Source organism: Hemiscyllium ocellatum, chromosome 30 (assembly GCF_020745735.1).
Source record: "Hemiscyllium ocellatum isolate sHemOce1 chromosome 30, sHemOce1.pat.X.cur, whole genome shotgun sequence".
In the NCBI taxonomy this organism is placed as follows: Eukaryota; Metazoa; Chordata; class Chondrichthyes; order Orectolobiformes; family Hemiscylliidae; genus Hemiscyllium; species Hemiscyllium ocellatum.
Genome location: NC_083430.1, coordinates 39,370,984 through 39,443,072, shown reverse-complemented (window position 1 = coordinate 39,443,072; position 72,089 = coordinate 39,370,984). Strand labels below are relative to the sequence as shown.

Below are 72,089 nucleotides of genomic sequence, written 5' to 3'. Positions count from 1 at the left end.
AGTGGGTGTGTGGAATGCACTATTGTAGTAGAGTAGTGCAACTGTACTGCAGTTGTGGTAGAGTCAGATACATTAGGGACATTTAAGTGATTCTTGGATAGGCACATGGAAGATAGTACAATGAAGGGTATGTAGATGAGTCTGATCTTAGAGTAGAATGAAAGACTAACACAACATCGAGGGCCAAAGGGAATGTACTGTGCTGTTATGTTCTATGTTCCTGTACAGTGGCACCTACTCAGTGGGATCTATGATGACATATCACCACATCCACATACCAGCAAAACTGATTAAAATAGGCTGCATGGTGGAGTTTCATTACGTGAACTATATATAGAACAGAGGCCAATAAATGGCAATAATTAGAATAACATCAGTACAATGGGCAGGTCAAAGTCTTCCCGTGTTATACCACGCTATAACCCTCCCCTTTAAACATTAACGTCGCCTTTAATTCCCTGGCGGTGACATGTCCTGCTTTTTGAAACGTACTCCGGTAGAAAATAGGTCCACGGCTAAATGGTAACATTTCCAACATTAAGCAAGCCAGTACCGATGACCAACAGGATTCCTGTGTTCTGATCATCGGTGTTTACAATTCGTGATTTCTTGTTAACTTAAAACATTAAATGGTACCCTCGCAGTGATACCAGCGGTAGCGTGGAGGTGGTGAAGCGGTCGCGGAGACGCTGTCCATCAGGCCGCCGGTATCTCGGTGAATAAGAAACCGATCCCGGGAGATCAGAGCAGCGGGGTTTAGACCATGACCATTTACCGGAAAGGGGATGGGAGACCAAGGAATAAACGGGGCGACGGCCTCAACTGAACGCGGAATTTACCCTTTGACCCTGAGCCGGAGACGTTGCCACTCCCCATTGGTTGGGCCCGCTGCCAATTAGATGGTGACCTGCGTCCGATTGGTCCCGCGCAGCCAATGGGCGGGTTCAGATGAGGGTCAAAGGACAAAAGGAAATAGAAAGGAATCGGAGAGAGCGCGGGACGTGCTGAAGATGTTCAAGATCAGGAGAGGGATCACTGTTTAATTAAAACTGGAAGCCGTACATGTAAGACAGTAATTAATAAATCCATTGAGAAGCTGAGGAGAAACCTATTTACCCAAGACGTGGCTAGAAAGGAAAACTTGCTGCCAAGGAGTTATTAAGATGCATAGAATGGTTGTATCCAAAAGGAAGATAGATAATCATGCGAGGGAGGAAAGGAATAGAAGGTAACAGCAAAATAAAGATGGGTGGAAGGAGATGTGTGTGAAGATGGGCTGAATCACCTGCTTCGTAGTATGGCGAACTGACCTCTACATCACTGAGGTCAGATGCCAACTCTCTGACACGTCCTCCTACCGTCCCCTCAATTATGACCCCGCCTCTGGTCACCAAGCTATCGTCTCCCAAATCATCATCGACTTCATCACGTTGGGAAATCTCCTGCCCACAGCCTCCAACCTGATAGAAACAGGCAATGCGGGGTCGGGGAACTATCTCCTACCAAAATCCATAAACTCAACTGCCCTGGTTGACCCATTGTTTCTGCCTGCTCCTGCTCCACCAAGCTCATCTTCTCCTACCTTGCCTCTGTTCTTTCCCCTTTGGTCCAAAAACTCCCTACCTACATTTGTGATACAACCCATGCCCTCTTCCAAAACTTTCAGTTCCCTGCCCCCAACACATCATCTTCACTATAGCCTATTACAGGCCCATTACACCTGTATCACCCACACGTAGGGCTGAAAGGCCCTCCATTTCTTCCTCTTCCATAGGCTCAACCATTCCTCCTCCACTGACACACTCAGTTGCTTGACAGAACTGGTCCTCACCCTCAACAATTTTTCCTTTGAGTCCTCCCACTTCCTACAATCCAAAGGGGTGGCTGTGGACACCCACACGGACCTGAGCCATGCCTGCCTCTTTGTAGGATTTGTGGAACAGTCCCTCTTCTACAACTACACTGGCACCATTCCTCCTTCTTCCTCTGCTTTATTGACGACTGCGTCAGTGCTGCCTCATGCTCCTGTGAGGAGCTTGAGCCGTTCGTCAACTTTGCCAACATTTCCAACTCACCCGGACCATTTCTGACATCTCTATCGCTTTCCTGGACCTCTCTGTCTCCATTTCTGGAAACCAACTCACTACTGATATCCATTTCAAACCCACTAATTCTCACAGCTACCTTGACTACATCTCCTCTCACCCACCCTCCTACAAAAATGCCATCCCATGCTCTCCACTGCATCTGCTGCCAGAATGAGGCATTCTGCTCCAGCAAAACCCAAATATCCTCCTCCTTTAGGGACCGTAGATTCTTCTCTTCGGTAATTAGGATGCCCTCAACCATGTCTCCTGTAATTCTGCGCTCAAAACCCCTTCCCCCAACAGCAATAGGTGTAGAGACCCCTCAATCCTCACGTACCACCCCACCAACCTCCAAATTCAACATATCATCCTTTGACATTTCTGGCACCTACAACCAGACCCCATCATCAAAAAGATATTTCCTTTCCCACCCCTGTCTGCTTTCCATAGGGACCATTCACTCCATAACTCCCTCATCAACTCTACACTCCTGTCAATGTCTCCAACACACTGGTACCTTTCCCTGCAACTGCAAGAGGTGCAACACCTGCCCCTACATCTCCCCTCTGTCCAAGGCCTCAAATAATCCTTCCAGATCTGGCAGAGATTTACCTGCACTTATCCAACCTGATATATTGTATTCACTGCTCCCGATGTGGTCTTCTCTATGTCAAGGAGATCAAATGCAGACTTGGGGACTAGTTCATGGAGCATCTGCGATCTGAATGCACAAATCAACCTGACCTTCTGGTTGCCATCCATTTTAATTCCCCCAGTGACATGTCCATCCTTGGCCCCTCATCTGGCACAGTGAGGCCAAATGGAAGATGGAGGCATGTCACATGATATTTCTCCTGGGGAGCTTATAACCCAATGGCCTCAATATTGACTTCACCGGCTTTAAAGTCCCTTAACCCCAAGATTTATCCCACGTCCAGCCCTCTCCCTCCTCCTCACCTCCCTGACCTGACCTTACCTGTCCTCTCGTCTTACTCACCTATCCACTCCACCCTTCCCACTGACCAATCACTATACAATCACTATAACTCCATACCTGCATCCACCTATCACCATCCCACCTATCCTTCCCCAACGACCCTGACACCCCATTTACTTCAGGCCTCCGCTCGCCAGTCCTGATGAAGGGTTTCGGCCTGAAATATTAATGCTCCTGCTCTGCAGATGCTGTCTGACCTGCTGTGCTTTTCCAACTTCTCATCTGTTGAGTGGCTTCCAGCATCTGCAGTCCTTACTGTCTCCAAAGTCATAGTTGAAGGAGGTTGAAAAAAATATAGCTTTGCCTGATTTTAAGAACTGTCCAACTTATCCCCATAATCTTGCAAAATAATGCTCATGAAGTGTTACTAATGTTATTCCCATTGCCTTTTGGAAGTTGTAATAAAATCTCCCTCCAATATCCTTTTGGATAGTGCATTCCAGATCTTCATAACTGTCTGTGGGGTGAAGAAAATCTTCTGATATCTCTCTCTTCTTAGTCTTTGACTTTTTTTTCAATCTTTGATTTCTTGTTGCAGAGTTACTTGCCAGAGAAAGCTGTTACTCCCCGGTGCTCACCAAAGTATCTCGTAATTTTGAATGCTTCTATTAAATGCCCCCTTAATTATCTCTGATCCAAGGAGACTATCCCTGTTTTTCCAAACTCTCTGCATATATGAAGTCCCATATCCCTAATATTCTGCTAAAACTGGTCCTGTTCAAAGCTGCCTTGATGAAAAGTGGTCATCAGAATACCTAGCATTCTTTCTAATATAAATGTATTGGTGCTTAATTCATTTCATTCTGTTGTACAGTTGAATGAATGGAGAACTCGAAAGGGAAAACTACAAAGTTGCTGAGTTTCTTTCACACAACAGGGTTTTGCTTTGACCTTGTTACTGACTGCAAGAACCCAGGAGGCATTGATAAAAACTAGTGGAACATGTGATTCTCCGGTGCTTTATTATTAATTCCTCTCCCAATTTATAGAATACTATCAGATCTGTGTCTGCTCTGAAGCATCCAACTTTTGACAATGTCTTGGATCCAGGAGGCAGAGCTGAATCCTGTAGAAAGGCTTTGTGCATCCATTTTGAAGGTAAATATACTTATTTATCTTTTAAGGGTAGGTAAATTTGGTAATAATGAATTATTATGGGGAAAACCTGTTGAAAAGGACATTTTAGTTTTCGTCAGTAAACTTTAAGTTGCAACTCATTCACACACTGCTTTAGTCCTTTCTGCTCAACTTGATGGTTACTGACCAAGCTGACCATGAGACGTTGTGTTCATTTTATTCAGAACCTTAGATTAGATTTTGAGCAGCCTAACCCTTATTGAAAAACACTGCCTAAAACATAGTGTACTTGCTCTGGATTTCTGCTTCCAGCTTTGCTTAGCATGCCTCCCTGTATGTAACAGAGAATATACTCCTTATGTTATCTTTCACATTAACAGGAAACAAATGCTTGTCTACATTCTTGGTTCCAGATACTATTTTTTTAGGATGTGAGGAGATATTGTTGTTTTATACAGGTTATAAACTTAATCAAATTCTGCAGTGCACACACAGTGTAAACATAGATATTCCCAGTTGACTTTATAGGATACATATTGTATTTGCACACTCAATAGTGCACTGATGTGTGTGATATTTTCCATTTTTACCCTTCTTCACCAGGCTGTACTAGATTTGCTGCTCTGTTGCCTTTCAATTTCATTTGATCCTGCAGTTCAATACTATGGAGAGTGGAATACGAATGCAGTGGGCAGTGTACCTACGCTGGTAGATAAGCTGCATTTTTAGCTGATGAACTCCAGCAGTATTGATTACACAATGGGAGTAGGGGAGCCCTGTCTGTCAATAACACATGCCTAAATGATATTTTGATAGAATGGTGGGTCATGTCCTTTTACTTAAGCTTGGGGTCAGTAGAATCAGAAGAGTTTATATAAACAAAAACCTTAGCTGGTTGTTTCAATATTCTGGAGCTCAGTGATTGGTTTAGTTGACAGAAACCAATGATTTATTTCCTGTCTGAATAATTAGTCTTTGTTTAGTAAGGATTTCTAAGAGCATGTAATCCTTTTATGCAGGTTGGTCCAATGCCTGAGCATGTGGCGTTCATCATGGATGGGAATCGACGCTATGCACAGAAATGTCGAGTGGAGAGAGAGCAGGGTCATTCTCAAGGCTTTGAGAAACTGGCAGAGGTATTCAGCCAAATCAGCATTGCATTCTTAATGTTAATTTCCTTTCTTTGTTGAAACATCAAATAATTTTTTTTATTTTCTAGACCAGTGGCAGTGATGTATCGAAAGGAATTTGTGTGAAATCAAAATTTGGGAGCGTTGAACGCCTCTGCCTTTTGAGAGTTTGCCTGCAACAGGAAGGGCAACTAAAACCTTGTGAAAATTATTTGTAGGAAAAAATTAAGCTCGGCTTCAATAAATGAAGTGACAGGAACTCAATGCTCACACACAAACCTAAGTTTACAACTGCTAGTATTTGAATACCGTTTACCTGAATCTAAAAGACTCTGAAAGTTGTGAGGAGTTGAAATCCAAGACAACCTCTGTAGAGTTAGAGAATTTACAGTGTAGAAGGAGACCATTTGACCTTATCATGTCTGTAGCACCTCCCAAAAGAGCTATCCAGTTAGATCCATTCTCCAGTTCTACCTCCATAGCCCTTTGAATTCATCACTTTCAAATATGTATCCGGTTGTCTTTTGAAATCTCATATGGAATCTGCCTCCACCACTCTCCCATGCAGCATGTTCCAAATCCTAACAATTTCTCTTGCTGACAGTCTTGAGATTGATTCCTAATTACTGACAAACCAATTACTGGAAACAGAATATCCTTCTTTGTCAAAATGGTTCATCATGCTGAACCTCAATGAGATCACCTCTTGATTTTCTCTGCTCCAAGGAGAATAAGCTCAATTTCTCCAGTCTTTCTTTGCCTCTTAAATCTCTCATTCCTGTTGAAATTTCCTTTCCACTCACTCCAGGCTTTAATATCTTTCCTTTAAATAAGCTGCCCTGAATGCATTCAGTACTTCAAATGTGGTCTGACCAGTGATTTGTAGAGGTATAGCATCACTTTCTTGCTTTTGTATTCAATACTTCTATTAATGAACCCAAGGATCCCATAAGCCACCTTATCAACTGTTTCAACTTGCCCTGGCCACCTTCTAGGAATTATGCAATTGAACCCCTGAGGTCTCTCTGCTCCTTAAATTATACCTTTGAGTCTGCGTTGTCTGTCTGTGTTTCTTCTACCCAAGTGCATTACCTCATTTCTCTGCATTGAAATTCGTCTGCCAATTTGGCCAGCTTGTCAATGTCTCTCTGAAGTTGCTCAGCTTCAACCTCACAGTTCACTATTCTCACTGGCTTAGTATCATCTGCAAATTTAGAAATTTTGCCATCATCATTCCCTTCAAATCATTTATATTGTTAAGACACAGGAGTGAACCCCTCTGCCAAACACCCAGAAAAGCTCACCTTGTCTTGTAATCTGTTAAAGTATGAGTGACATAGAACTCCCAAATTCTAGTACTTAAAGAAAATAATATCAGTTTATTCTGTAACTCTAAAAGTGAACATTAAACAACACCTATTCACAACTCTAAGCCCCCTTTTCTCTTAACTGCTTATTACCTGCATCCAACTCTATAACAATATACTTTTCCAATAAACACTTATTAAAATTACATCAACTTAATTTCAAAACCATAAAGTGGCTGTCGTCTCCAGTGTCTGTCTTCTTTCGGCTGAAAATCTTCCTGGGTTGTCATCTTTCTTTTACTGCAAAGGTGTTTTGCATGAAAAGGTACCTTTCATCGTGTTTCGATGGCAGTTACTCTGTCAATGGTAGTTATTCTGTCTGACTTCCAAAATGCTTGCTTTTTAATACCCCCAACACTGGATTGTCTCATTGGTTCCATGTTGGCAAAAACAATAAATTCAAACTCAATTGGTTATTAGTATCCTGGGGCATAATTTAAACTGATTGCTGTTTTGACAATTCAAATTTAACCAACCAGCTTGAGTATCTATTTCACAGCCAAATGTTACATACTTTCAATTTCCCGTACACTGAGACTGCTAGTTAGTCATATGACAGGCCCTTGTAAGCTCTCAGTGTAAATCAGCATTCACTGTCTCTTAAAGGTACAGTACACACCTTCAACTTCGTAACAATATGAATCGGAAAAAGCTAGGAACCCAACACCGCTCCTTGAAGAATACAACTTTCAACTCATCGTCAGTCTGAATAAAGCTCATCCATACACACCCTATGTTTTCTATCTTTTGGACACTTCTAATCTCTGCTGCCAAGGACCTATCCATTCAAAATATTTCTAATTTGCTAACCAACCTACCATGAGGCATCATATCAAATGTTTTCTGAAAGTCCAATTGTATAACATACCTAGTATTATCCTCCTCCAGTGCCAGGTCAGACGTAACCTGCCCTTGACAAAGCCATGTTGACTGTCAAGTATTAACTATGTTTTCTCTACATACATATTGACTTTGTCCTGTAATATGACCTCCATCAGTTTTCTTTCCCACTATTTACATCACATTGACAGGTTTGCAGTTTCTCGGGTTATCCTTTGCCCCTTTCTTAAGCAATCGTGTCTCATTTGCAATCTTTCAGTCTCTAGGGACTAATCTTGTGTTCAGAAGGCCTAGAAAATTTCTATCAACAGCCCTGCAATTTTCTCCTTTACCCTTCGCAGCAAACTAGGATGTATCCCATTTGGACCTGGCAACTTCTCTACCTGGAGCGCTGCCAGCCCTTGCTTCTTTATCTATTACTGTACTGCTCAGGTGCTCAACATGCATGTTTTCAATTAGGTGATTGTCACCATTTTCAAAATGGAAAAGACAAGCAAAGTACTCATTTAGTACCTCTGCTATACTCTTTGCTTCAGTGAACAGCATACCCTGCTTTTCCTTATGTGCCCCACTCTATCCTTCAGTAATCTTTTAACAGGTTTGAATTGCATTTTACTTTTTCTTTTATCACAGCCTGCCCCTCCTTTCTTCATTCTTCCTCAGCCTTCCTTAATCTGGCCTTAGCCTCTCTCCTGCATTTGAGATATCTTTCCTGAATTCTATTGCTATTAATATTCTGGTATGCATTGTATGCTTCCCTCTCCTTCCTTATTTTCTCATCGCTATTCTTAGTCATTCAAGATACTCTAGCTTTGGAAAACCTCATTTATTTCTCGTGTGCTTACACCCTATTCGTCTTTCTTTTGAAATTCTCTAATTTTTCATCCACTTTTTTATCTACTGAAATATGCTTCCAGTCAACTTGCTTAAGTTTAACTTTTAAAGCCCTAAAATTTTCCCGTTTCCAGGCTGGAATCTTGATAACTGACCGATTTTTATCCTTTTACAATTTAATATTGAACTACATTATCTTATGATTGTTATTTCCCAAATATCCCCCCAGTCTGACATTCCGCACTTTGCCTGTCTCATTTCCAAAATGTACTCTTTCAGAAAGTTCTCCTGCACACCTTAGAGGAATGTTTCCTCTTCATTGCCCCACACTTTATCTTTTTCCCAGTCTATCCTAAGATAATTGAAATCACCAACTATCACAACCTTACTTCCGAAAACTTTCATAATCTGCCTACAAGTCCTCTCTTCTACTTCCTCCTCACTATTTGGAAGTCTAAAATAAATACCTAACAAGGTCACAGCTCCCTTCCTGTTTCTCACGTCCGATCATATAAATGCTAATTCAGGAACTGCATCTTGTTCAAGGGCAATGAGACTATCTTTAATCAAGACTGCTGCACATCCTTTTTTACCTACCCTCATAAAAGCCTCATAACCCAGGCTGGTAAGTATGCACTCCTGTTCTGGCTTGAGTCACGCTTCTGTCAATGCTGCTATCATATCCCCTAACAGCAATTTCTGCTCCCAGTCCCCACGTTATTTTTCACGATTCTTTGTGCACTTACATACATAAAATTTAATCCTGCCCTTATCTTTCTCTTGGAAGGCAATCATTTCTTTGTTCACTGTCACTAAATCCTTCCCTCATTTCTTTTTCCCCATTCCCCATCTCTTTTGCCTTCTCTGGTACTTCCAAAACTAGGCCCATTAGCTAATCCACCCCCACAACACTATTTACTCTGTCAATCAAATTAGTTCCATTTCTGCTCAGATGAAGCCCATCTCTTCTAAACTGCTTTTTCCTTCCGCAAAAGTGAGCACAATGTCCCACAAATCTAAAAGTCCCTCCCTTCTACACTGACCCCCAAGTCACACAATTTCTTCTCTGATCTACCCAAACCCGGAGTAAGAAGGGTAGAAAGACCACAAAGCATGGGAATGAGGAGTTCCGGGAATCAAGGTTATCAATTGAGATGAGATCTCTGTGAGCTGTAATGCGGAAGTGACAAGGTTTGATTTTTTTTTGCAGACCCTTCGCTGGTGTTTGAACCTGAATATCCGAGAAGTGACTGTTTATGCCTTCAGTATTGAGAATTTCAAGCGCTCCAAAGAGGAAGTGGATGGACTGATGGAACTTGCACGCCAGAAATTCACGAGACTCCTCGAGGAACAGTAGGCTTTTGAAAAATTGCACTGATGTTAAATACATACACCAAGTCTAATAATAGGTCCCTGCTGTGTTACTCCATCACAATGACTATTAACTTCACAATCAAAGCTGGAGTATCTGGGTTATTTCATCATCTTTCCGACAATGTCTTGTGGCTGACTCCAGGCACTTCTCTCCATGTACACAATCTCCCTCTTGCCTGACCAGAGGTATAAGGACTGAGGAAAGGTGTAAGTTGTTGGGGCAATGGCATCCAACAACAATGACCCTGACTCATTTTTGATGTGACATGAACTCACCCAACCCAGCCGGGAGGGCTGCAGTTCACAGACTGCATTGGTATCTAGGTTAGAGGATGGAAATCAGCCAGGGTTCCTTCTCTTCATGGACTCTGAGAAGGAGAAATGAGAATTTTCATTCCCAACTACTGCCCAATGGACTTCCCATTTCATTCCTGAATCCTGTTGGTATCCATGAACAGTTGGTTCTGCTATAATGTGTATTTCTTCAAAACAATTTGGCACTAACATGATTGTAGAATTTAGACCTTTTTTTTAATACCTGTATTGTCTATAATGCGATTCCAGCCCCATTAGTTTAAATGGCGTGGCTATTGTGTGACTTTCTTATAATGTGACATCACATGAGAATGGAACTGTCATATTATGTCAAAACTGACTGTATGTCATAACAATACTGTAAATAGCACTGAAGTGAAGAGGTATGGACTGCATCGTCTCCAATACACAAAATATCAGATACAGATTTCTCATTTTAATTTAGAGTGACAAATGCTATAGATTTTAGGGGTAGTAGTAGGCCATTCAGCCCCTCAAGCCAGCTGCACAATGCAATATAGCTGTTAAGATTATAATCTCAAATCCACATTCCCATCCATCCTTCACAACCTTGCAACCACTTAACAAGAATGTCTACCTCTGCCTTAAAAATATTCATGGACTCTGCTTCCATCATTTTTTCAGGAAGGGAATTCCAAGATTTCCAACCCTCAGAATTTTGCCTCATCTGTGACCCCTGATGTTTAAACAGTGACCTCTAATTCTATATTCTCCTGTAAGGAAACACCCTTTCTATGCATCATGTCAAGACCCTTCAGGATTTTAAATGCTTGAGTTAAGGCACCTTTTCTAAACTCCAGCAGACAAAAGCCTGCCCAATCTTTTTTTCATAATTCAAACCACCCATCTTTTATATTAGTTTAGTGAATCTTCTTTGAACTATCTCCAGTGCATTTACATACTTCCTTTGAAACAAAGTGACTGTTACTGTGCATGATACACCAGACATGGTCTCACCAGTGCCCTATATAACTGAAGTATAACTTTACTACTTTTGTGTTCCATTCCCCTTATGTTAAATGATAACATTCTATTGATTTTGTCATGAGCAAATTTGGGAACCATACCTGCCATCTATTCCTGTAAGTATTTTAATCAACTTGTTCATCTACCCCTACACCATCAGCAATGTATTTTCCACAATAACAATTGATATAGCATCTTATCAGAAGCCTTCTGGAAATATAGGTACAGTACATCATTGGTTCCTTTTTATCTACAACATGTGTTAACTGACTCAAACAACTCCAATAGATTGGTCAAATGTAATGTCCCTTTCACAAACCCTGATGGTCTTTGCTTAATTACCTTGAACCTAACAAAGTGTGCTTCTATAAAGCCTTTAATCATAGCTTCCAATATTTTCCCTCTGACTGATGTTAAGATAGCTGGGTCTGTAGTTTCCCACTTTGTCTCCCTCTATTTTTGAATAAAGGAGTTACATTTGCTGTTTTCCAATGTTATGGGATCATCCCTAAATCGGGAGTGTTTTGGAAAATTAAACCAATGCATATTGCACTAGCCACTTTGTTTACAGCCCTAGTATGAAATTTGTCATGTCCCAGGCACATGTCAACCCCAGCAACTTACTGTCTATCACTTCTCTGGTAGTGGTAATTTTTCAAGTTTCTCCTCTTCTGTTTCCTGATTTATCATGCCTTTGGGATGTTGCTGATATGCTCTATGGTGAAAACAAGTAACATAACCTGTTCAATTCATTTATCATTTCCTTATTTTCCATTATTAATTCTCCAGTCTTACTCTCTATAGGATTAACATTCACATTCTTTTCTAAATATTTATAGAAAATCTTAACTATCTGTATTTACATTTCTGGCTAGCTTTTTGTACTCCTTTTCCCTTTCATTAATTTTTTGGTAATTCTTTGCTGTTTTTGGATTCAGTCTAATCTTCTGATCTGCTGCCTGTCTTTACATGATTATGTGCATTTTCTTTCAGTTTGATACTGTCTTTCTAATTACCCATGGATGTTGGATTCATCCCTTAGAAATGTTTCTACTAATTGGAATGCATCAATTCTGTGTATTCTTAAATATTCCCTTAAAAGTCTGTCACCATGCCACTGGTGACCTATTTTGTAACCTGATTTGCCAATTCACTTTAGCAAGTTTTAATCATACCCTCGTAGTTTCCCTTATGTGGATTTGAAAAAGCCTCAAACTCCTCTCTCTTTCAAACTGAATGTAAGATTTAATTCTTTTATAGTTGTTTTTACCTAGGGGTGCCATCACTATGATTATTAATTCATTTTTCTGTGCAGCCTATCTAGCACAGCTTGCTATCTGGTCAGCCCCAGAACAAGATGTTCCAAGAAATGATCCTAAAAATATTCGATAAACTCGTCATCTGGGCTGTTTTTGCTGATTTTCCAGCCAATATGTATATTAAAATCTCTCACTATAATCACTGTTTTTCTGATAGGTCACGTTTATTCTTTTTCTAATGCTCTTCTGTGCCATGTGGTAGAGTTAGGAATCTATACACCACTTCCAAAAGACTTCTTGCCTTTTGTATCGTTTCTACCAAACCTTATACACATCTCGGTTTTCTGAACTTGAGTCATGCACTTCTTGTGCAAATATCATCATTAACTAACAGACTACCCCTCCAATTTTTCCTACTCTCCTTTCCTTCCTAAATGCCTATACCTAACAAGATTCAGGTCCAAATCCATGTCATCCCGCAGCAAATCGCATCCAAAAAACCTCATGTTGCAACTGTAGCACATCATCTGTCCTGTCATCCTTAATGTGTTCTAATTAACTATTTAATTGTTTTAATTTTATATTTTGTTTTTAATTAATTTTAATTAATTAAATTTAATTATATTTAATTTTGTGCTTTTATATATTTTATTAACCTTACCACCAGTTCTGGTATAATGGTGCACTATAGAAATAGAATAAACCTGACCACTTACTGGATATTCAACAAATAATTAACTGTTGCTCCGAGTAAAGTGATAATGGCCAGGTAATCTGATATGGATTAAGGTCTACCTTTTGGTCGGACAGTTGGATAACTCTGCTAATTATATTCAAAATAATACCATGAAGCTTTATGTTCATCAGAGAGGGCAGTTGGGGTCTCTAATGTCTCATCCAAAATTGACACCTCTGTACTTTCATGCTTAAATTCTGGAGTTGGTCATGAACCCCGAATCTTCTGACTCCAATCAGTGCTACCAGCTGAGCTGCCATAGTCTTGGACACAGTGGTGGCATCATCTGGATTAAAATGATTGCATTGTGATTTCTACTTTATACGTTGAGTATAAATTTGCCCAAAACAGTGGTGGTATTCTTTTTTAAGTAAATGCTTTTATTTTGAATTTCCCAGAGAGAATTTAAAGAAACATGGTGTTTGCATCAGAGTCTTGGGAAACTTGACTCTGCTACCTGTTGATATCCAAGAGTTGATTGCCCAGGCAGTGCTGGCAACACAGAGTTACAACAAGTAAGATATTCTACTGCACTGTGTGTCTGCCTGTATGCCTGTCTCCGTGTTTGTGCGTCCGGTTGTCAGGAGTGGATGAATGTCTCTAACACTTGGTCTGATTAAATGGGCACCCTCTTTCCTCATCATTTGCATCTGGTTCTCAATGTTGTTCCGTTTATCCGTTCCACTTCATTGCAGGTGTTTTCTGAATGTTTGCTTCGCCTATACCTCTCGGCATGAGATCACCAGTGCAGTTCGTGAGATGGCTTTGGGAGTTGAAGAAGGGTTACTGAAACCCAGGTAGTATTGCCTCTTTACACGTACTGATACAGGTCTGATCAACCTCAAGCTTTCAGAAAACTGATTAATTAGTATCACACGTGGGAGGGGACTAGCTAGTGTCTTGTTCTTTAAAATTTGTATCATAGGGCTAGTTGTTCCATTACACAGCATTAAAATGAGCTCTCCTCTTTCAGTGACCTTTCGGAGTCTCTGCTGGGCAAGTGCCTATACTCTAGCAGCTCCCCAGACCCAGACCTACTGATCCGCACATCTGGAGAGGTGCGGCTCAGTGACTTCTTGCTCTGGCAGGTGAGGACTTGACATTGAGCTGTTACTTTAAGTGTTGTCCATAAAATGCACTCCATCAATTGTACCATTTCACAAATTTATTAATATAATTAATTATAATTAGTATAGTTTAGCAATTGGGTATATCAACCCTTTATCTAATGGTGTAAAATTTATATCCACATGACAGTGAGGCTGGTGTTTAAGAATAATGTGTTATCATGAACTGTGGCAACATAAATGTTATTGAGCAAGTTTGCTCGATCTCCGCGTGAGAACTCCATGTCCTGGAACTGAATGTCCAGCCGTGAGGAAGTGTTTCAGTGCAGTCTGAAACTTTGTAGGAGGAGGAGATGTTAAATACTGACCCCGGTGCATGAACTGATTTAGACAAAATGTGAACAGCGACACTCAATACATACCAGTCCCGTGTTTAGTTTGTTGAAATAGTTTTATAAAATCATTTTGTTTTAAACGATATTTAGGATCTGGGCTGTTTTGCATGTGGATGAGTGAGACTGGTTAAGCTGGAGGAAAGCTTTTTAATAGAACTGAACAAAATCGTTATAACAGCAGGAGACCACTTAACAACCTCAAGCCAGTTCTGTCCTTCTTTGAGATCACAACTGATGTATGATCTAACTCCAAATGCCTACTTTTGCCAAGTTTACCTTAACAGCTTTGGTTAATAAAATTCTATCAATTTCAGGTTTAAAATTAATAATTGACTACTGCATCTGCAAGTTCCAAACTATCCTTAGAAATATTTTCTAGCTGCTCTATACTCCAATCAATGCAAGGAAAACTATGACCACATCATCCCTCTATTATTCAACTTCCAAGAATACAAATCCAGTTAGGGTAATTGCTCCATTTACTATAGCTTCTAAAGTCCAAATATCAAAATTCTGAATTTATGCTGCATCTCTACCAAGTCAGTTATATTTTTGATTAGATGTGGTGCCCAAACAGAACACAGATGTGAAGTATTTTGTACTTTTTATATTGTAGTATGTCTTTTAGCCTATGTTTTCCAGTCTTCTAACTATAAAGGCCAACACACCATATGCCCTTTTTATTATTCTGTATACATATCATGCCATTTTAATGATCTTTGTAGATGGAAACCTGTCTCTCTTTCAACCTTCTGTCTTTTCTAGCTTTTCACCATGTAGGAAGCATTGTAACTGAACCTTTTCAGGCCCAAAATGAGTGACTTCACACTTGCCTACATTGAACTCAGTTTGACATAGTTTTGCCCATTCACTTAATCTGTTAATATTTCCATAGCATTTTTACGTTTTCATTCTGTATCACTTATGGCGATGCCTACCTTTGTCACCAGCACAACTGGATTTGTGGCTCTCCAACACATGTTTAAGAATGAATACATTAAGTTAATAATCTGATGTATTTTCCTCACTATCCTCCTCCAATCCCTGGTAAGATCTGCTCCCACACCATGTTCCATTCTAACTTGACTCAACCAGCATGTTCAATTGCTGTGTTTTATCTATGTCACATTATACCAGTTACAGTGTCTGCCTGTCATACCTACTCTGTGTCTCCTGCCATTCAGTAAATTTCTTACTTAAATATTTTTTCTTCAGTTCCGAGACCTTCAACTTTGGCTGACAGTATCTCACGAGAGACTTTATCAAATGCTTTCAGGGTGTCAATATAACTAACATCCACTGGCAGTTTCTGTTCACAATTTTAATCACCTCTTCAAAAACAAATTCAGAAGGAGATCCAAGATGGCGGCGACTCAGCAAGTCTGAGTCTACAGAGCCCTTCCCAAAACCTGGGTAAAGTGGGTTTCCTGTCCCCACCACACTTGCCAAACCACCCAAAAAATTTCTTTAATCTTAATTAGCTGCTGAATATTATATTTAAATAGTCTAATACTGAGTGGATAATGAGTAAATCAAAGGGACCCCGCAGCTCTCAGAAAACAAAGACCCCTCCCCCACCCTCCTCTCCTCTGGCTGCAGCTGATGTAAAAACAGGCCTTATAGAGATGATTGCTAGGCTGGAATCGACACTCGTCAATTTCATCGCAGAATCCCGACAGCGATGGAATGCATTCGAAGAAAAGCTGCAGAAACAGAATCAAATCATGGAAGAGCTGCAGGGCCGAGTGGAGGGGGTGGAACTAAAGGCCACGACCTCCGAGGCTGCAGCTCAAACAGCTGCAGAACAGGTGAGAGCTCTGGAGCAGAGAGTCAGGGCCTTTGAAATTTACATCGATGATATTGACAACAGAAATCGGAGAAAGAATATTCGGCTGCTGGGCCTTCAAGAGCAAGAAGGGAAAGAACAGTTAGTAGCATTTCTGGAGCGATGGCTGCCGCAGATTTTAAACCTGGGGGCTGAAACTGACCGGGTAAGGGTGGAGTGGGCCTACCGGGTCGCAGTACGCGGATCTGGCACAAACCAGCGCCCACGCCCGGTCCTGTTCCGGCTGCAGAGTTATAGGGAGAGGCAGATACTCCTGGATGCCTCCAGAAAGCTTGGAAAGGATCCTAAAGCTATGATTCATGAAGGATCCAAGATTATGTTATTTCAGGACTTCTCCCCGGCTTTGGCACGAAGAAGGAAGGCGTTTGATGAGGTGAAGAAATGTTTAAGGGACTTAGATATTCAATACACCTTACGCTACCCAGCGACGTTATGCTTTACCCACGAAGGATCCGAGTATAATTTTAGATCATCGGAAGAGGCCAAGAAACTTTTAGACTCGGTTAAATAAATCGTAAGAGACAATTTATGTTGGCTTGCCTCTCCCACACTCCGTGGGGAGAAATGGTTACTTTATTCTACTTTACTTTTGCCTCTGGGAGCGGGGTTGTCTTCCTTGCTATGTTATTATACTTAACTGTAATCTGTTGGAGTTGTAATTTTATAGTTATGTGTGTTTGTACGTGGCATTGATGCTATTAGATATACTCAGGTATGGGTGGGGTGGGGTGGGGGTGCGGCGCTCACTGTTAACTCTAGCTCGGTATTATATCTAAATCCTATTAAGGAGCGCCCGGGTCGAGGGTGGGACACTGTTTGGGAGAGGATATGGTGGAACGTTGGAAAGGTAGTAAGGCCCCCTGAGAACAAGGGGGAAGATCTCCATTCAAACATGTTTAATTTTTTTTTTGTTTGTTCTTATTGTTTGGAAATAGCTTCCTTTTAATCATACTGTTATGAGTGTATTAGAGAACATTTTCTCTTATTTGAAGGATGTAAGCGACTCAACTATACACTCTGGATGATTGTGGATTAGTTGAATTTTGATGATTATATATTTAAGATCTATTTTTATATTAATGTTTGTGCTTGAAAATTCTGCTTATTTTTGTAAATTTGTCAAAATGTTAAATTCCCAATAAAAAATCTATAAAAAAAAACAAATTCAATCATGTTCATCAAGCATGAGCTACCTTTCACAAATCCGTGCTAGCTCCCTCTGATTAACTGAAAACTTTCAAGGTGCTTAGTAATTCCATCAATATTTTATATAATACAGTAATTTCCCAGCAATGGATATCAGGTTAACTGGTTTATCATTTCCTAGCTTTCCCATGTTTACTTCTTACATTGATGAGAACCAGTGTAATTTTCCAATCTTACATGGTTCCTGAATTGTGAGAATTTTGGGAGATTGCAGTTGGGGCAGCTTCAATGTTCTCACGATTTTTTCCAAAACCCTGCTTGGAAACTAATTGGCTTTGCAAATTTGTCACATCTTAATTTGATACTTTGCTTATATTAATGTTTCTGTATCCCAGTCCATGATGCTTCCTACCCTGGGATGTTCCATGTGATATCTTTTTCCTCTACTGCAAATGTGTAAATATACAGCTAGACATTAACGTCCAAAAGGCAAAACACATGAACATTTAACATGTATGTGTCCTAGATATGTTGATTTGTCTTTCTCTATGGGTTGAAATGTGCAATGTAGTCCGAAATTAAACTGAGTAGAAAGTCGAATTTTTATTCTGCATCAGATGGACCTCATACACATTAAAGACCTTAAATCAGTCATTTATTTTCAGTGTTATTTCTGCAAACATGTCTGCCATTTTCACAAAGCAAGAATCCACAAAGAGGAATGATAAATTGTCCTTTGTTATTCGTTTCTGAAACTTTGGTCATTTTAAGGGATGTTCCCTCTGGGTCACCAGGATAACGCCGCTCCTTATTCAGTAAAAATGCAAACAGAAGTGTAGACTGTAGAAATCAAACTCATGCTAGTGCAACCTCTGAACTATCTAATCCTGTTGTCTTGTATTATTTCATATGCTTTCTATTCATATTGTTTTTCACTACCTTGGTCATTGTCTCTGTGTTTTTGATAAATGATCATTGTTGACCTTTGCAGACCTCTCATTCATGCTTAGTGTTCCAGCCGGTACTGTGGCCAGAGTACTCTTTCTGGAATCTCTGTCAAGCCATCTTGCAGTATCAAGTCAATCATGCTGCCCTTCAGGTGAGTCTGTGGAAACTTGCAGCAGGTGTGTCAGGAATGTGGCAATTTGGTACTAGGTTTATGTCAGGTTTGGAGGGGAAGGAGTAGCATTCTCGATCTATTTTCCCATTCCAGAGTCTGTGCAGAGGGAGAGTTGCTCATTGGAATAGCCTGGGCTGGGGTGGGATGCTGGGCAGGCTGTTGGGATGAGGGTCGAAGTGTGTGGTGCTGGAAAAGCACAGCAGGTCAGGCAGCATCCAAGGGGTGGGAGAATTGACGTTTCGGGCATGAGCCCTTCATCTGGCAACAGGCTGTCATTTTTATAGTAATTGCAACATTAGATCATTATATGAGCTTAGGAGCAGATTAGACCAACAAATATGAAGAAATATTAAATATTATATGACCTGTGTTCTGTCCTTTGCATGTAAACTTAAAAGTTAGCTTTTTATTTTACAGAAGGCGAAATTGTTGCACGAGGCAGCATGTCAGCGTCAACAGGTGGAGGCCGATCTTGCCTGTGTGCTGGAGCAGATGAGCACACTGGGGGAAACAGAAGGCACAGAGTGCAAACAGGAACTGATCTTAAAGTACAGCAGAGAACGAGAGGAGAGAGTCTCCAACTTCCTGCAAAGGCTAGAGAACAAGCGGAGAAAATTCCTCACTGACCTGGTGCAGGGTTCTTCACCATTTCTACATGTTTAGGGGACAAGGGCTATAAAGTTCAGACAGCAGGGTGAGAATCCATCACGTGAACAAGTGATAACTCTGTTGAGGGTATTTTGTCTAATTGGATATCACTAATTGAGACTGCTCCACTGCCTGTTAAATTCAGCAAGTGAGTGCTGAATTCAGGGTCTCTTTGTTTTCACAGTTCCGGTATGCTAGGTTTCTCATTCTGACATGAGCTGCCTGTTACGTTCTGCTGTCTCAGGATGTATATGCCAGGAAGGGAAAGTGATGTGTTGGCAGCCTTGGGTGGCATTACAGTCTGCTCATGTTTCATTGTTATACCTTGCATAATTTTATGAAAATTGATGTCCACTAATATTAGGATTGATTTTATATTTGTATTGTGAAATCTCTGGGCCAAATGTGTATCATTTAGTGATTGCGATCTTCTCTGCTGATGTGGTGCTAAAGATAAAACACGGTAGCATTCTGACCCTCTGTGAAGGAACTTTAACCTCCAAATGTATGTTTCTGACTGCGACCTACTGCTGGCACTTTGAGACTCTATTCTGTCTGGGGCAGCAGCCTGATTGCCACAAGCAGCACTCTGTGACACTAACCAGCATTCCATTGCCTTGCTTCTTGTCTGAGTCACTATTCATTGACCACAGATTGCTGTGCATGTATCACAAGATTGAGGTTAGCTCATCCTGTCCCTGCCATAGTTGAATGATCTGAGACATCGTTTGGATTCCGAAATTTGGAACAGACAAGTGAAAAAAAAGATGGTTATTGAACTATTACTAACAGCCGAAACTATTGAGAGAAAAGGGTGCCAAGGAAGCATATGGATTAACTCTTCAATAATATGTGGAACTTGAGACTTTGAATATGGAAATCGTTTGAAACAAGTCCCAGTGGAAGTGTACGGGCAAAGTATTTCTGCAGACCCCTTCTCCTAGTTATATACAAGCCCTGTATATGATTATTTTTCAGGTGAAGATTTTTTTCCTGTTCATACAGACAAAGAATCAGTTTAGGGAAATGGAGCATCATTGAATCCAGCTGCAAAGTTGCCTTTGCCTTCAGTGTCTCTGTCTAATCACGGTTCTGAGCCTCATCTGATTATTAAAAAACAGCACTTTGTAAGAGGTTTGAATGGCTGCGGTGTATGATTTATATTTGATTTTGCTAGATAATAAGCACACATAGTAATATGGACTAGATACTTCGGAAGGATGTATGTGTGCATTCTAATTTCCCCACTCTGAGGGTATGAAAGTACTGGTCTGTGTAAATTTCCTCAGCCGCTGCCATTACCATCCCTGCATATGTTCTGTTCTACTGACAGGACAAACCCAGCAGAGGTGGTGGCACAGTGAGGGAGTTGCCCTGGGAGTCCTCAACATTGAGGAACCTATGTAGTCACATGGCTTCAGATTAAACATGGACAAGGAAACCTCCTGCTGATTACTACATACTGTCCTCCCTCATCTGATGAATCAGTACTCCTTCATGTTAAACAACACCTTGAGGAAGTACTGAGGGTGGCACGGGTGCAAAATGTACTCTGGGTGGGGTATTTCAATCTCTACCACGAAGAGTGGCTCAGCAGCAGCATTACTGATTGAGCTGGTCCGATCCGAAAGATGTTTGTAGGAGTCATACTTGGCACATTGGAAGACAGTTGTGGTTGTTGGAGATCAGTCATCTCAGCTCCAGGACATCTCTGCATATGTTCCTCAGGTTAGTGGTGTAGGCCCAATCATTTTCAACTGCATCATCAATGATCTTCCCTCCATCATAAGTTCAGAAATAGGTATGTCCGTTCAACATCATTCGTTACTCCTCAGATAAAGGAGCAATCCATGTTTAAATGCAACAAGATCTGGACAAATCCAGGCTTGCACTGACAAGTGGAAAGTAACATTCACACTACATAAATGCCAGGCAATGCCATCTAATAAGAGACAATCTAATCACCACCCCTTGACATGCAGTGGTGGTACCCTCATTGAATTCTCGCACTATCAATATTTGGGGTGAGGGGAGGGATTACTATTCACCAGAAACTCAACTAGACTTGCTACATAAATACAGTGGCTACAAGAACAGGTCAGAGGCCAGAAATACTGCAGTTAGGAACTCACTCCCGATACCCCCAAAGCCTATTCACCAAAGTTATTTTCACGTTCTCTCCATGTCTGCTCTGGTTTCCTTCCACAGTGCAGTGATGTGCAGGTTAGGTGGACAGGCCATGTTAAATTCTCCATAGTTCCAAGGGTGTGAAGGTGAGGTGGATTAGCCATGGAAAATGCAGGATGATAGGGTAGGGGTTGGGTCTGGGAAGGTTGCTTTTCGGAGGGATGTTGTGGACTCAATGGGCTGAAAGGCCTACTTCCACACTATAGGGATTCTATGATCTAGAAAACATAAGTCAGGAATGTGACGGAATGTAGCCACTTGACTAGATTGGTTCAGCGCCATCAATACTCAAGACACTTGACACCATCTAAGACAAAACAGCCCTCTTGATTGGCACCACATCCATTCCTTCACAATTTTATATTATCTACCAGATACACTGCAGACATTTACTAAAAATCTTTAGCAAATTTCCAAACTAACAACTACTTCCTTCTAGAAGGACAAGGGCAGCAGATACCTGGGAACACCACCCCCTGCAATTTCCTCTCCAAACCAATCATCATCCTTACTTGGAAATATATTGCTGTTTAATCACTGTTGCTGGGTCAAAATCCTGGAATCCCCTAACTAAGAGTTTACCTACAGTATGTGGAGTGCAGCAGTTCAAGATGACAGTTCACCACCACCTTCTCAAAGGCAACCAGGAACAGGCAATAACTACTGGCCAGCCAGCATAGCCAACCTCCCATGAGTGATGAATAAAAAAATTCCAGGCTAACCTTGGACTGATCCAGAGCTTCACTAAAAAGGGCTCATTAATCATGATGTGTTTGTTAGAGTCATTTATGGAATCAGATTATTTTGAATAAGTTAAAAGACAACCCATAAGTACTGCAAATGTACAACAGGCCCATCAGCATCTGACCACTTCACAACTATCTGCCTTACAAATATTCTAATAAATGTATGCTGCATTTATTAACTACACTTTTCTTAGGCTCTGTTTGCCACCACATCCTGTCTCGATTTATGAGAGTTGGTGGTCGTGACTTGTGTGGTATTTGTTTGCTCTGTACTTTAGCAGAATCTGGAGGGCATCTAGATGGATACATGAAAAAGAAGAGTTTAGAGGGATTTGGGCCAAATGCTGGGATATGGAACATGGGGAAATAGAAAGTGACATCTTGAAAAATGTCCATATTACAGAGGAGGAGGTACTGGATGTCTTAAAACACATAAAGGTAGATAAATCTCAAGGATTTGATCTGGTATACCCAAGTACTCTGTGGGTAGCTAGGAAAGTGATTGCTGGGCCCCTTGCCGAGATATTTGTATTATTGATAGCCACAGGTGAGGTGCCAGAAGACTGAAGGTTAGCTCTTTAAGAAAGGTGGTAAGAAAAAGCCAGGAAACTATAGACTGGTGAATCTGACATCGATGGTGGACACGGAGGGGATTCTGAGGGACAGGATTTATATATATTTGGAAAGGCAAGGACTGATTAGGGACAGTCTACATGGCAGTGTGTGGGAAATTGTATCCCACTAACTTAATTGAGTTTTTTTTGAAGAAGTAACAGAATTGATTAGGACAGTGGTGGATGTGATCCATATGGACTTCAGTATGGCATTCAGCAAGGTTCTTCATGGTAGACTGGTTAACAAGGTTAAATCTCAATGAATACAGGGAGAACTGGCTTGAAGGTAGGAGACAGAGTGGTGGTGTTGGTTGATTTTCAGTCTGTAGTCCTGTGACCAGTGGTATGCCACAAGGATCAGTTCTAGGTCCTCTGCTTTTTGCCATTTATGTAAATGATTTAGATGTGAACATTGGAGGCAAAGTTAGTAAGTTTGCAGATTACACCAAAATTGGAGATGTAGTGGACATCGAAAAAGATTACTTCAGAATATAATAGGATCTTGATCAGCCTTGAAAATGGAGTCGCAGGTAGATAGGATAGTGAAGAAGGCATTTGGTATGCTTTCCTTCATTGGTCAAGAGTATTGAGTACTGGAGTTGGAAGGTCATTTTGCGGCTGTACAGGACATTGGTCCGGCCACTGTTGGAATATTGCGTGCAGTTCTGGTCTCCTTCCTATTGGAAAGATGTTGTGAAACTTGAAAGGGTTCAGAAAAGATTTACAAGGATGTTGTGAGGGTTGGAGGATTTGAGCTATAAGGAAAAGGCTGAACAGGCTGGGGCTATTTTCCCTGGAGCATTGAAGACTGAGGGACAACCTTATAGAGGTTCTTTAAATCATGAGGGGCGTGGATAGGGTAAATAAACAAAGTCTTTCCCCTGGGGTGGGGGAGTCCAGAAGTAGAGGGCATAGATTTAGGGTGAGAGGGGAAAGATGTAAAAGAGACCTAAGGGGCAACTTTTTCTTGCAGAGGATGGTGCGTGTGTGGAATGGACTGCCAGAGGGAAGTGGTGAAGGCTAGTACAATTGCAACATTTCAAAGGCATCTGGATGGGTATATGAATAGGAAGGGTTTGGAGGGACATGGGCCAGGTGCTGGTAGGTGGGACTAGACTTGGTTGCGATATCTAGTCGGCATAGACAAGTTGGACCGAAGGGTCTGTTTCCATGCTGTACATCTCTATGACTCTAGGTGGGCCAATGGGCTAAGGAGTGGCAGATGGAGTTTAATTTAGATAAATGTGAGGTACAATATTTTGGAAAGGCTAATCAGTGTATGACTTATACACTTAATGGTAAGGTCCTGAGGAGTGTTGCTGAACAAAGAGACCTTGGAGTACAGGTTCATAGTTCCTTGAAAGTGGGGTTGCAGATACATAGGTTAATGAAGAAGGCATTTGGTATGCTTGCCTCCATTGGTCAGTGCATTGAGTAGAGGAGTTGGGAGGTCATGTTGAGGCTGTACAGGACATTGGTCAGGATACTTTTGAAACACTGTGTGCAATTCTGGTCTCCCTGCTATAGGAAGGATGTTGTTAAACTTGAAAAGGTTTCCAAGAATGTTGCCAGGGTTGGAGGGTTTGATCTATAGGGAGAGGTTGGAGAGGTTGAGTATGCTGGGGTTATTTTTCCTGGAGCATCAGAGGCTGAAGTGTGACCTTTATAGACATTTATAAAATCATGAGGGGCATTGATGGGGTAAATAGACAAGGTCTTTTCCCCAGGGTAGCAGAGCCCAAAATTAGAGGGCATTGGTTTAAGATAAGAGGAGAAAGATATAAAAGGGTCCAAAGGGGCAATGTTTTTCACGCACATGGTGGTGCATCTATGGTATGAGTTGCCAGAGGAAGTGGTGGAAGCTGATACAGTTACAACATTTAAAAGGCACCAGGATGGGTTTATGAACAGGAAGGGTTTAGAAGGATATAGGCCAAATGCAGATTAATTTAGGATATCTGGTCAGCATGGACAAGTTGGACCAAAGGATACATTTCCATGCTGTACATCTCAATGACTAAATGGGTCTAGGTAATTTAAGGTATCTGTTTGGTGTGGACAAGTTGGACCGAAGGATTTGTTTCCATGCTGTACAACTCTATGACTATTGACAAGCTTAACTGAACCAGCTACACCAGGAGAACATGGAAGATGCTGGATACTTCCTTGGTCATCGAAGATGTCTCCAATTTATTTTGACTTTAAGTCAAGACACACCACTCAGCAAAACTTGAAATCTCACTATTCAGTGGTCTATTGATCAGCATTCTGGTTGCTATAATACCTTACAGCATTCTGCAGCTGCAATCAAGATCACTTTGACAGAACCTCCTAGATCCATAAACAACAGTAGCATTATTGTTGGAACATTTTCATCTTTAAACCATATATCATCCCAAGTTTGCAGCTCCTTCAGTGCCACAAAATCTGTCTTAGAATTCCCTTTCAACAAAGGAACTTGGAGCAGGAGTAGGCAATTCAACCCCTCCAGCCTGATCTGCCATTCATTGCAATCATGGTTGAATTTATCTTGGCCTCAACTCCACTTTCCTGCCCACTTTCCATGACCCTTTAAACCATTACTAATTAAAAATCTTTTTCTTATCCTAAAATTGATTTCACTGCACTCTGGGATAGTGAATTCCACAGATTCATGATCCTTTGAAAGAAGTAATTTCTTTTCATGTCTGATTTAAATTTGCTACCTTTACCCTAAAGCTATGACCTCTTGATCTCGATTGCCCCACAATGGGAAACATCCGCTCTACATCTACTTTCTGAATCGCCTTTGCATCTCATATTAGATCCCCTGTCATTCATCTAAACTCCAGTCAGTACAGGCCTAAACTGCTCAATCTCTTTTCATGAGACAAACTCTTCCTCTCTGGAATCAATCTAGTGAACCTTCTCTGAACTGACAAAAATGCAACTACATTTCTCCTCAAGTAAGGGGACCAAAGCGGTAAAACTTCCCTACTTTTATACTCTAATTCTCTTAGCAACAAATGCCAAAATTCCATTTGGCTTCATAATTACCTGCTGTTTGTGCAAACTAGTTTTCTGTGATTCGTACAGGATCCTCTGCACTGAAGCACTATGATGTTTCTCTCCATTTAGATAGTAAGTTATCTTTTTATTTGTCTGACCAAAACTGATAACCTCATACTTAACCATGTTAAACATCATCTGCCAAATTTAGCTCATTCACATAACTTATCCACATCCATTTGGAAATTTCTTAATTCTTCATTGCAACTTACTTTCCTACCTATTTTAGAGTCCTAAAATCTCTGGGAAAGTGTCAAAAGAAGAAGGCCAGCTCATTTCCCTGGATGACTGCGAATGGGCCATAAACAGGATCCTCATCCTGGTCTCAAATACTGAGAATTATTTCTTTGCTTAAACTTTAATTATTATTTTTCTCTTCCCAGTTCAAGAATGACACGAGTCAGAAATAAAATAAGCATCATTTCATTTCTTTCAATTTTTTAATGACAAGGTAGGGGTAATTTAGAAATATTTGCATGGGGGTTAGATATGGTACACAAAACCAGAAAAAGATTTGCTAGCAGCATATAAACACTGAGTTAGAGGTATTAGAAGATCTCACATTCAGCTCACATGCATTAACTCATCTTAAATATAGGAGGTAAAAAAAATGACTGCAGATGCCAGAAACCAGATTCTGGATTAGTGGTACTGGAAGAGCACAGCAGTTCAGGCAGCATCTGAGAAGCAGTAAAATCGACGTTTCGGGCAAAAGCCCTTCATCAGGAATAAAGGCAGAGAGCCTGAAGCGTAGAGAGATAAGCTAGAGGAGGGTGGGGGTGGGGAGAAAGTAGCATTGAGTACAATAGGTGAGTGGGGGAGGGGATAAAGGTGATAGGTCGGGGGCGGGGTGGAGGGTGGAGTGGATAGGTGGAAAAGAAGTTAGGCAGGTAGGACAAGTCATGGGGACAGTGCTGAGCTGGAAATTTGGAACTAAGGTGAGGTGGGGGAAAGGGAAATGAGGAAACTGTTGAAATCCACATTGATGCCCTGGGGTTGAAGTGTTCCGAGGCGAAGATGAGGCGTTCTTCCTCCAGGCGTCTGGTGGTGAGGGAGCGGCGGTGAAGGAGGCCCAGGACCTCCATGTCCTTGGCAGATTGGGAGGGGGAGTTGAAATGTTGGGCCACAGTGCGATGTGGTTGATTGGTGCGGGTGTCCTGGAGATGTTCCCTAAAGCACTCTGCTAGGAGGCATCCAGTCTCCCCAATGTAGAGGAGACTGCATTGGGAGCAACGGATACAATAAATGATATTAGTGGATGTGTAGGTAAAACTTTGATGGATGTGGAAGGCTCCTTTAGGGCCTTAGCTGGAGGTGAGGGAGGAGGTGTGGGCGCAGGTTTTGCAGTTCCTGCGGTGGCAGGGGAAGGTGCCAGGATGGGAGGGTGGGTTGTAGGGAGGGTGGGTTGTAGGGGGGGTGTGGACCTGACCAGGTAGTCACGGAGGGAACGGTCTTTGCGGAAGGTGGAAAGGGGTGGAGAGGGAAATATATCCCTGGTGGTGGGGTCTTTTTGGAGGTGGCGGAAATGTCGGCGGATGATTTGGTTTATGCGAAGATTGGTAGGGTGGAAGGTGAGAACCAGGGGTGTTCTGTCCTTGTTACGGTTGGAGGGGTGGGGTCTGAGGGCGGAGGTGCAGGATGTGGATGAGATGGTTGGAGGGCATCTTTAACCACGTCGGAAGGGAAATTGCGGTCTCTAAAGTAGGAGGCCATCTGGTGTGTTCTGTGGTGGAACTGGTCCTCCTGGGAGCAGATACGGCGGAGGCGGAGGAATTGGGAATACGGGATGGCATTTTAGCAAGAGATAGGGTGGGAAGAGGTGTAATCCAGGTAGCTGTGGGAGTCGGTGGGTTTGTGAAAAATGTCAATGTCAAGTCGGTCGTCATTCATGGAGATGGAGAGGTCCAGGAAGGGGAGGGAGGTGTCAGAGATGGTCCAGGTAAATTTAAGGTCAGGGTGGAATGTGTTGGTGAAGTTGATGAATTGCTCAACCTCCTCGCGGGAGCATGAGATGGCGCCAATGCAGTCATCAATGTAGTAGAGGAAGAGGTGGAGAGTGGTGCCGGTGTAATTACGGAAGATCGACTGTTCTATGTAGCCAACAAAGAGACAGGCATAGCTGGGCCCATACGTGTGCCCATGGCTACCCCTTTGGTCTGGAGGAAGTGGGAGGATTCGATGGAGAAATTGTTAAGGGTGAGGACCAGTTCGGCCAAATGAATGAGAGTGTCGGTGGAAGGCTACTATTGGGGGCGTTGGGAGAGGAAAAAACAGAGGGCTTGAAGGCCCTGGTCATGGCGGATGGAGGTGTACAGGGATTGGGTATCCATGGTGAAGATGAGATGTTGGGGGCTGGGGAAACAGAAGTCTTGGAGGAGATGGAGGGCGTGGGTGGTGTCTCGAACGTATGTGGGGAGTTCCTGGACAAGGGGGGATAGGACAGCACCGAGATAGGTAGAGATGAGCTCAGTGGGGCAGGAGAATGCTGAGACAATGGGTCAACCAGGGTGGTCAGGCTTGTAGATCTTGGGAAGGAGGTAGAACCGGGCAGTGCGGGGTTCCCGGTCTATGAGGTTGGAAGCTATGGGTGGGAGATCTCCTGAGGTGATGAGGTTCTGTTTGGTCTGGGAGATGATGGTTTGGTGATGTGGGGTGGGGTTATGATCGAGGGGCGGTAGGAAGAGGTGTCCTCGAGTTGGCGTTTGGCGTATAGAGGTCAGTGCGCCAGACTACCACTGTGCCCCCTTTATCTGCTGGCTTGATGGTGAGGTTGGGATTGAGCGGAGGGATTGGAGGGCTGCGCGTTGTGAGGGTGAGAGGTTGGAGTGGGGGAGTGGGGTAGACAGGTTGAGGCGCTTAATGTCCCGACGGCAGTTGGAAATGAAGAGGTCGAGGGCAGGTAATAGGCCAGTGCGGGGTGTCCAGGTGGATGCAGTGTGTTGGAGGTGGGCGATGGGATCCTTGGAAGGTGATATAGAGCACCAGCATTGCTCCTAGCATCCGGGGACATTGTTGTGCTGTCTTATAGGCTGATATGGTGCAGTCTCAGGGCTTTTTTTCATCCTTTAATGAGATGTTGACATGACCAGCATTTGTTGCTCACCCCCAATTCCCCTGAACTGAGTGGCTTGCAAGGGTCATTTCAAAGGGAGAACCACATTACTGTGGATCCAGACTTACTTTACAAAAATGCCAAACCAGGTGAAAACATGGGAGATTTCCATTTCTACAGGACATCAGTGAATCAATGGGTCTTCATGAAAGGTTTCATGGTCACCACTACTGAGACTAGCTTTCAATTCTAGATTCATTAATTGAATTAAAACCCCACCAGCTACTCTGGTGGGATTTGAACAAATGTCTTCAGAGCACTAGCCTGTGCACCTGGATCACTATGCCACCACCTCCCCCACTTGTATAGTACTTATCTGATATGACAATAAAAACAGTCTGTGGCACTAGGATTTGATGTAAGCAGCAATTATAGGTCTCCATTACTAGTATGGAACATTGAGACACAGTAATAGCTACAATTTATTAGACCTGATTCTGTTTCCCAACATTACATCTACTTGACTGTCCTCACGTGAAAGCAGTAGACTAAAGGTGCTGTAAATCTGAAATAAAAACAGTGAGTGCTGGAGAAACTTAGCAGGTCTGGCAGTATCTGTGCAGAGAGAAACAGTATCAATGTTATTAATCTGGTATGACTTCTTCAGAAATGAAAAGGGCTGCAACTATTTGGTTTTATGGTGTTTACACGGTTATGGTGGTAAATATGGACAGTGGACTCCTCACAATCTATGTGCTTGATATATGGGTTTTTTGATATGGGATTTCTGAAGACCGCACTCACCAGGTAGCAGCAGTTGATTGTGTGGATTGGGGCTACCCAGTTTGGAGTTCTCCACATGACAATCAAAAGTTCTGTTTAGAACTTCAACTTGTGATAATTGTACACAGTTTTATAAGAGTCTCAGTCCAACTCTACATCTTATTAAATATTTATGTCTGTGTTTAATTTCTGTCTATAAATCTTTCTTCATGTTCTCATTCTTTTGGTCACATTTGTGTTGGCTTTCAGAATTAACAGACTGAACGAGATTTAGTTTGGAAAAGTAACTCAGAACAGGACTTGTACGCTTAGAGTCATAGAGATGTACAGCATGGAAACAGACCCTTTGGTCCAACTCATCCATGCTGACCAAATATCCAAGCGCATTCTAGCCCCACCTGCCAGCACCTGCCCCATATCCCTCCAAACCCTTCCTATTCACATACCCATCCAGATGCCTTTTAAATGTTGCAATTACACTCGCCTCCACCACTTCCTCTGGCAGTTCATTCCATACATGTGCCCACCCTCTGTGTGAAAAAGTTGCCCCTTAGGTCTCTTTTATATCTTTCCCAGCTCACCCTAAACCTATGCCCTCTAGTTCTGGACTCCCTGACCTCAGGGAAAAGACTTTGTCTATTTTTCCTATTGTGCCCCTCATGATTTTATAAACCTCTACAAGATCACCCCTCAGCCTCTGAGGCTCCAGAGAAAATAGCCCTAGCCTATTTAACCTCTCCCTATAGCTCAAGTCCTCCAACCCTGGCAACATGTAAATCTTTTCTGAACCCTTTCAAGTATCACAACATCTTTCCAGTAGGAAGGAGACCAGAACTGCACACAATATTCCAACAGTGGCTTAAATAATGTCCTGAACAGCCGCAACATGACCTTCCAACTCCTGTACTCCAATACTCTGACCAATAAAGGAAAACATACCAAATGCCTTCTTCAGTATCCTATCTACCTGCGACTCCACTTTCAAGGACATATGAACCTGCACTCCAAGGTCTCTTTGTTCAGCAACACTCCCTAGGGCCTTGCCTGTAAGATTTGCTTTCCAAAAATGCAGCACCTCACATTTATCTAAATTAAACTCCATCTGCCACTCCTCAGCCCATTGGCCAATCTGATCAAGATTCCACTGTAATCTGAGGTAACCCTCTTTGCTGTCTACTACACCTCCAATTTGGTGTCATCAGCAAACTTACTAGCTATACCTCATGCTCACACCAAATCATTTATATAAATGATGGAAGGTTGTGGACCCAGCACCGATCGTTGTGGCACTCCACTGGTCACAGGTCTCCAGTCTGAAAAACAACCCTCCACCACTACCCTTTGTTTTCTATCTTTGAGTCAATTCTGTTTCCAAATGGCGAGTCTCCCTGTATTCCATGAGATCTAACCTTGCTCACCAGTCTCCCATGAGCAACCTTGTCGAATGCCTTACTGAAGTCCATATGGATCACATCTACTGCTCTGCCTTCATCAATCCTCTTTGTTACTTTTTACTCAAATTTGTGAGACATGACTTCCCATGCATAAAGCCATGTTGACTATCCCTAATCAGTCCTTGCCTTTCCAAATACATATACATCCTGTCCCTCAGGATTCCCTCCAACAACTTGCCCACCACTGACATCAAGCTCACTGGTCTATAGTTCCCTGGGTTGACTTACCACCTTTCTTAAATAATGGCACCACATAAGCCAACCTCCAGACTTCCAGCACCTCACCTGTGACTATCGATGATACAAATATCTCAGCAAGAGGCCCAGCAATCACTTCCCTAGCTTCCCACAGAGTTCTAGAGTACACCTGATCAGGTCTTGGGGATTTATCCACTTTTATATGTTTCAAGATATCCAGCACTTCCTCCTCTGTAATATGGACACTTTTCAACATGTCACCATCTATTTCCCTACATTCTATATCTTCCATGTCCTTTTCCACAGTAAATATGGATGCAAAATATTTGTTTAGTATTTGCCCCATCTCCTGCAGCTCCAAACAAAGGCCACCTTGCTGATCTTTGAGGGGCCCTATTCTCTCCCTAGTCCTTAATGTATTTGTAAAAACCCCTTGGATTCTCCTTAGCCAAAGCTATCTCTTGTCCCCTTTTTGCCCTCCTGATTTCTCTCTTAAGTATACTCCTACTGCCTTTATACTCTTCTAAGGATTCACTCGATCTCTGCTGTCTATACCTGACATATGCTTCCTTCTTTATCTTCACCAAACCCTCAATTTCTTTAGTCATCCAGTATTCCCTATATCTACCAGCCTTTCCTTTCACCCTAACAGGGATATACTTTCTCTAGACTCTCGTTATCTCATTTCTGAAGGCGTCACATTTTCCAGCTGTCCCTTTACCTGCAAACATCTGCACCCAATCAGCTTTTGAAAGTTCTTGCCTAATATCGTCAAAATTGGCCTTCCTCCAATTTAGAACTTCAACTTTTAGATACAGCCTATCCTTTTCCATCACGATTTTAAAACTAATAGAATTATGATCGCTGGCCTCAAAGTGCTTCCCCACTGACACCTCTTATTTCCCAAAAGAGTAGGTCAAGTTTTGCACTTCTCTAGTAGGTACATCCACATACTGAATCAGAAAATGTTATTGTACACACTTAACAAATTCATCTTCATCTAAACCCTTAACACTATGGCAGTCCCAGTCTATGTTTGGAAAGTTAAAATCCCCTACCATAACCACCCTATTATTCTTACAGATAACTGAGATCTCCTTACAAGTCTGTTTCTCAATTTCCCTCCGACTATTAGGAGGTCTATAATACAATCCCAGTAAGGTGATCATCCCTTTCTTATTCCTCATGTTCAACTAAATAACTTCACTGGATGTATTTCTAGGAATGTCCTCCGTAAATACAGCTGTATTTATCAAAATACAGCCCTTACCAAAAACACCACTCCCCCTCCTCTCTTACCTCCCTTTCTGTCCTTCCTGTAGCATTTGTATCCTGGAACATTAAGCTGCCAGTCCTGTCCATCCCTGAGCCATGTTTCTGTAATTGCTATGATATCCCATGTATGTGGACTTCAGCAAGGCATTTGATAAGGTTCCCCATGATAAGCTCATTCAGAAGGTCAGGAAGAATGGGATTCAGGGGAGCATAGCTGTATGGATACAGAATTGACTGCCCAACAGAAGACAGTGAGTGGTAGTAGAAGGAAAATATTCTGCCTGGAAGTCTGTGGTGAGAGCCCTCTGTTCCACAGGGCTCTGTCCTTGGGCCTCTATTGTTTGTAATTTTTATTAATGAGTTGGATGAGGGGATTGAAGGATGGGTCAGCAAATTTGCAGATGACACAAAGGTTGGAGGTGTCGTTGACAGTATAGAGGGCTGTTGTAGGCTGCAGCGGGACATTGACAGGATGCAGAGATGGGCTGAGAGGTGGCAAATGGAGTTCAACCTGGATAAATGTGAGGTGTTGCATTTTGGAAGGTCGAATTTGAAAGCTGAGTACAGGATTAAGGATAGGATTCTTGGCAGTGTGGCGCAACAGAGGGATCATGGTGTGCAGGTACATAGATCCCTTAAAATGGCCACCCAAGTGGACGCGGGTTATTAAGAATACATATGGTGTTTTGGCTTTCATTAACAGAGGTATTGAGTTTAAGAGTCGTGAGATCTTGTTGCAGCTCTATAAAACTTTGGTTAGACCGCACTTGGAATACTGCGTCCAGTTCTGGTCGCCCTATTATAAGAAAGATGCGGATGCTTTGGAGCGGGTTCAAAGGAGGTTTACCAGGATGCTGTCTGGACTGGAGGGCTTATCTTATGAGGAGAGGGTGACTGAGCTCGGACTTTTCTTCATTGGAGAAAAGGAGGAGAAGAGGGGACCTAATTGAGGTATACAAGATAATGAGAGGCATAGATAGAGACTATTTCCCAGGGAGAAATGACTAACACGAGGGGTCATAGTTTTAAGCTGGTTGGAGGAAAGTATAGAGGGGATGTCAGAGGTGGGTTAATTACACAGAGTTGTGAGAGCATGGAATGCGTTGCCAGCAGCAGTTGTGGAGGCAGGGTCATTGGGGACATTTAAGAGACTCCTGGACATGCATATGGTCACAGAAATTTGAGGGTGCATACATGAGGATCAGTGGTCAGCACAAAATCGTGGGCTGAAGGGCCTGTTCTGTGCTGTACTGTTCTATGTTCTCTCCCAGTTCCATGTTCCTAACCATGCCTTGAGTTCATCTGCCTTCCTTTTTCGGCCTCTTGCATTGAAACAAATGCAGTTTCATTTATTAGTCCTACCATGTTCTCTGCTTTTTCCCTGCCAGCCCTGACGGTTTGACTCGCCTTTGTTCTCAACTGCACCAGTCTGAGATTGTTCTTTCCTCACTATCTCTCTGGGTAACCCCCCCCCCCCGCCACCAACTTAGTAGTTTATATCCTCCCAAGCAGCTCCAACAAATCTCCTTGCCAGTATATTAGTCCCCTTCCAATATAAGTGCAATCCATCCTTCTTGTACAGGTCATTTCCACCCCAAAACAGCTTCCAATGATCCAAAAATGTGAATCCTTCTCCCCTACACCAGCTCCTCAGCCATGCATTCATCTGCTCAATCTTCCTATTCCTGCCCTCATTAGCTTGTAGCACCAGGAGAAATCGATATTACTACTCGCAAGGACCTTTTTAAATTCCTACCTAACTCTCTGTAATCTCCCTTCAGAATCTCAACCATTTCCCTTCCTATGTTGTTGGTTCCAATGTGTACAATGACCTCCTGCTGGACTCTCTGCCCCGTGAGAACATTCTGCACCCTCTCTGAGACATTCTTCATCCCGACACCACGGAAGCAACACACCATTCTGATATTTCGATGTTGGCCACAGTAACGTCTGTACCTTGGACTAGAGAGTCTCCTAACACAAACGATTGGTTGGAACCTGACATACCTCTCATTACATGAGTCAGTCTCAATACCAGAAACTTGGCTGTTCGTGCTATGTTCCCCATAGACTCCATCACCTCCTACATTTTCCAAAACAGCATACTTGTTTGAAATGGGGATAACCACAAAAAGCGCTTAATGGAATTGTCCTGGGGAGTGTTGTTGAACAAAGAGACCTTGGAATGCAGGTTCATATTTTGTTGAAAGTGCAGTCAGAGGATAGGATAGGATAGTGAAGGCGGTGTTCGGTATGTTTTCCTTTATTGGTCAGAGCATTTTGTGGCTATCCCCATTTCAAACAAGTATGCTGTTTTGGAAGAGCATTGGGTATAGGAGTCAGGAGGTCATGTTGCGGCTGTACGGGACATCAGTTAGGCAACTTTAGGCACTTAATGGGATCGTCCTGGGGAGTGTTGTTGAACAAAGAGACCTTGGAAATCAGAAAAGATTTACAAGGATGTTGCCAGGTTTGGAGGATTTGAGCTATCGGGAGAGGCTGAATAGACTAGGGTTGTTTTCCCTGAACGGTGGCTGAGGGGTGACTTTATAAAAGTTTATAAGATCATGAGGAGCATGGATAGGATAAATAGACAAGGTCTTTTTCTTGAAGTGGGGATGTCCAGACATAGAGGACATAGATTGAGAAGGAGAGGGGAAAGATATAAAAGAGATTTAACGGGCAACTTTTTCACAGAGGGTGGTGCACGTATGGAATGAGCTTTCAGAGGAAGTGGTGGAAGTTGTTATAACTACACCATTTAAAAGGCAGCTGGATGGGTGTATGAATAGGAAAGTTTTAGAGCGATATGGGTCAAGTTCTGGCAAATAGGACTCGATTAATTTAGGATATCTGGTCAGCATGGATGCATTGGACGAAAGGGTCCGTTTCTATGCTGTACATCTCTATAACTCTAGTAATGATAAATTAAGTAATTTAACAGTAGGGGAACATTTAGCCAACAGTGACCATAACATGTTGAACTCAATATTAGATTTGAGAGGAAGAAGGTTGAGTGTCAACCATGTCTTTAAGTTTATGTAGAGTGAATTTTGAATGAATGAGGTTAAAAATCAAACAACACCAGGTTATAGTTCAACAGGTTTATTTGGAAGCACTCGCTTTCGGAGTGCTGCTCCTACATCAGATAGCTGTGGAGTGAATGAGGCAGAGATTGACCATATTTGACAAAGTATAACTGTTACAAATTGAAAGTACAGATAAATAGTGAGAACAAGAAAGCTCAAACCTAAAGTCACAGTTCAGTCATTCAGGGATAATATGGAAAAAGAGTATTTTTACACAAAAGGTAGTGGAAATCTGAAACACTCTCCAAGTGGTTAGTGCTGCTACCTCATAGCACCAGAGACCCAGGTTCAATTCCCACCTCAGGCAACTGTCTGTGTGGAGTTTGCATATTCTCCCCGTGTCTGCATGGGTTTCCTCCGGGTGCTCCGGTTTCCTCCCACAGTCCAAAAATGTGCAGGTTAGGTGAACTGGCCATGCTAAATTGCCCGTAGTGTTAGGTGAAGGGGTAAATGTGGGGGAATGGGTCTGGGTGGGTTGCTCTTCAGAGGGTCGGTGTGGGCTTGTTGGGCTGAAGAGCCTGTTTCCACACTGTAATCTAATCTACTAGTAATCTAACCTTAAAATGTATTTAAGGTTACTTGAAAATATCAAAACTGAGATTTCATAGATTTTGTTCTGTATCAGTATTGTGGGTAGATGAGTTAAGGTAGAAAACAGTCAAGATTTAAATGGATAACTAAAGGAGCTGAATGGCCTCCTGTTTCGAATTTCTATGTTCCCATTTTGAACTTGAATCTGTGCCAACAGCAACACTTGTATTTATAAACTGGTGTGGTCTCTAACTGATCTGGTAAATTGCAGATGTTTGTTTTGGTTTAGGTATTACTATTAAATGACCTCCCATATGCCCAGACCCTACTCTACTTCTCCCTCCTGCTCTTTAAAGATGTTGCCCCATGCCAACCTCAAAAATTGGTCAGTGCTTTGTGAGACATTTTCAAGTTACTTCTGACTTTTACATTTTAAATTTAATCCCTCTTGTACTTTGTGACTTTTTTTGAATACAAGATTAAATTATTCAGCTTTCTACAATATGTTGCAATTTTCTTTGTCGAGATCGATTATGGAGCTGAACTTCAAACAAACCAAAAAAAAAGCTGAATATGGGCTGTTGCAGACTAGACATGTAGGTTTCTGATATCAGAAAACTGTTCATCTCAAAATAGTTAAAAATCACACAACACCAGGTTATAATCCAACAGGAATATTTGGAAGTATTATCTGTCAGAGCGCTGCTCCTTCATCAGGTAGCTGTGGAGCAGGATCATAAGACATTGAATTTATAACAAAAGATCAAAGTGTCATGCATACAACTGATACAATATGTTGAACAAACTTAGATTGCTGTTAAGTCTATCATCTTTTAGAATGGGTTGCAGGTTTCAGCTCATTAATAATATGTAAATCCCAGAACTTCTTTCAAATGACATTCGCAAGATAACTTAAGGTGACATCTCAGCTCAGACAATGCATTAAAGGTGTGAGGTTAGAGTCTAGCTGTATTCCAATCTTGAGTCAGACTGGTTCTATTTTCCAAAGTAGGAATTTATAAAATGTTACATGGGTTGACTACCTGCAGATTATGTGCTTTTCGAACAAAATAGAATGTATCTGCAATTAGAGTTCTGCAAATTCAATTTCACCCCATAGACGAATGCGTGCGTGTGTGTGTGTGTGTGCGCGCGCATGTAAGAGTGCATGTTTGTGTGGATGTACCTCTCGTGTTTGCGACTGAGAGAGATCTTGCAGATGAGGGAGGGTCTGCATGAATTTGTGAGTATGTTAGAGTGTACGGTGTAGTGGGGTCACCTGTAGTGTGACATGAACCCAAGATACCGTTGAGGCCATCCACATATGTACTGAACTTGGCTATCAGTCTCTGCTCGATTACTCTGTGTTGCATATCCTGAAGTCTGCCTTGGCGCACACTTCGGGCAATGCAACAACACAAGTTCAATACCCATGAGAATGGCCTCACCCAGGACCTTGGGTTCATGCCACACTACAGGTTATCCACTATACTACACACTCACTTACAAACATACACGTACATTCTAACATCTACACACACATTCACGCAGACCCCCTTTCATATACAGTCTCTCTCTCTCAGACACACACACATAACCCTCCGAGAGGCGTACACATACCCTCACCCATTCACACTCTCCCATTCACTCTCTCCCACACACACACTCTCTCTCTCTCCTGCACATGCAAGCACGCGCGCACACACACACACACACACACACACACACATCTATTGGATGAATTTGCATTTGCAGAACTCTAACTGCAGATACATTCTATTTTAGAACATAGAACATTACAGCATAGTACAGGCCCTTCATCCTACGATGTTGCGCTGACCTGTGAAATCAATCTGAAGTTAGCTGACCTACACTATTCCATTCTTGTCCATAAGCCTATCTAATGACCATTTAAATGCCCCTAAAGTTGGTGAGTCTACTACTGTTGCAGGCGGTGCGTTTCACACCCCTACCACTCTGAGTAAATAAAAAACCTCGACATCTGTCCTATATCTATCACCCCTTAATTTGAAGCTATGTCCTCTTGTGCTATCTATCACCATCCTCCAAATAAAGGCTCTCACTGTCTTCTTTCAGCTAGCCAATTTCTGATCCAAACCACTAAATCACCCTCAATCCCATGCCCCCGTATTTTGTGCAATAGCCTACCGTGGGGAACCTTATCAAATGCCTTACTGAAACCCATATACTCCAAATCAACCACTTTACCGTCATCCACCTGATTGGTCACCGTCTGAAAGAACTCAATAAGGTTTGTGAGGCACAACCTACCCTTCACAAAACCATGTTGACGATCCCTAATCAATGTATTTCTTTCTATATGATTATAAATCCTATCACTTATAACCTTTTCCAACACTTTCCCCACAACTGATGTAAGGCTAACAGGTCTATAATTACCAGGATTGTACCTACTCCCCTTCTTGAACAAAGGAACAACATTTGCTATCCTCCAGTCTTCTGGCACTATTTCTGTAGACAATGACGACATAAAGATCAAAGCCAAAGGCTTGGCAAACTCCTCCCTGGCTTCCCAGAGAATCCTCGGATAAATCCCATCCAACCCAGGGGACTTATCTATTTGGTTCAAAAAGCACTCAATCTGCAGGCAGTCAATCCTTGTAATATTTTATAAATTCCTACTTTGGAAATAGAACCAGCCTGACTGAAGAGTGGGATACAGACAGACTTAACCTCACACCTTCAATGCATTGTCTGAGCTGAGATGTCGCCTTCTTTTATAAAACCTTAAGTTATCTTGATAATGTGGTTTGAAAGAAATTCTGGGATTTACGCATTAATGAACCAAAATCTGCAACCCATTCTAAAAGATGAAAGACTTAACAGCAATCCAGGTTTGTTCAATACAGGTGTATATCGTACCAGGTGCATGTATGACACTGTGATCTTTTGCTATAAATTCTGTGTCTTATTATCCTGCCCCACAGCTACCTGATGAAGGAGCAGCATTCCAAAAGCTAGTACTTACAAAAGCTAGCACTATAACCTGGCCATGTGTGATTTTTAACTTTGTCCACCCCAGTCCAACATTATCACCTCCACATCATCTCAAAATACTGGTTCTTAAATGATGCACTTTACCTGTGGACCATAGTAAAGTTTATGCTCATACTGAAGCACTTTAAAGTGATGTGCAAACAAAGCAAGGGTGACCTAAGTGTTTTTTTCATACAGTGAGTTATTAGGGTACAGAATGCACCCAGATTTCCATACTTGATAAAGTATAACTGTTACAAATCGAAAGTACAGATATACAGTGAGAATGCTGGAAATTTGCTGAAGGCAGGTTCAGTTGAGGTATTTAAGATGGTAATGGATGATTATTGAGATGGATATGGGAGTAAGGAGGAGTTTGGCAACTAGAGCAAGCACAATGGGTCAAATGGCATTGATTCGTTGATGGTGGTTTGAAATTAAGACTTTGCTACAAATCAGACAATAAAGTACAGCTGTCAGCACCTGGCATTAGATCTCCACTACAGAGTGCGAATCAACGGTGGGCACGCCCTGTCTGCATCAATGGTGCTGAGATGCAAATGGTTCAGTGTCAAGTTCCTGGGATTTGATGATCACCAACAATCTGTCCTGGTCTACCTACGTTGACACTGGCCAAGAAAGCACATTAAAGCTGCTACTTTTTCAGAAGACTAAGGAAATTTGACATGTCCACAAAGACTTGCAACTGTTCATAGATCCACCATACAAGGCATCCTATCTGGAAGCATCATACAATGTGGGTGGCACGGTGGCACAGTGGTTAGCACTGCTGCCTCACAGCGCCTGAGACCTGGGTTCAATTCCTGACTCAGGCGACAGACTGTGTGGAGTTTGCACGTTCTCCCCGTGTCTGTGTGGGTTTCCTCCGGGTGCTCCGGTTTCCTCCCACTGTCCAAAGATGTGCAGGTCAGGTGAATTGGCCATGTTAAATTGCCCGTAGTGTTAGGTAAGTGGTAAATGTAGGAGTATGGGTTGCGCTTCGGCGGGTCGGTGTGGACTTGTTGGGCCGAAGGGCCTGTTTCCACACTGTAAGTAATCTAATCTACAATGATATGGCAACTGCACTTCCCCAAACCCCAAGAAACTACATAGTCATGAATACAGCCCAATCTATTACGCCTCCCATCCCCACCCCAGTTATACTCCCTTTCACCCTCTTCCTTTCGGCAGAAGAGATAAAAGTTTGAATACACATTAGAAACCGATTCAAGAACATAATCTGATGTTATCAGACTTTTGAATGGACTTCTTAAATATTAATCTCTTTCTGCACCTTCTTGACAGCTGTGACATTGTATCCTGCACTCTTCTCCATTACTCTGATGCATTCCTACTGTATAAACCACCTGTAAAGACAACACTTTTCACTGTCCCTCCGTAAACGTGACAGTAATAAATCAAAGAACCTCAGAGTTCGCATAGCACTTGTTTCACACTGATGTGTGAACATTTGCAAATACAGGCGCTTGAGAGTTTTGGATTCTTGCACAGTTAATTCTCACATTGACCCAAGCTGACTATAATTAACTTGACTGTTGAAGCGAAGAACTGACCAATAAATAGCACCTCTACGTTTGTATGGCGCCTTTTACCATCGCAAAATGTGCACCTGGCCAATAAATAGCACCTCTACGTTTGTATGGCGCCTTTTACCATCGCAAAATGTGCACCTGGCAGTGTAATCACTGCTGCAAATTCGGGAAACGCGCCAGCCAACTTGTATATCGCAAGTTCCCGAAGCAGCCATAAGGGATCACTAACTGTTCGGTTTGTGAGATCCATTGGCCTTTACACAGTGCATTCCCCACCCCCCCCCCCGGAGGAGGGGGGAGGTGGTGGGTACAAACCCCACGTGATCATTGTGACCAATGGAGGCCGAGGATGGGCAGCTGGTTAGAACCGGTTCCCAGGCCGCGGGCAGACGGAGCGAGAAGCAGAGCTGAGCGTATCTGTCGGTTCTGATCCCGGTCTGAGAATCCGCGCCTTCAGCTCACTCCCGCCCGTCCAACATGCCTCGCAGAGCGGTGAGTTCGTTAATCATCGTCCCATGAACCTCGGGCAGGCCCCGACCCAGAAAATATACGCTTTAACCTCACTTCGAGATTTAAATTCAGCGCTAGGCCGGAGTTCGGGCCTGATCGCGGGAGATGGAGTAATGTAGGAGGCGACTGATTTTTGAGCCGTTTATTTCTATCGTCCATCAGGTCGAAGCGAAGTGGCGGGAGAGCGGGAGCGCGCTTGGTGTCGGTTGGAGTTGGAATCGTGTGCGCATGCCCCGCCCCCACGTTTGCTGGCCTTTGACGGCCGCGCCCCGCTCGACCCCGCTGGTCTTCCCGCGCGACCCCGGTGGCCCCTCCCCTACATTCCTCTTCAGCCCCCTTCATACCGAACCACGCCCCTCCCACTCCGTTTTCGCGGGCTTCACTGTTGCCCTATCAGCCCGCGGAGCCACGCCCCCCTCGGTCCGATTCTGCTCGCGAGCCGTACAGATACATTTTCGTGGCATATGGTACCCATTCGTTTCACAGTAAATTAGAAGAATATGGAATTCGACGTTTCGAGCATAAGCCCTTCATCAGCAACACATTTTCAGCTGTGATCTCCAGCATCTGCAGACCTCATTTTTTACACACAGTAAATTAGAGTCAATTGTACAGCATGGAAATAGACCTTTCGGTCCAACTCGTCCATGCCCATCAGATATCCCTAAGTTTAGTCAAGTCCCATTTGGCTCATAGGACTCTAAACCCTTCTTATTCATATACTCATCCGCACGTCTTTTAAATCTTGTTGTACCAGCCTCTTCCATCTCCTCGTTCCATACATTCACCACCCTTTGTGGAAAACTTGTCCCTTAGGTTCCCCCTAGTCTTGGACTCTCCCAACAGCACAAACCCTCCAACCCTGGCAACATCATTGTTAATATTTTCTGAGCCCTTTCAAGTTTCGCAACATCCTTCCTATAACGGAGACAAGACTTGCATGCAGATTTCAAAATTGGCCTTATGTATAGTTTGTCTAGAACATGATTACTGGTAACTTTGACCCTTGTCTCCCAAGGGCGTCTGACTGTTTAAGCTTGTTTGTGCCAATAACACCCATCTGGTGAATTGGTGAGGAAGGGGTTAAATTGCTGTTGAATTTTAAAATTTGCATAAGTAAAGTGATAGGATTGAGGAAACTGCTCTGTCCATGCCTATCCAGTTCTTCACTTTTGGGAGCAGTCTTCTGTCACAGAGATTGGCAGTGGTTGTGAACAGGTGTTTCAAAAAACGTCAAACAAGATCTGTCTTATTTAGAAGAGTTACTTTCCAAAAGTTGGTTTACATTTGTTTAAATGCATTCCAGTCCCAGAAGGTCTGCCATTGTTCTGATTTTTGATTTTAAACTATCTTAATGCTTCTAATCTTGAAGAGTAGAGCGATTAGCTCCTGTCTCCCTTGGTACGTGAGGGAAAATGAGTATAAGGGGAATGCACCAGTGCTTATAACTTGCCAGAAGCTCACCACCTGTTTCCATAGAAAAACAAGTACAGCCATGTGAAATTTGAACTTAGTATGATTTTGTAATGAGATCATAAATTCTGGGAGTGGATGTTTGCAGTTTGACTTGCATTGAATGCAGACACCACTTGTTGCAAATGCATCACCAACTGCTTTCAGAAAGTGAAACTCCTTTTTTAGGTTGCAAGATGTAACAGGAAATAAGTAACTAGTTTGAACCAGCTCCTTGTATTAAATTTCTGTCCCTCCTTGAACAAGTGTATTTTCAGGTGGAAGTGGGTTCATCTGGATGATCTGTTTAATTTGGATACTTCTCCCTATTACTGTGGATAGTATTCAGAAATAACTCATGTCCATCACTGTTTGACCATTGTTTCTGGTTACCATAGGGAACGCTGGAATGGGAAAAGGCAATTCAGCCTATTGACCCTGCTGTACCACTAAATTATATTATGGCTGATGATCTACCTCAACATCACTTTCCTGCACTGCCTCCCCCTTGATGTCATTAGTCTCCCAAAGTCTGTTGATTTCTTTCTTGAACATGCTCAATGATTCCAATTCCCTAGCCCCCTGGGGTAGAGAATTCCCAAGATTTACTATCTTCTGAGTGAAATATTCCTCTTCATCTCAGTCTTAAATGGCCAACATATTACTCCAGGTGCAGTCTCACATTAGGTTTATACGGTTGCAGAAAGCCTTGTACTTCTGTGCTCAAATCCACTTGTGATGAGGCTGATGTAAATTTACTAATTGTTGCCCTGCAATCTTGTCATTTAGTGACTCATGAACAATGACACCCAGGCCCCCAAGGATATTAATACTTCACAACCTCTTGCCATTTCCAAAATATTTTTCCCCCTCTTTTTTTAATATTAAAGCAAATAATTTCACACTTCCCTTTTTATTCCATCTGCCATGTTCTTGCCCAAACATTTAACCCCTCAAAATCTGTTTGAAACCTCCTTGCTAGTTTCTCATCTTGCATACCCATCTAGTTTTGTCATCAGCAAATTTGAAAATATTACAGTTGGTCCCCACATCTAACTCATTTATTGTGAACAGCTGTGGCTCTCACTGAATCTTGTGGCACCCCACTAGTAACAGCCTGCAATCCTAAGAATGACCCATTTATTCCTACTCTCCCTTCCCTGTTTGTTAATTAATTCTCCATCAAGTCTAATCACTTGTTCTCTTGTCTTGTTCACAAACTTTGAGCGGAATTGTGACATTATCATAAGCCTTCTGAAATTCCAAATACACTGCATCCACTGATTCTATTCTATTTATGCTACAAGTGAAATTTTTTTTTAAAACTCCCAAAAGTTGTCAAACATTATTTTCCTTTCATAATCCTTGATGGCTGCCCAATTTCACCCTTATTTCGTATGTGTCCGGATATCAGATCCTTTAAAGTAGATTCTAATGATTACTCTACTGATTCTGTTTTCACAATCTGAGATGGTGCAATTTGAACCCATGTTCCCAGAACATTAGCTTAGGTTTTGGATTACTATCTAGTGACATTACCACTACGCTGCTCCACATCAACATAGGAATTGATGTTGAAACCAAAGCTAACGCTACACACACTCTGAAAGTTTCTATTCATATTTTTAATATGAGAAAGCTATATTTCAATAAGTCAGATTTATAAACCATTAAAATCAAGTGATTCTCCCATCTGTTCATCTCAAACTCTTGTCAAATAACTTAAAATTTTGTCTGTTCTATATAATCTTGCATAATCACCTACCAAGGATCTAAACCATCACTTCCTTGTTTATGGTGTTATTATCAAGAGACCTTTAGATCAGCATGAATATCTACAATGCCCAGCACCCCCTCCATCTTCTCTCCTAACTGTTCTGCAGTCCGAATTGCTTGACTGACATCGAGCTTTGTCTTGGTCTCTGTGTTTCCTTGATTGAGTTGTAGCTCAATTACAACTCGCCATGACACTCCGTTGATTGCAGTATTTTGTCCTCTGGAAATAACTAGTAATTTTGAAAAATCTTTGATAAAATGAATATTAGTGAGCTACAGCAAAATCCTCCATCGATAATGGGAACATGACGATCGGTAAAAATACAATGAGATGTCACCTAGATGCAATTGGTAATGCATTGGTTTAAGGCAAATGATATACATTCAAATCCCTCTCTGGGGTTGGCCACAAGATTGCTCCCAATATGCTCAGTCAGTATGGATGGAATACTTCACTGTCAGAGCTGCTGTTTTTATTTGAAGGGGTGAGATCTTAAATGTTTCATGTGGATGGAAAAAAAATCCCATACTATGATCCAAAAAAAACAGAGTACTCCCAGTGGCCTGGTCAGTGTTTAGAAATCAACAACTGAAAAACTAGATATCTGATCATTCTTGCATTGCTATTTACATCGTATTGTGTTAGGCTTCTGTTATACACTACAATAGTGTTTCTACCTAGATATTTTTAAAAAGCACTTCATTGAGTTTGAACCTCCTGAGGGTGAAACATGCCACATGGCTTAGGTTTGGGTGTAAAAGAAATTTTGATAATACGTCACCTATTCAGAGTAGCAGCTTCTAATTCTGAAATCTGATATTTTCAATATTTTGTCTCTGGTTAATAAGTTGAATAAATCTTATGTTTTTATAAAGGACAATTTGAATCGGTATGCCTAGATATTCACTGAAATAAATTGTTTTTTTTTGGTGTCATCCAGTTAAAATTAAGGAAAATATTTGACTTGAGCTCTTCATCATACACCACAAGATTTTTTCATTTAAAATAATCAGCAGTCCCAGCCTGTTGCAAGTAGTGTACCACTAATAATCTAGTTAATGGTGGTGAGAAGAGAGTAATATAGTGGACCTACCACCTAAAAGTGTAGTGCTAATTTAACTCTGAAACTCTCTGAATTTTGGCAGTTCAAGATACTTGAATTTAACACTGTCTCTACATGGAATTCTTTCTATTTACCATTTTTAATCATAGTTTGTACGTCAATTCTTTACTGCATTTTAAAAGCAGATGGCATGCTGCATTAGCAGTTGGAGATAAATGCTGTGATTATGTGATCTAGTTAGTAATTGTCACAATAGTGATCTGTTTAAAATAATTTTACATGCTTACTGCAGAGAGGCTCTTTCAAGACAAATTCTTCATTTAAATGTAACCATTGATCCAAATGGGTATGCATTATTAGATATTGCATTATCTGTAGTAGGTATGAAGGATATAATATGTGGGTGGGAAAAAGTAAACTCCATTTAGTCAAATTCTCTGAAGCACATTTCTGTTCTTTTTGGTGCAGTCCTGAGATATGTAATGGCTCTCTGCAGATTAGTTCTTGAAATCTGATAAATTATTGTTAGAAGCTGAGGAAGCATGGGGCAAAACTGGGTCCATCCGACCTAAATAGTTTGGAGGGTTTCTGTGTGACGTTCAAGTTTGTTAAAACTACATCACTGTAAGAGTGGTCCACGGATCAAAAAGGTGTTAATGCCTGTGTCCATTGTCAAATTTTTTAGTCCCAACAGAGTACTATTTAAATATAATTTTAAAAGCCTGTATATATTCTTGGTGTTCAAACTTGATTACTTAAAGTTAGTTTTTCGATAGAAGGTGAACTTTTTTCTGATTTGAAATTTGTCTTCATTCCTACTTTTTCATGTTTGCTCCTAAAATGAGTCATGGGCAGCAGATGACTCTAATCGTGTGCTCACTGAAACAATATGTGGACCCTCTAGATATTTTCCTAATTAATCTGTTTAGATATGTTATTACACATCCCTAGAGCATGTGAGAACTTGAACCTCTGCTTCCTGGCTTAGAGATGGGAATATTACCAGTGCACCACAAGAGTCCTTACATATGCAGACCTTTAATCTAGACTGAAACGCACTGATGCATTTTGAGGGGAATTGGATTTTCAGCAGTCAGTTTGCATGATCATTAGGTGTGTGGGTTATCTAGTCTTTTTTTTCAAATTATTGCTGTAGGAGTGAATGACTCTTAAAATTTGTAGTAAAACACCTGTCTTTATTTTCCTAGGTTGCGCCTGTACGACCTGAAGTAAGTACCTTTCTTATATAAATACATTTTGTTTATTCAATAAAAGTTGACTTGCCTATTTCTGAACTGTCCACTTTTGTTTTGCAGGAACTAAGGAGATCATCTCGAACCAAGGTAGATATTAGAAAACTTGGAGAGTCGAGTTAGCTGAATTTTTGCTTTTCCTCATGGACAGTCACAGGCTTGCATAAATCTCAAGTATTGGTTGCATGTCTGGTGTGTTTTAAGCTCACTGGCAGGGTTGAGTGAGCTATTGTAGGCTATTGTCCCCTCCAGGATGGATTGAAGAAAGTCAGTCAATAAAATGAATGATAATAAAAAGAGTCTGGCAGACATGGAATTGTCCAGCATACTAATTTGTAGAAATGATAATTGAAGCAATGGTCTCCAAGTGACATGTACCCTTGTTTTAATCAAGTTTTTATTGAATGTAGTTACTTAGTCTATTTTTCGTTCTGATTCTCAACAGCGTACTATCCAAACAGCACCTCCAACCAAGAAGCCGCCAGCTAAGGTAAACTTTTTGCCACAGCCTGGAAACCTTGCAACAAATGCTTAATTTGACTTAACTTTCTGCTGTAGTTAACGTTTTTTAGCTTGATTACCAGAATTTGATCAGAATGGTCTTCAAATTAATCCTGTATTGCTGTTAGTTGATCTTTGTGGGATTCTGTAATTACCTTCACTCATGGAAGGGAGGGTTTTGTATCCTGATTGATTCATTGGATTTTACATGAGATTTGGTGAAGACAGTATTCAATTTTTGCTGGCAAAGCTATATTTTTTAATAGCCCCTTCCCTGTTGCTCTATAGAGTTAGTGCACCAGGGACAAGATTGCTCTGTTTACAGGAAGGTATACATCAATCATGTGCTTTGTGTATCACTGCAATCTGTGTAGCCTTGAAAGGTGAGGATCTAAGATATTAAGAATTTAGCTCCATTCTTTATCCTCTGGTGGAGAACAGGCCATCTAGTGTAAGGTGCTTCCGTGAGAAATTGCCAAGTAGATCCAAGAGTGATACTTTCTCCCTGTCAACCAGAACTACTTCAGGTGAGAGAAGTATTAAACATGTTGTCTACGTATTATCTGACAGGGTGATGGAGGTAGGTACTCTTGCAAAATGGAAGAAGCATCTGGATATGCATTTAAAATACCATCGCGTAGTAAGCTATGGGCCAGGTTCAGGTAAATGGAATTATTGTACTTGGTTTTTTTTTTGATTTGCATAGACATGGTGGGCCAAAGGGTCTGTTCCCATGCTCTTAACTATGATGATCACTTTCCTTTTTATACCAAATATGATTCCAACAACTGAAGAGCTTATCTTTTATTTTCTCACCTTCTATTTAATTAGGACCCTATGTTATCCTGTTGTTTTAATGTCAACATCAACCTCTCGTAACATTTAATTTGTGCAGCCATGTCTGAAGCAAGGCTGTCATGAGATCGAGAGCTAAAATGGTTCAAGTTGAATGTCAGTGAATATGTTCTCAGCAATTATGTGCTTGCACTAATGATGATATTTTCCCATATTGGCCTCAAGATTTGACCTGTTGTAGTAAATGAGCTATAGCTGTGCAGTAACCTACCTGCATGGAATATTCTGACTTGTTAAACTAGTGGGTTTAGCAGATATTAAGAGTTATTTGATTAAATCTACCCAATCAATTGAAAGATTGGTGGATTAGTTCATAAACTCTTCATACAAAAAACAAAGGTTTTTTTGAGCATCTTATGGTAGTGTTCTGATCTCTGGGTGACAAGGTCTAGGTTGAAGTCCCACTTCAAGATGTGATGGCCATGGCAGTGTCAGAAAATGTTCAGCTAAGTATTTTTGCTTTCTGTCTATCCTTTATTATTGACATCTATCAGTGTTAGTATTCCCTTAGATAATCTATACCTCTTCATTACTGTATCCAATGAATGCTAGAATCCAGTCATCACAGTACAATTTAATGGAGCCTAGGCAAAGGCGGAGACTAGGTAGGTCCTTTTGAGTCTAATCAGCACCCAAAGATAGGAAAACAAGTAGTGAGGATGGTATAAACAAACAAATTGTAGACGCTTGGGGATCTGAAACAAAAGCAGAAATCGCTGGTGAAACTCAGCAGGTCTGGCAAATTATCTGAAGAGTCACTGGATTCAAAACATCAACCCTGCATTCTTCCCAAAGGTGTTGCCAGACCTGCTGGGTTTGGCCAGTAATATTTGGTTTTGATGCAGTCAGGATGAGAGTTTAGAGGGATCTAGATCGGTTATGTGAATGGGCAGAAACATGGCAGATGGAATATAATGTGGGAAAATATGCACTTTGGCAGGAAGAATCAAGGCACTGAATATTATTTAAATGAAGGAAAATGTGCAGTAAGTTGTACAGTAGGATTTGGATGTCCTCATTCTTGAATCGCCTAATGAACTATTGACCTTTGTTTCAAAGGGAATGGAGTACAAAAAAAAGGAGAGTTTTGCTGAAAATTATATAAAGCACTAGTTAGACCATACTTGGAATAGGGAACCGTTTTATCTGACGAAAGATATATATTGACAATAGAAGCAGTCCAGTGACCATTCATGTTGATTCCAGGTGTGGAAGAAGTAGTTGAATATTGTGCCTATTGGCATTTAGATGAATGAGAACCTTACTTCAGTACGATATTGGGGGCTTGACAGTGTTAAGTCACACACCCCTCAAAACATTTTGAAGAAAGTAGTCAAAGCCTAACTTTGCTAGTTGTTTGGAGCAAGTGTAAAAATTGATATTCCAGGAGTGATGCAGCTGGCCCATCCATTTAGTTTCAAACAAAACATAATTTATTTGCAACATTACTGAATGAAACACAAACAAAAGAACAGAATATAGAATAACTTAATCTATCCGAAAACCCAACAGTCCCAACTTAATGATGCTATTCCAAATTTCTGCAACAATCCCCAAAAACACCCCTTCACAAGAAAAGTAAAATCAAATACAGGGTCTTGCAGGAGAGGAGATTCAGCATGGAACTCCTTCCATGTAACTGTGTTTCTTTGATCAGCTTGCTCTGAACAGTCCAACTGCTGAAACCAAAACAAATCAAGCCAGAGCAAAGCTGATCTGGGAGAACTGTGCACACTCCTTCCATTGTGTGTGTGTGTGTGTGTGTGTGTGTGTGTTTTTTTTTAATTAAAAGCTTCACGTATGTCAACCCAGTCAGTTTTGCCATGACCTATTGATCTACATGCTCCCTTTTATCCAAATAAAGCTTAGAATTGCATCATCTTCAGAGGCTTGTGCATAGGCATCCCAGTCCTCTCTCCTTTACAGCCCCTTCAAAATTGGTTTAGTTTACATTATCCCTCATTCATCTCAATAATGTTCTATCTCTCGTTTTCAAATGTTTCAACGTGACAAATGAAATTCAGACTGCCTCGTTATTTGCTAAACTTTTCAAATCTGCAAATTTCAAAATTCTACTCTGAACCTCTGAGTCCAGTTCACAAATACATATCAAGAAGTTGTGGTCCTGGTAGTGGAACTTTGGCGCACCACTGTATACAGCACACTGATTCATAAAACAGCTGTTTACCACAACTATTTTCTATTCCTTAGCCAATTTGTATTCAAGTTGAGTCTGTGGCTTTCTGGGAGAGTTGGTTTTACATTTCCACTAACTTGCATACATTATCGTTTTAATGGCCTAATCACGCTCTCACGCACTCTCACATCTTCCTATATCTCAAATCCTGACAACTTCATCTGATTCTAGTTCAGATTCCTTAAGACAAATAAGGAAATTTTCTTTTCCTGAGGATTGTGTCTTTTGAATTCCCATCTTCAAAAGGCACTGAGTGCAGAATCTTTAAGTATTTTTAAGGCAGTGATACAGTCTTGATTAGAGAGAGGATGAAAGATTATAGGATTACAGGAATGTAAGGTTGAGTTTAAATTCAGATCAGTCATGACATTCATGATTAACACAGCAGGGTCGAAGGACTGAATAGTCCACTGTTGTTCCCTGTTCGTGTTAATTGCTTTGAACTTAACCATCTGCCCTGATCAAATTCTAACCTGTATCCCCAGAGGATCAGCTTGGGTCTCAGGATTTTTAGTGGCTTAGCATGGAAAGCATGGACTGGAGATAAAATGTTAAATGCCACTTTGGTTCTGAATAGTTTTGTTTTTCTCTCTTCTAGAAAGCCAAGAAACAAAAGGTCACCAAAGGGAAGGCGAGTGATTCGAGCCAGGAAGCTAATGCTGCAGCAGCTCAAAATGGGGAAAATAAAGAGGTAAAAGCTTGCAGTCGCAAATGTGTTGCTGGTCAAAGCACAGCAGGTTAGGCAGCATCTCAGGAATAGAGAATTCGACGTTTCGAGCATAAGCCCTTCATCAGGAATAAGAGAGAGAGAGCCAAGCCGGCTGAGATAAAAGGTAGGGAGGAGGGACTAGGGGGAGGGGCGATGGAGGTGGGATAGGTGGAAGGAGGTCAAGGTGAGGGTGATAGGCCGGAGTGGGGTGGGGGCGGAGAGGTCAGGAAGAGGATTGCAGGTTAGGAGGGCGGTGCTGAGTTGAGGGAACCGACTGAGACAAGGTGGGGGGAGGGGAAATGAGGAAGCTGGAGAAATCTGAATTCATACCTTGTGGTTGGAGGGTTCCCAGGCGGAAGATGAGGCGCTCCTCCTCCAGCCGTCGTGTAGTTGTGTTCTGCCGGTGGAGGAGTCCAAGGACCTGCATGTCCTCGGTGGAGTGGGAGGGGGAGTTAAAGTGTTGAGCCACGGGGTGATTGGGTTGGTTGGTTCGGGCGGCCCAGAGGTGTTCTCTGAAGCGTTCCGCAAGTAAGCGGCCTGTCTCACCAATATAGAGGAGGCTACATCGGGTGCAGCGGATGCAATAGATGATGTGTGTGGAGGTACAGGTGAACTTGTGGCGGATATGGAAGGATCCCTTGGGGCCTTGGAGGGAAGTGAGTGTGGAGGTGTGGGCGCAAGTTTTACATTTCCTGCGGTTGCAGGGGAAGGTGCCGGGGGTGGAGGTTGGGTTGGTGGGGGGTGTGGATCTGACAAGGGAGTCACGAAGGGAGTGGTCCTTGCGGAACGCTGATAGGGGAGGGGAGGGAAATATATCCTTGGTGGTGGGGTCCGTTTGGAGGTGGCGGAAATGGCGGCGGATAATACGTTGTATGCGCAGGTTGGTGGGGTGGTAGGTGAGAACCAGTGGGGTTCTGTCTTGGTGGCGGTTGGAGGAGCGGGGCTCACCAGTCCCCTGTCATCTATCATTGGAACCGCATACAGAATTCTGAATTTGAATGGCTGAGACCTCCCTTTTATCTAAATTTACAGTTGTTATAGGGCTACTTTTAGGATTTGTTAAGCTTAAGGGAAATTAGTTAATACAACTTTGGAAGTAGTTATCTGGTGGATATTTGCAAAATGGACAGTGGTGGCCAGCTCTAGTTTTTTTTAGCAGAAAACTCAGTCTTTTGAGTTTTTTTTAAGTTTACTGTGAGTAGTGGGGCTGTACGGAGCAGAATGTTTCCTGAAATCTCCTCAGTCCAGATTCTACATTCTACCTCATTCCCTGAACTCTGAAATGCTAATTATGGTTGGGTGACTCATTCATGGAGTGTCTATGAGGATGTCTGATATTGACAGGATTGAACTTTGGTAGTGGTACCACCCACTGTCTGGACAAATTAGTAGGGTATCCAGCACCCATGCAGTTACAGGGTTTGATAGAGCTGTGTCCAAAGACTTGATGTCCTCCTATGTCAGTCGTCACACTACATTGCATTCTCACCAGCTAGGTCATCTGGAAGAAATGAATTGTGGTTTAAAATTAATCAAAATGGTTTTCTTTTACTTTTACAGGCATGAGAATTGAAAACTGCAGATGGGCGAAAGTCTTGTCCAAGTCTGGAGAGTTTGCCAACCTCCTGTCACTTGTACAGTTGAAAGGAATATTTTTATCAATTTTTATAAATGCAACATTTTTGTAGGTTGAGTGGGCAGATGTTGCGGATGCTTGCAGTGTGTTTTTATTTTCTGGAGACTTTGTATACTGACACAATGCACGTTGAAAGTGCTTGAGATTAAACTTTTTTTGCTTCCCCTCTATCCCTAAATGTGACTGTTTCCTACTTGTGCTATCAGTTAATGTCAGTAGCTTTAGTGGCAACTTTTGCTCTCCATGTGAAATCCGAACTCTTGGCAATTTCACAGATGAAAAATGAAACTTTTTTTAATGCTGTTTTAAGGTGAAATATTCTTTTGGAATGTGTTTTGACAGATGTTTCTGACATCAGTCCTATTTTGCTGAGTATCATGGAGTTGTAAACTTGCTACCTAAATAAAGTTGAATACTGTTACGCTTGGGAATGGGGTTGTCTACTTCTCTGTTCACAAATAAAGCAACTGGCTCTTAGTTCTGCTGACACTAACCATTCTTGTACTTCTGTTGAGAGTCCCTGGTATGGTCATTGGGAGAGAAACCACAGCTTCACATGCAAATATCTTTTGATTTTTAATCTTGAGTCACTCTATCCAGAACGAATAGGTGGCCAGAACTTGGATCTTTTGGTGGGTGGTGGTGAGGAATGGACAAACAATTGGAGTAAAGAAAATGAGTAATTGAGGGAACAGGAAGTAGTCAACAATCCACCGAACAGAATGGGGAACATAGTGCAATTCCCATGTATTTAGACTCCTAGAGATGTACAGTACTGAAATACCTTTTCAGTCCAATTCCAATAATCCTAACCTAATCTAGACCTGTTTGCCTGCACTTGGCCCACATCTCTTTAAACACATTCTATTTACTGTATATATCCATCCAGATGCCTTTTTCAATGCTGTAATTGTACCAGCATTCACACATTAGACTAGATTACTTAGTTGGAAACAGGCCCTTAGGTCCAACAAGTACCTGCTGAAGCGCAACCCACCCAGACCCATTCCACTACATTTATCCCTTCTCTTACCACTTCAGGCAATTTTGGACTGTGGGAGGAAACCCACGCAGGCATTGGGAGAATGTGCAAACTCCATACAGTCAGTCTTGGGAGGTGGGCATTGAACCCAGGTCCCTGGCGCTGTGAGGCAGCAGTGCTAACTACTGCAACTGTGCAATGAACCAATCTCTGTGTAGAAATGTTGTCCCATAGTTCTCTCTTATATCTTTTCCCCTCTCATACTGAACCTACGCCCTCTAGTTCTGGACTCTCCCACCCAGGGAAAAGACTTTGTCTGTTTGTCCTATCCATGCCCCTCATGGTTTTATAAATCTCGACAGGTCACACCCCCAGCCTCCAAAGCTCGAGGGAAAACAGCCCCAGCCTATTTAGCTTCTCCCTGTAGTTCAAATCCTCCAACGCTGTTTTAGTCTTTTTGTATTCTTCAGCTCTGATTGATTATATGCAAATTAGTTCTCGGGAGAGTGATCGTATTTATTTCCTTGGTTTTCTATAATAAACTTTCGGGATTTTTTTTTCCATTCTTCTCTTCCTTTCTCCTTCCTGTTCAGTTGATTATGCCTATAACTGAACAGTCAAACCTGTTCGAAGCCTGGCCTAAAGATGGTTTTTAGTTTTTATCACGGTTGGTATTCCAGCCAGTAGCTATTTTTGTGTTATGATCAGTTGGCAGGACGGTCGGTTTGTAGTGCATTGTAATCCCAGCATTGAGTTAAATTATCACTCCTGCTGAGATTACCACGAAGGATTCGCCTTCTCGACATCTCCCTTTTACACGAGGTGTGGTAGCCCTCGGGTTAGTTAATTCCACTAGGAGAAAGTGAGGACTGCAGATCAGAGCTGAAAATGTTGCTGGAAAAGCGCAGCAGGTGAGGCATCCTGAAGAAGGGCTCATGCCCCAAATGCCCATTCTCCTGCTTAGTTAATTCCACTCCAATAGTGTCTTTAATTGAGGTTATCAAATAGGACTTGCCTTTGTGTTAAAACATGCACTTAAAATAAACCTCGATGTGGCGAAAGAGTCGCATGGTGAGGGAGTGTCAAACAGATTTCTGACTTGGAAGTGCAGTTCAGAAAGATTTTGAACGATTTAGGCACTGACCTTCCCTGTAAAACAGCAGATGGCGCCAGATCAGTATCGATTCAGCAGGGAGATGGATAAAAAATCAACCAGTAGTTCTGCCAGCAGAATGCCCAATTACTTCAGTTGGCGACGGCAGAGAGATAACACAAAACCTAAACAGGACAAGGGAAGGAAAAATACATGGGAATTGTACCAAGTTCCCCATTTCATCCGGCCGCCGATAAGTTTTCTATTGGATACAGACACCCACCCCTCAGTTGGACTGCTTGTTGAGAGATAATTTAGAATAAAATTGTGACTTTACTATCTTATGACTGAAATTCTTTAATTGAATTTGACTCATTACGTCAAGCATTTCAGCATCAAACAGGAAACGATTTACCAGTTTGATATGTTTAAAAAGTACTTACAACAGAGGGACAGGGTTTACTTGACTGGCTGGCATTTGAGATTGGACTGAAGCTGCGTGACTGAACTCTTGATCCAGCCAGTCCTAGGCGCTGGGAATGATGCTATCGTCCTGCTGTTTCACATCTAAATTCGCAGCTCCCGGCGTTGGAATCATTGCTGGCGTTTGGACAGCAAGCAATCTCAAAGTTGTAGTTTTTAAAAATCAATGCAGCATTTATTGCAGAGCTGGACCCAGAACAATGAGAGGGGAATCTAAAAGTGGCAGAATTTAGGAGCAGGGTTTGTGAAATTTACCGGCTGTTTCCATCAAATGAAAACAGAAGATGCTGAAAGTATTCAGCAAGTCAGGACACATGACCTTTCGTCAGACCTCACTTTCCAGGAGATATGAATACGACTAGGTTCCCGGGCTGTCGCTATTCAGTGATCAGGAGTGAAGTGCACTCAGTCCATGTTTCTGTGACATGTGGGTTATAGTCTCCTGGCACTGACGCACTGGGTAAATATACTCCCGAGAAATATTGAGTCTAATCGACCAAAAAGCTCCTAAGGGTCAATTTGTGTCAAGATGCAGAATTGCACAACTGAATACTCATCTGTCTGAGTAGCGATTGTCTCTCCCACTAACAGCAGAGACCCTGGCAATATGTAGTAGGCGGGGAGCATCTGGGGCTGTGCCTTTAATGGAATGCTTTGCCTCGCTGTGGTGCTGTTTCCCCAGTCCGATCGTTCGCTCATTGACCGCCTCATTTTGTAAGTTTCTGCGTTTTTTTTTCGCTGTTCAGTGTAATTTTACAGATCATGTTAATGGGGAAAATTGGATTAGCTCCGAGAGGTCGCACTCTCAGAGAAATAAATCCCGGCTGAAAACGAACAATTGTGAAAAAATGTTAAAGGAAACAAACTTAAGCAACTGTCATTCAGCAAATGAGGCTATAAAAATTCGTAACAGGCGGAATTTATATTTAAAGACAGTGGGAAGGTCTTGCATTTATTTATCGCCAAATCACATGCGAGGTTCTCCAAACTATTTCAGAACCAAAGGATAGTTGAACATAATGTTTCCTGGAGAACCGAAAAGTAGAGCATGAGAGACCTCACTCCTACTCCATCCGTGGCAATAAAACAGTAGGTTTTTGTCTTCTACAACTTTTAGTTCCGTGTCAGAAAGTGGCCACGGAAAAGGCGGATCTTGTCCGATTGACAGTCGATGATTTAAAATGACATTAATTGCTTAAGGCAGTGAGGGGAGAAATCAAAGTGTAATCAACTTCTCAACAAACTCAACACTGGACATGTAGTTTGTAAATTCCTGCTCTTTAAGCGACGACTTGCTTAAAATAGCGTTTTGATTTCGAAAAACATCCCAGAATGTTTAATTAAAGTCATAATCGAACAAATTAGTGGCGAGATTAAAAATAAGGATTTGGGGAGTGGATCAGGAAGATTATCATAGATTTAAGGAGAGTTTTACATGAGAAGAGAGAGTGTTTTGGGAAGGGAATTCTACAGCTTAAAGGGAAGCAAGTTAGGGAGTTACAAAATGCCAGAGCCAAAGTAACTGAGATTTCAGGAAAAGTTGCAAGGTTTGAGAAGATTACAGGGACAGGGAGCATGCATAACCCGGAAGATATTTAAACATGAATTTTGTTTACACTTAAGGTGTGGATGGATCAGAAGCCAATAAAGATCACTGAACAAAAGGCATCTGGATGGATATATGAACAGGGAGGATTGAGAGGGATTTGGGCCAAATGCTGGTCAGGTTGGGATGTCTGGTCTGCGTGGACGAGTTAGACTAAAGGGTCTATTCCCATACTCTATGACTCTAGAAGAGGGTGGTGGGTAAATGTGACCAGGTTCTAGTTAGGGCATGACCAATAGAGTTTTGGATGAGTTCATGGACAATGAAAGATGCGAGGCCACCAGGACAACAGTGGTATTGTCACATCTGGGAGTAATTATGGCACAGATGAGAGTTTCAGCAACAGACAGGCTGCAGCAAGGGTTTAGGTGGATGATATCACAGAGGTAGAGGCAGGCAATCTGGGAAAGAGGATATGGGGTCAGATTGCAAACAACATTTTTAGCTTCTGACAGTGAACCCAGAAAGGAATATATGCTGGGGATGGAGTATGATGACCTCAATATTAACCTGGAGATGAAATCTTGATATTTGAGGGTAGCAAAATTCAAGCGTCGAAACTTTGTTTTTGTCCCTGTTTTGTCAACTGCATAGTATAGAAACTATTTATTTTCTATTAACTCCTTGTCAAAACATCTGACAGCAGTTCAAGTAGAATGAATGGTTTGAGATGCAGCCATTTCTTAGTTTGGTGGACATAACTGTCATTTTGTACACAATGTCTGTCTCACAGGCGTCTGTGGAATAATCTGTTTGGGGATGTTAGTTGAGAAAATATTGCTGTACCAGACACTGGGTGTAGTGAGCTCTTCTCCCCCCACCCCCACCCTGGTACCAATGGAATCTTTCACATCCCCTGGACGGCAGATTAGTGGTTGGCAAAGGACTTTAAACTCTAATACTTAGTATCACAAGACATTTACTGAGTTTAATTGGTCCATCTTCATTCATTCACCTAAAGAGATCCCAGCATCCAGCTCCAGATTCCAGGGTTCAGCTCCCATTTTGGAGTGCTTTTAAAATTCATTTTAAAGATAAAATGAAAGGTACTTTAGGAGTCAGGAACTGATGAACAGTTAAAGCTATAAAAACAGTTTTGATTTTATAAAGAGAGAAATGGCATGCAAAGCATCATTGACCCTTTATCAGGGTCACTGAACCCAAAACGTTAACTCTGATTTCTCTCTGCAGCTGCTGCTAAACCTACTGAGCTTTTACAGTGATTTCTGATTTACAGCATCCACAGTTCTTTCCGTTTTTATTTTGCATTTATATAGCACCTTTCATAGAATGCCAAAATCACTTATGGAGCAGCCAGTGTTTTCTTTTGGGAATGTACACTGAGCTGCTAGAGGGCTGTGACTGGAATGCACAAAGATCTTGGAAGATTGTGAATTGGGAATATCATTGAAATCATGTATGGTTGTTCAAAATTTTGCTTTTTTTTAGTTGAAATTTGAAGTCTAACAAGTCAGTGAACAGTTTGAAAATAAAAATCTAGAGAGATCTATGAAAAGGGCAAAGGGTTAAATCTGATTGAATAGCTATTTTTAAAATGCTGGTACAAGTGCGGTGAGCCAAACGGCTTATGTTTGTGGTGTTCTGTGATTCTAGATTATCATCGTCTTCCTTTCTAAATAGGACCCTGTAACTTGCCCTGGAGTTTGAGGAGCTGAATGGACGCTTCTTGTTCCCATGAGTGCAAGGGGTTGCTTCATTTATGCAATTTTTCACGTGCTGTGTTCACACACAGCATGGAAGGTTATGAGATGGCCAGACACTGACACAATTCAGTGATAGTCTATTAAGCCATGCAAAATGTTAAAGTCCAAGTTCCACTCCAATTTGTGTTGTTGGGTTCCTCAGCCTGGGGAATGGCTTTTGACCTCAGCAACTGTGGGAGAATGAAATAGATCCTCACAGCCTGTGGTCACTCCAGTGGAAGTGGTTATCACAAGGAAAGTAGAACTGACCTATTGATGAACAACCTGCAAAACACAATGTCTGAACACCAGACAGAGAATGGACTGCATAGGCTCAGCAACATTCAGAGTATTGATCCCTATGAAGAGACAGCTAGTTAGTTTGGAGGGGGCTGAGCTGCAGTCACCAAGACCTCAACAGGATTAACAGAACTCAAACATGGGTTGGTAACAGAAAAAGGAGTTGAAGGAGAATTGAGGCAACATCTTGTTAATTTGGGAAGAGGGTGAGTTGCTGAAAATAAAACTGGCAACTCATCACTAAATGCAGTTCAGGACATTTGAGAATTTGGGTATTTGGTGCATGAGGAGACTTTAACAGGTAATGTTATGGGTTTTTCTCTTTTTCTTTCTAGTTTTTGTATTTAGCAGTAAACTATAATTTCCTGTTTTGAAACTGGGAACTGCAGTTAGTTAATGTAGGTAGAACTGGTTTTTCTAGTCTGCATTGCTGACTCATCTCTGCAGATTTTAGCTAGTATAAATACAGGTTTTCTTACTAAACCCAATAATGATTGGAATCACTATCAATCGAGAAAACATAATGGGAATGTTGATAGGATTGAAGACAAGCAAAACCTTTGGATCTGGTGACTCACATGCTACAGTTTTAAAAAAAGTTAATGCATTGGTTGTAATCTTCCAAAATTCCCTGAATTTTGGATTGGTTCCAGAGGATTGGAAAATTGGAAATATAACACCTGTGTTCATGAAAGAGGGAGAAAGCAGGGAACTATGAGCTAATTGATACAGTGCCTGTCCTCAAAAATGCTACAATCCATATTAAAAAGATAGTAACAGATCATATAATACAATTAGATAACCAACATGGTTTTATGAAAGAGAAATCCTGTTTGAAAGGACTGGTTGCATTGTAGCCAGATTCATGGAGGATGCAAAGTTAATTAGGAAAGAGGGTTGTGAAGAGGATACAGAGGCTTTTCAAGAGGATACAGAAAGGTTAAGCAAGTGGACAAAAGTTTGGTCAATGGAGTATAATTTGGGAAAGGTGAGATTGCTCTCTTTGGCAGGAAGAATAGAAAGGCAGAATATTATTTTAAATGGATAAAAATGCAGAATACAGAGGAAGTTGTGGCCTTGTACATGAATGATAATGTAGGTATGAAGCAAGTAATTAAGAAGGCGAGTTGAATTTTGGTCTTCGTTGCAAGGGTGATGGAGTATAAAACTCTGCAAGTCTTGTTATAATTGTACAAGGCATTGATGAAATCACAGAATACTATATACAGTTATTATCACCTAACGTATCAAAGGACATACTTGCAATGGAGACAATTCAGAGAAGATTCACTAAATTCTTGGGATGAAGAGGTTGTCTGATAAGGAAAGGGAATTTAGAAGAATGAGCAATAATCTTATTGAAACATGAAATTCTGAGGGGGGTTGATAGGGTGGTTGCTGAAAGAATTCTCCATCATGGGAGAATCTAAAATGAGGAGCATAGATATAAACATGCAATTTTTCTTATTTAAGACAAATTTACTGAAGTATTTCTTTTGAGATTCTTCAGTGCTTGGAATTCTCTCTCCAACATGCAGTAGATGATGGTCATTATCTAACCAGGATTTGAATATATTCAGATTTGGATTGATAAGGGAGTCAAGGGATATGGGAACTGTTCCTTTGTATGATGGTCTGTGTAGTGAGATGGCTGGGGAGGCAGAACTTTCCATGGTGTCAGGCACATCCTAGAGACTGATAGAGTTGCTTTGGCAGAATTCATGGGCAATAATTGTGTGAATGATGATGAGAATCATTTTGTTCCCTTCCTCATTTTTGTTTTGTATTTACCCAGGTCAGAGTTGAAGTTGGCTTCTAGGACTCTGGGTAAAAGGGAAATCTGACTCTCCCCACCCACTGTGAGCTCCATTTTATGTATAATCATACAAATTGGTGCTGGAAGCACTTGGCTCATCAAATTTTCTCTGCCATTCAATAAAGTCGTGAATTGATCTGTTTCCTCCATTATTTTTCTGCCCACCCTAATAAGTGTTCACTTCTTTGCTTTTCAATAATCCATCTAATTCTTTCCTAAAAATATACAAAACCTCCAGCTTTTGAGGATGTGATCCAAAGATGCTAAATCTTTTCTAAAATGTCCTAAATGGGTGACTCCAGTACTCGATCCCCCTTGAAGAGGGGACATCCTTTTTACATGCACACTATCACAATCCTTCCGTATCTTTTATGTTTCAATTAAGTTACGTTTTACTCTTCTGAAATCTACCAGATAAAAGCCTAGCTTCTTCAACTTTTCCTCAAAAGACAATCTGCCTTCCAGGTATTCATCTAATAAACCTTCTTTGGATAGTTTTGAATGTATTTACGTTCTTCCTTAAATAACTTACATATTACTGCAGATGTTGTCTCGCTGATGTTCTGTAAAACTGAAACGTAGCCTCTGTACTTTGTTCATTGCAAGAGAAATTGAATATAATAACATTCTATCAACTTCCATAATTATTTGCTGTATCTGCATACAAATCTTTTATGATTAATGGACAAGGACACCGAGATCCTTCTGTATCTCCAGGCTCTGCAATCTCTCACCATTTTAGTTTAAATGTTTTCTTATTCTGTCTGCCAAAATGGACAATTTCATGTTCCCATGGTATCCTCCATTTGCCAGATCATCATTCACTCACTTAAAATCTATCAATATCCCTTCATAATCTCTTCACAATTATTTTCCTACTTACATTTTATTTTAGTTTTCTTTATTTTGGATTGTGGACCGAAGTGGGAAAAGGATACTGCTTTAAACCAAGGTCTGTGAAAGGAGATATTGCAGTTTTAAAGTTAGTTAATAGTTCACTGTGAGGTGTATTGACACTGCTGTCTGCTAAAGCAGTGAGGAAAATGCTGAAGACTCATCAACACTGTGGCTGTATGTTTCGGGCAACTTTGCCCAGTATTAACCTGTAGATTGAAAAACCAATCAGAACAGTTGGGTGGCTCAGGGATCATCAGTTGAAAAATGTGCTGGAAAAACACAGCAGGCCAGGCAGCATCCGAGGAGCAGGAGAATCGATGTTTCGAGCATAAGCCCTTCTTCAGCCCTTTTGCCCGAAACGTTGATTCTCCTGCTCCTCGGATGCTGCCTGGCCTGCTGTGTTTTTTCAGCACCACATTTTTCAACTCTGGTCTCCAGCATCTGCAGTCCTCACTTTCTCCTCAGGGATTATCAGTATGACAAGCCCCCAGACCTTTACAAAGACAAGATCCTCTCTCTCCTTGCATAGAAGTAACAAAGAATTGGAGGATGGTTACCTATTCTCAATCTCCTCTTATACGAGCTGCTGCCTATAACTGGTCATCACTGCTGGAGTGTGTCAGGATAATGTCCTAGGGCCAACATCTGGACCATCATTGGTTACACAATGTCCAAACTGAAAGGAGGGAGGGGCCGGCACAAATGCTGACAATTGGGTGAAGAGCTGAGATGGTGGTGAATACAGATAATCAAAGAACGGAAAGTGTGGCTAATTACTGGTATGTGGGGACTCGTGGGAGAGGTTTGAGATTTTTGAAATTCGCTCATGTGATGTGAGTGTTGCTGGCTTGGCTAAAGTTTATTGCTCATCCCTAACTGCTCTGAGGGCAGTTAAGAGTCAACTATATTGCTGTGGGTCTGGAGTCACATATAGGCCAAGCCAAGTATGAATGGAAATTTCCTTCTCCAAAGGACATCAGTGAAGGGCATAAGTTTTTTTTATTGTCAATGAACAATTAGACTGATCTTTTAATTCTGGATTTTTATTGAATTCAAGTTTCACCATCTATCATGGTAGGTGTATGTCCAGAGGACATGAGCCTGGCGTTCTGATTATTAGTCCAATTACATTATCACTACACCACCATTTCCCCAGAATTGAGACTAGTAAAGAGAAGGGATGAGTGTGGTGACTGTGGAGAGGGTAAATGCTAGTAACCTAAGGTTGGGGTGAGTGATGGTAACAGTGGAGAAAGGGATAAACGTTAGTATTGGTAACAAGGTTTGGAGACATGTGCTGGTATTCCAAGGAATGAGGCATTGGGTACAACAGCAAGTGGTGATACCGGGCAATTAACAGTGAGGTGAGTGCAGTTAACTAAGAGCTGAAGGGGAAGGCCAAACAGATGGGACATCACAAAAGTCCTGAGTTTTCTGGCAGAGGATATTAAGGTTGGGGACATTGCTGAAGCTGTGTTGTTTTTGTTCAGCCCAAGGCAGGTCCTGTCAAGTGCAGTGATCACAAAGAGAGTTGATGCGTCTGAGTCTGGGACTCGGTGAAGCGAATACATATCCTGAACATATAACGCTGATGCCCTTTGACAGACGGCTCAACAGCTCAATGACATCACTGAGTGCGAGAAGCGTGGTATAAAAAGCTCTTTACGGCCAGTCATCATCAGCATCCAGTCAGTTCGGAGGCTGCACTACACTTTATTCCACCAGGCAGTACCGGTCATCTTACTGGGATGTAACTGCACTGCCAATAGCGTGGAGTCTTCCTCTCCTGAGACTAGGAATATTTCGAATTGCACACTTCTCTTGTTGTAATCAAGTGCCATTCTTATGTTGCCTTGGATATGATACTTCGGCTGAACAGATTAACTCCCAATTATTTCCGGCTATTACAGGTTAGTAGAACTTCCTTAATTAAATTGGGGAATATGCAAATAAAGATGCAAGATTACATGCAGTGGCATTCAAACAATTATAAGCAGTGGTCTTTGCACGGTAACATGCTGTGACATTCAGATAATGACACATGGTGAAGCAACAAAAAAGAACCGATGAGGGTAATATAGTGGATATAATATATTTGGGACTCAAATGACCTTTGGGTGTCAGATAGCTCACTTAACTGGATGGCTGGTTTGTGTTGTAGAGTGACACCAATAGCATGGGTTTAATTCCTGTCCCAGCTGAGGCTACCATGAACATCCCACCTTCTGAACCTTGCCCCTTAGCTGTAATGTAGTGACACTTAGGTTAAACTCACCACCAGTCATCTCTCAACCTCTAATAAGACAGTTGTCCTCTGGGATTATGGAGGCTTTTACTTTTACATCGCTGACTTCTCTATAAAGTCAGCATAAGTAATGTGAGCGGACTATTAAAAGCGTGGATAGCAAGCTAGATACAAATCTGAAAATAAGGGGTCAGAAGTAGTTACTCAGACTGGTAAAAGGTGGAACGTGGTGTTCCACAAGGATTAGTGCTGAGACCATTGTTGCTCACCAGTTACAATGAGGATAAGCATTCAGAAATTGGAAGGACAATTTTAAAATTTGAAGATTACATCAGATTTTGGGATATAGTAAAATCTGGGACAATATGCAGGAAAACATTAATTATCTTGCTGAATGGTCTGTAATTGGAAAATTAAGTTCAATATAAATAAGTGTGAGGTCATGCATTTTGTTAAAGAATGTGGATGCCAAGTTTCTTTGGGAAAGAAGGGTCTAAATGGACTAGAGGAGCAAGGTGATCCAGGTACAGATTTACTAAAATTAATAACTCCTGCTTTACAGGGCCATTTAAAAACAAAACAAGTTCTGTGGTACATTTTTTTGTGGATTATGTTCCCTGCTGTTCAATTCTAAACAAGAAAACTTTATTAGCAGTACAAGGAATACTTTGAGCATAGTTCTGGATGTGATGTTGCAAAGTGAGGGTAGAGATGGTGGAGAAATTGCAAAAGAAAAGTATAAAAATGGTCCCAGTACTGAGAGATTGCAACTGACAGAAAAAGATTAAATAGCTGCATGACTAATGGATTATCTGATTGGTCAATGTAGAAATATATATTCTATATTATAGATAAATAAGAATTAAGAAATCCAAAATGAAATTCAGGAGGATACGCTGAGCAATGAAATTAAATAAGATGGAAAAAGACGCATAAAAAAAATTAGACCATTTGGATTGGATGACTAGTTTGTGTTGTAAATTATATGTAAAATAGTCAGTAACACAGCCTGATATTAACATGCATTGAAACTAATTCACAGTCACTAACAGGTTTTTATCAGTTTGTGCAGATGAAACTGCTTAACTAATGAGGTTTCTTGGATAAAAACTTCACTTTTCCTCTACTTAAATCTTTAAACTGGAGATTGGGGAGGTTTTGTCTAATCTTCAAATCTACTTTGTCAAACGGCCATTTGTTTTCTGAGGCTGTAGCCTGTCAATGGCCCAGTATCAAGGTCTATTAAATACCTCTTTATCCAACATGCCTGCGGTCATCAGGGTTACAGAACAGTCAGTGTCTGTGAGTCGCCTGGTCTTCGTCTCCTCCTCCCTCTAGTTCCTTTCTCTACATATAATCTTTCCATCTCTCTTTTACCTCCTCTCTCTTTTGATCTTGCTCCTTCTCTCCCATCTTTCCTGTCTATCTCTTTCCTCTTCTCTCCCTCCACCCTATTTCACTCCTTTTACCTCCTTCCATCAATCAACTGTTATTCCTGAATGTGCTGGTCTGTAGTTCATGCCACTACTCATCTCACTTAAATCCTTTGCATTCTCGTGTGAACCTATTAGCAAATCAACCCACCAGGAACAGCCGGACAATGAATCCTGAGCCTTAGCCAGGGTGCACATTCGTCACTCGGGGTGACTGAACAGCACAATGCTCCCCCTTCCCCCAACTGAAGTGCCGAGGGTAACTTGGCAATATAATCATTGTCTTTGTTGCAATATCCTGATTCAGCCCTGACCAGGAATTTAATAATAAGAAGGAAGTCATTTAGTCTACCATGCCTATGGCCATTTGCTAGAAAATTCTCCAATTATTCCCAGGCCATGACCTTTCCCGTTTCCTTATTCAAGTCAGGAGCATCATGCCAGATGACTTACACTCAAGACTTTTGGGGGGGGTGGGTGGCTGGATGCAGTGGTTACAAACAGGCTCGACTAACTCCTGACACTCGCTTATTCACATCTCTGTTAACTGAAGCACTGTCATGTTCCTGTGGCACTAACCACAGCCAGAGTTACAATGGACAAGGGGGCGGAAATTAGAATCATCCGTGCTATATTAATAAATCCTGATAGTAGAGAGGCGATGCCTGAGGGGTAAGGGCAGAACCAATGGGGTGTGTATATGTGTATGTGTGTGTGTGTGGGGGGGGGGGTTGGTTTGGAGGGGGGGGTGAGCAAGTGGAAAGAAACTGGTGGGGAATGTTGACAGAGGGAGGGTAGTGACTTTTTTTTTTGCAAGATTCTTTTTCTTGCCCTGTAGTGACAGCTGGATGTTTTTGTACATTCACTTCACTGATTTGGACTCTCAATGGATTAGAATCAGCAGTTGTTATATAAGGATCAGATTAAATATTAAAACCAACATCCCAACTGCCAAACTGCATCATTGTTACTGGCTCATGTGGTTTAGTTTTTAACCCTTACCAAACTCTGCTCACTGTTTAGTGTGGTTCTTGACAAATTTTCCTGGGAAAATCACACAAAAGTCCTGGTGACAAGAGCCTGTTCTGCTGGTCCTTCCTGCAATCCTCAGTCACAATCACATCAGCTGCCAATTAAATACTTTTAAAAGTAGTCATTATTGTAATGCAGGAAAATGTTACCCTATCATGCTGATAATGCAGAGTATGGAGTGTATAAAGCTGTGCCAGATAAACCTACCTGCAGCTAAGCAGCAGACCTCCGAATCAATTGAAGCAATGCACCCCCATCCACTTGAGAGTGATGGTAAATATCAGACAGCTCGCAGGAAATGGAAAACCCATGAACCAGACCAAGTGCATGGTTCTAATTGGTTTCCTTTCAGGCTCCCATCATAAAAGCCATCATTCCCCCAAACAATTGTGTCATGGGCAACACCAAGACTTGGCAATAGTACTGCACCTGATTCCACTATGGATCCGAGACTGGAGTCTACCTGACAATGAGAAGATTGCCCAACCACAAATAAGAAACAAAATTTGGCCAAAACCCCATCTTTTCAGTCTCCTTATAGCCATCAGTGAAGTGATGGAAGGAGTCACCGAGTAACGTTCTGACTGAGTGCAGTGGGATGACACAGGATCCAGACCAGGAAAGAATGGCCAGTCAAACAGTGGATAAAGGGAGGGAGATACTTAAATAAGAGACAGAGAAGTCATAGGTTAAATATACTCCTACAGCTGTAGAGCATTGTCAAAGCTTGGGATCCATAGATTCTGAGGACAATGAGTCTTAAAACAAGAGTTATATGGTTATAGTGCAGAAGGGAAACAAAAAGGGAGCATAAAAAATTCAATAAATAGAAGTGGGAAAAAACAAAATTGTCAAAAGGTAAAGGAACCACTTTGCATTTGAAGGAAGTTAAAGATTCTCTACATTACAAAGGAAGGTGATAGGATTTTAGAAATATTTATATAAGGCGAATCTCAACTGAAGGGAAATTTTCAGAAAGAAATGTTTTTAAACTGACAAGGGATGAATCTATAAGGTGAAAATGTCAGCAGCGCTGAACAAGGAGGGAGCTCTGGGGGTAGGTTGAAAGGCATCTAGATTATGTAAAGATATTTGGAAATAGGAATTATTAGCAAAGAACTGACAGGTGGGGAATGTTCTTCCTTGATTTGGAAAGGGGAGGGAATTATTTGGAAATTATGGCATCTCATTTACTGGTGGTTTTCTGATTTGCACAGATGCAACTTGCGGGTGAGGCCACAGTCCAGAGTACTGACCGACTCATTAACTTCTCTGCACTGCTCCTTGCTGTAGGGGGTATCGGTTTGTCCTCCTTTGGCACCAGAAGAATGACTGAAGCAACTGAAACTGTGGCAATATTTGGAACAGAAGCATCAGAGCAGAGGAATGAACTGCCCCAAAGTGAATAATGGACAAATGAACACATTACTCCCAGAATATAAAGTGTTCCCCTCTCTACATTCTATTTGAATAGACAGACTATATTAAGAGGAGTAGCTGTTTAAAATGATTGGTTAATGCAACTGATGCTTCCCCTCCTTCCTGAAGGGGATCAATGGGACAGTGAGAATTTCAGATAATTTCTTCGTGTATGACCACTCCTTCATTGGGAGAGAGTGTTCACTGAGGTTCAGAGCAAAGTTTCAATGTGATCAAGCAGCAACCAAGTTACACATGGAATAGAGTCAAAAAGTGTGGTGCTGGAAAAGCACGGCAGGTCAGACAGCATCCGAGGAGCAGAGGAGTCTATGTTTCGGGCATAAGCCCTTCATCAGGAATGTTGCTGAAGGGCATAAGCTCATGTTGAGGAGATGTTATAAGATGAAAGGCTTATGCCCGAACATAGACTGTCCTGCTCCTCGGATGCTGCCTTATTTGCTGTGCTTTTTCCAAAGCCACACTTTTTGACTCTGATTTCCAGCATCTACAGTCCTCACTTTCTCCTTAGGTATGGAAAATCTTAACAAAGTTTATACTGACAGCAAATATGATCATTGCATATTCGAGTGTTCAGAGTCAAGTGTAACCCATAATTCTGTTGGCCTGTGTACCCCATCAGTCGTAATACTAGATCTTTTTAGCAGTGTGACCCACCAGATTGCTGGGTTCAAGAACCACGTTGCTGAGAGTGGAGGGTTAGTCATTTGAACTCATTTCTGTAAAGCACTGTAGCCTCATTCAGCATATTTTCGATATTTAGGAGTGGTTTAGAAATTAAAGGTTGGTGTGTTGCATCATTGGAGTTGCTGACCCTTTGGAAAGTTCTAATGTCTCCAAGATTTAAAGATGGCCTCCTGGATTCTGCGATAGATAAATTTGGGGGATAATCAGAGGAGCATTACTTTTCTTTGAACATCTGTGACTTTTTTTTGTATCAATAAACAGATGGGGGATATGTTATTTGTTTGGCTGGGGCAGTTGGAGGAGAGAGATCATGTGGTAAAGCCTCTGGGTACATATCCACTCAGAGTTGGCAACCCTAATTATCAGACAAACTGAACTGTTTAAAACCAGCTGTTCAGACAAGGTCAGAATGAGAAATGCTGTCAAATTGCCCCATGAAAGGCAGATGTGCCTCAGTTCGGGTCAGACTGTCTATTGTGTTTGTCTCACATTTGGGAAAGACTGCAATCAAGGAGCCTGTAACAAATCTAACTCAAATAAGTAGTTAATAGATACGTATAATTAATAGGTAACAAGCACAGCACCTTGAACAGCAACTTTGTCTGCAAAGTTGAGGAAATTGCGACTGCTGTAGTGTTAATCTCTGCCAGTGAGTGGTGCTAGTGAGCACATACATCAGTGACCCCCCACCCCCCCTGCTGGCGAATTGACGGAGTTTATGAACGTCTCCTCCTGATGGATGGAGATAGAAGCGATGGGAACGACGATATTGGCAAAGTTTTGTGAGTTAAATTTGATTTAAGAATTGCTCTGAGTTGTGAGGCAAATGCATTTTCTTCCAACTTTGCCATTCAAATAAACGTTTTAACATGTTACTTTCATATCAGAATGAAATGCCCTAATACTGAATTAAAATTGGCTTGTGACTCGAATTTTGGAATAGAACAAGTAACTCAGTCATTTAATTGCCTCCCAGCTCATCTCACTGCTCAGCTGCAGGCTATCCAAACCTGGAGATGCACAGAAAATCAGTCTTGCTAATGCCAGAATTTTCACAGTTCAATTGAAGAATGCACATAACAAATCTGAACTCATTAAATTAATTGACACTGGGATCAGGAGTGTTTGTAAATGCCATTAGCCACACCCAATATCCTCATAGCCACTGTTGTGTTATTTATTTGCTTTGACAGGTTCTCAGGGTCAATATCTACAAGAGCTCATGGGCAACTGTTGGCAAATTGCCAAGAATACAAATGCAAGTTACATAACAGCTGATGTTATTGCCATCATAGATTTGTATTTATTTTAGTATAGGCCCCTGGCTCAAGAGCTGCCCTACATACGCTTCAGAGAACACTGTATTTCAAACCAACCAAAACAGATGTGACAATCAGAATGTGCCTAAGGGACAACACAGTATACTTCACTCAGTTCAGGTTTTCTCAGTTAGGACTTGCATGCCGACTTATTGTCTGAATTATCAAAAAATCTTTCAACACATACAAACACCCGGCAGTGCTACGTTGGGTTGCTGAAACAGAAATTGTCTCTGTGTTGATTCAGTGATTCTAAATTTTACTCAGCTGAGATGATGCTGCAGTTTTCAAGTCAACCTGGGCCCAGGCCTCCCCTCACTGCCTCCCCTACCAAACTCCAGTCAATACACATTGACTCTCCGAGATTGCATGTAATGGAGGTACCTCAGCCATGGAAGGCCAGCATCCCAGAGACAATTAGATAGTTCTGGAGTGAGCTGTCAAAACAGGTTCCAAATCAGATTTCTACAAGATGATGCCTAAGCTGGATGAAGTTGAAAGGTGTGCGAATGAGGTGACTCCCATTAGAGGGAAACCACGATTTATGGAGCCAGGTCCTGGGCCTTTCACTTACAATAACATGGACCCAGAAGCCTCTTCAGGTGGTGGGCTTCATAGAGTTTAAAGAAACTGGACTGACAGTAATATCAGCCCCTGTACCTGGCTGCAAATCCAGTGAAAATAAAATGTTTAGTCAGGCTCTCATGGCCACTGGTCAGCATTGTTCTGGCAGCTACTGATCTATTGAGGTTGTTGCTGTTACAGATATCACTGAATCCAGCTTTTCACTGGTAGCTAGCTTCACAAAACTAAAACTTTACTGTTTTTCAGTTTAATCTTGCACAGCTGTGTCATGCAGACACCACTTGTGGTTTCTAATCCCCACTCTTCAGCTGCACTGAAGTATTAATGCTTACAGCTTCTAGCCCTCACAGCTCACTTCATCAAGTGTAATCTTTCCTTTTCCCTGGGTCCCCAACTATACAAGTTTGATGCAATCCCCTACAATATATCTAAAAATCAGCACTTCTTACATGGAGGTTATATCTCTGTTCCATAACTCACTGTCCTTTAAACCCTGTCTGTAAACTTTTAAAGTGTGCTTCCATGACCCCAACTATTCTGTGTGATCTATTTTTTTTAAAAAACTGACAATAAGGGCCACTTTTATTGCAGGGCAGAATTGAATGTTCCTGTCCAGAAATGCTGGAACTGAGTGTACTCAGAAAGTTACACTCTTCGAGATTGCTGTCTTCCCTGATACCATTGGATATCCAGGAAATGGATTTCATCACCAAGTGTGTAAGGCAAAGTCCACCTATGATAACATTTCATTTCTTCTCTTGGCACTTCAGTTTGCACCTTGTCCTTCCTCATTCTGCCTTCTTTGTGTATAGGGGCTTCCATCATGGATGACGACTCCTCAGTTGTCATTGTTGTTTGTAGACTATCCTTTGGAAGGACAGAGCAGTAGTTATGGTCCTATGAATAGTTTACATATCCCAATGCCCATCAGCCATGATTGAATGGCGGAGTGGACTCTATGGGCCGAATGGCCTTACTTTCGCTCCTATGTCTTATGGCCTTGTAATGTACACTTTTATTTTAAAATCAAGAGTCTTTGTAAATCAAATGATTTTGCAGTTTTTAGTGAAGAAGTGTTATAAGACACAGATAGAGCCCTGTTGTATTGAACTCTAGATGATATGCTTTAAGAAGGATATTAAGTCATAGAGATGTACAGTATGGAAACAGACCCTTCAGTCCAACCTGCCCATACGGACCAGATATCCTAACCCAATCTAGTCCCACCTGCCAGTACCCGGCCCATATCCCTCCAAACCCTTCCTATTCATATACCCCACCAAATGCCTCTTAAATGTTGCAATTATATGAGCCTCCACCACTTCCTCTGGCAGCTCATTCCATACACGTACCATCCTCTGTGTGAAAAAGTTGCCCCTTAGGTCTCTTTTATATCTTTCCCCTCTCATCCTAAACCTATGCCCTCTATTTGGGAACTATAGACCGGTGAACCCGATGTCAGTGGTGGGCAAGTTGTTGGAGGGAATCCTGAGGGACAGGATGTACATGTATTTGGAAAGGCAAAGACTGATTAGGGATAGTCAACATGGCTTTGTGCGTGGGAAATCATGTCTCACAAACTTGATTGAGTTTTTTGAAGAAGTAACAAAGGATTGATGAAGGCAGAGCAGGAGTGTGATCTATATGGACTTCAGTAAGGCATTCAGCAAGGGTCCCCATGGGAGACTGATGAGCAAGATTAGATCTCACGGAATACAGAGAGAACTAGCCATTTGGGTACAGAA

General features: G+C 41.7%; 1 protein-coding gene and 2 long non-coding RNA genes across 5 annotated transcripts; all 3 read left to right on the top strand.

Moving 5' to 3' along the window:
- The first annotated feature begins 676 nt into the window (after positions 1-676).
- On the top strand, positions 677-20,354 carry dhdds (dehydrodolichyl diphosphate synthase). Of its 2 annotated transcripts, none has more exons than XM_060847227.1 (9): positions 677-1,064; positions 4,074-4,182; positions 5,181-5,297; positions 9,543-9,685; positions 13,402-13,518; positions 13,699-13,800; positions 13,977-14,091; positions 18,449-18,556; positions 18,995-20,354. In XM_060847227.1, the coding sequence occupies exons 2-9, from the start codon at positions 4,120-4,122 to the stop codon at positions 19,238-19,240; spliced, it is 1,011 nt and encodes a 336-aa protein (XP_060703210.1). In that variant the 5' UTR covers positions 677-1,064; positions 4,074-4,119; the 3' UTR covers positions 19,241-20,354. The 2 variants fall into 2 exon arrangements, with proteins under 2 accessions (XP_060703210.1, XP_060703211.1); XM_060847228.1 differs by lacking the exon at positions 677-1,064 and adding an exon at positions 1,082-1,228.
- Positions 20,355-41,129: 20,775 nt separating this feature from the next.
- On the top strand, positions 41,130-53,157 carry LOC132829983 (uncharacterized). Its single transcript, XR_009646291.1, has 6 exons — positions 41,130-41,265; positions 46,784-46,804; positions 46,892-46,918; positions 47,274-47,318; positions 50,980-51,072; positions 52,651-53,157. It is a non-coding gene; the product is annotated as an uncharacterized LOC132829983 (long non-coding RNA).
- A 2,798-nt stretch (positions 53,158-55,955) lies between these two features.
- Positions 55,956-69,360, top strand: LOC132830032 (uncharacterized). 2 transcript variants are annotated; one of them, XR_009646312.1, is made up of 3 exons: positions 55,956-55,998; positions 63,097-63,516; positions 67,534-69,360. It is a non-coding gene; the product is annotated as an uncharacterized LOC132830032 (long non-coding RNA). The 2 variants fall into 2 exon arrangements; XR_009646311.1 differs by lacking the exon at positions 55,956-55,998 and adding an exon at positions 56,232-56,373.
- The last annotated feature ends 2,729 nt before the right edge of the window (positions 69,361-72,089 follow it).

Excerpts from the sequence above, each read along its gene's own strand:
- dhdds (XM_060847227.1), top strand. The coding sequence starts at position 4,120 with ATGTCTTGGATCCAGGAGGCAGAGCTGAATCCTGTAGAAAGGCTTTGT. Across the intron at positions 4,183-5,180 it reads TTTGTGCATCCATTTTGAAG|GTTGGTCCAATGCCTGAGCA; the intron begins GTAAATATACTT and ends CCTTTTATGCAG. Across the intron at positions 13,519-13,698 it reads GCAACACAGAGTTACAACAA|GTGTTTTCTGAATGTTTGCT; the intron begins GTAAGATATTCT and ends ACTTCATTGCAG.